The 72089-nt window shown below is 40.2% G+C and overlaps 1 long non-coding RNA gene across 1 annotated transcript; it reads right to left on the bottom strand.

Annotated features, from left to right (window-relative positions):
* Positions 1–17233: 17233 nt before the first annotated feature.
* On the bottom strand, positions 17234–56844 carry LOC309604596. The gene is made up of 2 exons (XR_014230913.1): positions 43079–56844; positions 17234–35402 (listed from the first exon to the last, which is right to left on the bottom strand). It is a non-coding gene; the product is annotated as an uncharacterized lncRNA (long non-coding RNA).
* Between the last annotated feature and the right edge of the window lie 15245 nt (positions 56845–72089).

The following is a 72089-nucleotide window of genomic DNA, read 5'->3' as shown; positions in this document are numbered from 1 at the left end:
TATCCACCACCTATAATTACTGTTAACGTCATGGCTTGTGTCTGTCCATACGTCTGTAGTGCATATTTATATATGCCTTTTTAAATGAAAAAGTATGGTATTTTAATTTTTTGCAGCCTCTGTTCTTAAAAATTTAAAGATAGATCAGGAGCACTTTCCAATATCAATAAATAGTATACAACTTGATTTTTTTTAATGCAAAGTATCATACTATATAAATAAAGTACACTTAACCTAATCAATTCCTTATGGTTTAACATGTAGGTTTATTACTAACATTTTAATATGTTAGACATATCTTTATGCATTTCCAAAAGTAGAAAAATGCAGTCAAAAGATATGCACCTTATTAAGGTCATTAATTCATTTTGCCAAACTGCCCTCCAGAAAGCTTATACCAATTTACACAGCTCCTAGCTGTGTGCAAGCTGTCCTCATTCCCCACTCCCTTGCCCACGCTAGGGGTTATCATTCAGTGTAATTTCAGCCAAGGGCAGCTTTTGTAAAAGCCAAGCTTACCTTTGTGACTGCATTTTATTTGCACCCCCTTGCAGCTCCCATGAATTCCTGTCTCCGCCAAGGCCGTGAGATGGGTTTCTGGACCCACTGGCTGTGTGGACATTGATTCAACAAACGGTTTTGCCAAAAGGACAAAGCTAACGGATGTGATCGCTAGGGAGACCTGCTAGCAGCAGACCATGAAGAGGGTTTGAGGGGGAGACAGCAGCTTCTCCAGAAGTGCCTCTGACATGCTGGAGCGAGGTGATCCCTTCTTTAATTGCTTTCACCTTCCTCTCCTGCAGGTTATTTCCCTCCTGGTCTCAGATTTCCCCAGGTAGGGGCTCATTTGCATTTCCTTATGCAGTTCATGCCTGTGGACACACAAAGGTGAATCTGAGAGCAAATTTAACAAACTGGCAGCAGAATCTATTCCAGACAGCTCTGGAGAAGCTTGGTATAGTAGGGTATTTTATTCACTGCTAAATCAGTGCAAACAACAGGGTGCTTTATTTCTTTCCATGCAAGCTTTAATAAACCAACCCAGTCATAATGAATTCTGGGGCAGAATTAATGTAAAAGAGTAATGGTGATTAGGTAATTATCAAGTACAGAGAGTATTTAACCTTCCCAGTGACAGAACTGCCAAGACTAGTTGATATCGTGTATGCTTTCTGGAAATAATTAATAATTTTAAAATTATCCAATCTCTACTATTAATCAAGAAATAAGGATCCAGGAGCAGCGTCAATCAAGCTGAGTTTTTCCTCCGTTTAACGTTGGCCAGTGTGCTGCTTCTCTCTGATGTCTTTGAATGTGTCGGCCTTTTTCATTTTTATTTTAGGCTGGCCAGACTTAAGCTGTTGCAAGTCTCTCAGAATATCTCAACAAGCTGAGACACATCACTCTCTAAAATTATCCACCCCAAGTGAAATGCCAGGGAGTAACCTTTGGCCTCTGCCTTTTTTAATTGCAGCTCAAGCCATTTTTAAGCCACAGGCTGTGACAACCCCATGTTCTGCTCTCCTTCACCCACACTCCAACCCCCCGCACCCCTGTTGGGCGGTCTACTCCAAAGAGATTGTGTGTGTGTGCGTGTGTGTGTGTGTGTTGTATACTGTATTATATCCCAATAAAAAAAAAAAAGGTATGCCTTCTCCCCAACATACAGTTTAATTCCACAGCAAAGGCAGCTATACTTAGCTGGGCCTTACAAACCCATACATACATGAGTGCCTGTGTGCACCCACAAATAAACACACCGATATTACCTGGTGAGTAGAACAAGTCATTATGCTAAGTGACAACGTATGTACTACAGGAAGATTCAGAGTAGAATAACTAGAAGGGACTTTAAAATGTCATTTTCTCCAAACCTCTTATAGAGAAGATAACCTTGAGACATTGAGAAAAACAGCGACTTTTCCAGGATCATACAACTAATAATAAAGAGGAAAATAATTAAAATACAATTTCCTGACTCCTGATCCCAGAACTCTTTTCTCTAAATGGAATTGAGTCCAAGACGAGGGTATTCAAATAATACAGGCAATCTAATTATGAAAATATTTGCTTCTATACATGCTGCTTCCTCCTCCTAGCGTGCCCATCCAGCTTTCTTCTTTGAATGGCTGACTCCTTAAGATGCAGATCAAAGAGCACCTGCTCCAGGAGACCTTCCCTGATACACTCAGGGTTAAGGCCCCTTCTGTGAGCAATCTGTGCTTAATCTTAAACTTAAACATTTTTCAGAGTGTAGCCAGTGTTGGTTTTCAGGTCTTTTATTTCTCCTGTGATTCTAAGATGAAGAGGTTGCATATTGTTCCCTGTTGCATCCTCAAGCACTAGCCTAATGCAGAGTGCTCAAATAGATATCACCAAATTATGCAAAATCTTACAGATTCAGGAAGCCATGACAAGGCCAAGGGGGCGTATTTGCAGAAGACCTCGGGCCAGATAACTTGTCAACAATCTGGGACAAGTAGACACACAGGAGAGTGAAGGAAAATCACCACCAAAGGGTGCCCCTGGGGGACAAGCCCAGCACAACCTCAGACAGTCTTGCTCCTCCATGAAGCAGAAATGCTCATCAGAGTGGAGCCCACAATGGGCTAAGGGAGAACAAGAAGTGACTCTACTTGTATAGCAAAGCAGAAAGGGAGCAGGAGGCAGCAGGGGAACGTGGATGCCAGTAACAACCTAGAATGGACAGCTGTCTGGATGTCTCCTTGTCATCTGCAGCTTGTTTCTTGAAAGGGAACTATTTTGGGGAGACGAGAGGGGTCTAAACTTCTGCCTGTTGAGTAGACTGACTATCTGCTTATTGCAGATCCAAGCTCCATGTCCGGGGATGTAGATGGGGATGGGGTGTTGGGAGTCTATGAAATATACTCAGTCCCTAACTCAGTGCTGAGCTTTCAGGAAACACAAAGCATTGCATGGGCTTTTCTCATGCATCCCTCTCTTCCTCATTAGGCTAGGCCTGGATCATTAGTCTTGCATCCCGGAGTGTCTTTATTCTTTGTAAGCATTTGCTGAGGACTGTTGATGCCAGGCACTGGGCTGGGCACATGATTCTATAGCTCAGTGTTTCCTAAACTTCTGTGATCATGAGAATCATTTTCATTACAGATTCCTGGACAACCATTCTATATCAACTGATTTAAACTCTAGGAAAGGGGCCTAAGAATATGTATTTTTCCAAGTAACTCAAGGAATTTATACCATCAGACAAGGTTGGGAAATACTGATAGAGATAAATAATAGCAATAATAACAATAATAAAATAAAATAAATAAAAGATAATCACTCCTGCCTCCAATGAGTACACAGTCAGGTAAAAAAATATTCTTTAAAATAATCATTCCCAACTCAAGGGACACTCACATGGCTTTCTAAGAAAACACATGAAGAAAACTAGAGTTCCACCTTAAATCCATGATATCATTTGTATGATTTCAGTGCAAGCATCTCTTGTAGGGAATGACTTGGAAATCCCCAAATGGGGACAGGTAACCTAGGAGAGGACTCCAGAGTAGCTATTGAAAATGTTGGCCTAACTGGAGGACCCTCTGCAGATCAAGGCTCAGGAAATGAAAATGTAAACTTTCATAAACAGAAAAGAGTTTCTTTGGGTTCTGGGAAATATTTTCAGACAGTGTGGAGAATGAGTAAAAGTAAAAATCAGTCACCCGAGCAGAAGCTTATGCTAGATGAGACACTTAGTACACATTATGCAGACAAAAAATTTCCCCAGCTTCAGCCAGTATGCAGACCTTGGAGCAGCTGGACAAATAGTTCTCAGAAATTCCTGAATGATCAAAACCCTGTTTGGCTGTAAAATGTGAATTGCCACCACGCGGGTAACCCAATGTCCTCTCTCCCCTCTCTGCATCAGCATCTTTGCCTCCTTATCTGCCATTATCCCCTCCCCTTAGAGGACTCCTCCCCTTTCCACCTGTTGGGCTTGGCTCCCTTTCAAATGCTCTTACCCTCCTCTGGAAGCTTATCATCAGCCCATGAGTCATTAGTGCATGTACTGATGGTAAAGACACAATGAAGTTATTTCTACATGGTGCCAGGATAATCAAAGCACTTGTTAGGGGGAAAAAAAAAAAATCAGTCTGAATGGTATTTGGTAACTACAAAGACTAAATCATGGACTGCATTTATCACTTTTCAACTAGTACATTTTGGTGTTAAAAATCATTAAATATTCAGGATTACACGGTCCAGGGTTTTTGTTTCAAATTTGTTTGTTAGCTTGTTTGTTTTGTCCTGTTTGGCAATGGGGTTTATTTTTCCAATGAAATATTATGCAGAAGCCTAATACACAATGTATTCACACTGAGCTTCTCTGGATAGACAAGTGGAAGGAATCAGATTCCTGCTACCCCCTGCCCTTGTTCTCCCTCGGTATCCCCTAAATCACCCTACAGGTGCCTAACACGCTGAAAAAAACTGTCTGCAGTCCTCCAAGCCCCTTGTTCCACAAATAAGGAACCTGAGACCCAGAGATTGGAATTGCCATGCAGAATCCTTGCCAAAAGTAGCAAAACTGGAAGCAGAACTTGGGTCTCTTGAATTGCAATCCACTGCCCTTGCCTCCACGTCAAGAAGAGAGCCTTAACCAAGGAGCCAATGTTCCTCCATGGGTTCTCACCACCCCAGGACAGTGGGGCAAGGTAGCAAGAGGAAGAGGCATATGTTTCTTAGTCCACCCATCTACTGCACACTGCACCAACTCACTGCTTTCTTTGTAGGCACTCTCCCATTTCTTTAAAATTCTCAGCTGGGTTAAGGTCAAAATGACGAGTTAACCCCTTCCAAACTAGACAGCTATCCCAAAAGAAAATAAAATGGAAAGTTGCAGTTTTCTTCTCAATTTCTCTGTACTCCAGGCCCACCTGTCAAGGAGGCAATTGTTCACCTAGCTCTGGGCATTCCTTTCTGCTTCCTTCTACCTCCCTCTCAATTACTGATCCAGTCCACATCTCTGGATTGTATGTGTCACTCTTCCCCCCCTCTAAGAATATCAATTCATCTTAGCTTCTGTCCAGACTCATTGCCCTGCCCTGGAGAGTCTCTCCTTTTATAATCTGCCAATAAGGTATTAATACATTAGTTGCCTCAAGGTGAACTCTTTAATGAGGGCCATGGACATTCACTTAGCTGAATTTGATAGCGACAATACATTGACATTGGTAAGGTTAATCATCCAATGTTTTATTTCATTGAACTAGTTGAACAACTCTTAGCACATTGATCCACAATGTTCTACAATTCATCTTTGCTATTACTTTAATGGTGCCATGGCATCAATGCCCTTTAAGTAATTGGCACCAAGTGAAGATGGACTTGGCCTTGTCACATTGGATTAGAGCTATGCTGAATTGTGAAAGATTTTTGTCTTTCCTTTATTCTCTCTTTTTACATACTCCTAATTAAAAAGGCAAGAGGGGACTCACAGAGGCCAGGAGGGAGAGTCTGGCTGTATAGTGAAGAGACAGAATTACACATTCGGAAATACAAAGATCAACATTCCAAAGCCTTGATTTCCTTTAGATCATCAGGCCTGTGTGACCGTGGGCAGGCCTCTGAGCCTCCTTAGATCTCCATGTCTTCATTTTAATTAATAAAATGAAGGGTAATTAATAAAATCTACTCATCCCCACCTGCCTCACAAAAGATGGGTTTTAGTTTCAAGACTTGATGTTTTACCTTTGGTGCAAGGAGATGACAGAAGAAAGAGAAAAGAGCGGGCTGGGATCTCACCTGATCCCTGCCCATAAGGACAGGCAGATACTCATTTGGGGACACTACATACCAGAGGCCAGCTCTGAGGTGACACTTGGGAAAGCTGGAAATAGAGTCTAAAATCTTGGTGAGTGCTATGGCTCAGCCAGGAGCGGGCAATGAGATCCTGACCAGGAGGGCAGAACACATTAGTCAAGATTACAGGTGAGGCCAGGCAGGTGGTCGGTTCTTGGGAGTATGTCCTTGAGACACGTTTGTGTCTAGTAGGACTGAATTCAAGACAGGCTCTGTGCCCTGAAGATGAGCCTTGGATGGGTGAAAACTTTGAAAAAGGGGTCCTGGCTGATGGGAAGATGGGCCCTGGCTGGGGGACCACACAGAGCTTAGTGATCTCTCTGACGAGAGATACTCCATCATATTTTGGCTGGTGGGATTCTAACGGTAACTGGGCCACTGAACCCAGTTAAGCCTACAAAGACTAATCACTAGATTAAAACTTCAAAGTTTAATCTAGTTTTAAGGCAGGACTATTCAAAGTCCTGCCTTAGTCAGGGCTAGTTAAGAATTTGTGAGAGGATGCAGATAGGGACGAGCTCTGAGTTAGCGAGAAGAAGCCCCAAGGCACATGAGGGATGAGGAGGCCCACACACGGAACCTGGTTTACCACTTGCTTGCTGGCTGACTTGATTCCTAAACAGGTTACTAAAGAGCTCTGAGCTTCATTTCCCTCCTTGCTAAAAGGGGGAGTGACACTACTCCACGAGAGCTTTGTAAAATTTGTTAGTGTAACGTGTGGGGTGGGATGGAGCCTGGCTGGCTGTGGGAGGGTCAGCAGCATCAATTTCTGTTTGAAAGGAATGAAATGAGGCAGAAGAAAGAGACATGAAGTATGTCTAACATCATTCATTTAACAGACCTGCTATGTACCAGACACTAAACTTGGAGTTGAAAAAACAAAGATAGACCATATGGTATCCCTACCCCCAAGTTGCCCACAGTCTAACAGAGGAGACAGACTGTATATTTTGATGTCAACTCTGAAATATTTAGTCCCCAAGAAAGGAAAAAATTACCAAACTATAGGAAGAAAAAGAGTGGGGCCTCTTTCTTTCCATCATCTCACTCACCCCCCCAGCACATTGCTGATTCTGCCTGGGACTGGATGGGTGAGTTTTACTCTGGAGGAAATTATTAGGGAGCCACACTTGGCTGCAGATCTAAGCCATATTCTCTAGTAAAATTTACCAATAAAATTTATATTTTTATTTCCATCTGTTTGACAACGGTGTCTTATTTCTCAGTTGATTCTGAATTCAATTGGAGAATAAGGGGAGTGTTGTTTATTGGCTTTGAGAAAATCCAACATGATACAGGTTATTGTACTGCAAGAAGTGTGTACAAAGCATAGAAGTAATATGCAGCAGGGAGGAATTTATTCTATATGGGGTGTGTGTGGTGTGTGTGTGTGTGTGTGTACCTGCATATGGAGAGAGGGAGAGCCCAGAAAGATTTACAGAAGCAGGGATGAGTCACTAACCAAAGGACGACTGGAAAAGAGAAAGACAGAAAGACTGCATGTACAGAGAATTGAAGGTGAGAAAGAACATATGTAAAAAAAACTTCAGAAAAGATAAAATGATGTGCAAATTTTCAGTAGGAGTATTAACATCATTTTGTCAGCATTGTACTAAAGAACCCATATTTCACAGAAGAGCATTTCTTAGCTCTCTCCCTGCTGGAGTTGACAATGCCCTAGTAAACCAAGAAATAACCCCATCAGAACTGGCCCTGTGCCAACTGGAATGACACTGAAGAATCCTTGGGGGCATTGTTTCACCTCAAAAACTCTGAATCTTGAGTTTGGGTGTCGCTGTGCCATTATCAGTGCAAACTTTGTGGGACTCCAGTTTCCCCATGTGGAAAAGGAACAGTATGATATAATCTCTAAGACTTCCTCCGGCCCTGACGTTCCCCGGAGCACTCATCCTCTCACACTGTTTTGCTTTGTTTCAATCAATTCTTTCTTGACCTTTCCAACTCTCAACAGAGCTCTCCATTCTCAAGATCTGTATAGATTAATTATCAATATTTCAGATCTTACTTTGCCAACTCTTGGGAGCACATCCCTATAGAACATCACTTGACTCTTATTTCCCCACTTCTTTATTATCCACAGAGGAGAGTATATTAAATTTGCAGAGAGGAAAAAAATACTGGGCTGGGCCAGTGTTTGGTTTTAAAATCAAATACAGTTCTTGAAGCCCTTCTCCTCCCCTTAAGAACTCCATTACCCAGTAGTCATACTTACAGACCCATAAAAAAGGTTAATGCCAAGATTGTCTCTATCCTGGAAGTAGGGCGAGTATGGAAATGTTTATCCCTCTAGGGCAGAGTTTCTCAACCTTGGCACTACTGACATTTGGGGCTGGATGGTTCTTTGCTCTGGGTGGCTGTCCTGTGCATGTTTAGCAGCATCCCCTGTCTTTACCCACTGGATGCCAGTAGCACTCCCTCCCCAATTGTGATGATTAAAAATGTCTTCAGACGCTGTCCAATGTCTGCTGGGTGTCAAAATTGCTCTTTGAGTACCACTGCTCTAGGAGGCTACATATACCTTACCTAAAGTGAGTGAATTGATCATAAGCATGCATGCATGTCTTCAGAGAGACGCTGATGAATGTACTTCTCTTTGATGCTATTCATTCCTTTGTTCATTCAATGAATAAAGTTCTTACTGGATGTTTGCTACACTTCTTGGTTATTGGAATTCTCATTTCTGCATCCCTAACTCTATACATTTTAACCCTGACAGTACTCACTTTCACTTGGCCACAGTAGCCCCTGCTGTTGTTCATCATGGGCTCGTTCATTTCCAGCTCTTTGCTTCCACACCCAACACTCATCCACAGGAAATCATATGGGACAGTGAAAACACCAAGGGCCTGAGGTAAGGCCTTAAATTCTAGCTCTGGTTCTGTCACTTCCTAGCTGTGTGACCTTAGAAAAACAGGAGCATCTCTGAGTGTCCCGGTCTGTAAAATGGGAATGATCGTGGCACATTCCTGCTTACTCACCCAGTTGTTGTTGGAGGGAAAAATAAGAGCATGGCAGAGGAAGCGATCTGACAGTGATAAAGCACTGTACAAGAGAGAAAGATTTTTATTATCATGATCATTATCTGTAAAACAAAAGAGTATTAGCACCAACTGCTTGTCAAGTAGAGAGAAAACCAGCTGAGGCAGAGAAACAATAACCACCTAGATTGGGACAGGATAAGGAATTAGAGGAGAAAGGCATAGTCCTTCACTGATTTGGGGGCAACTAAACTCACTTCCTCCAGGAATGTGATCTTAAAGACAAGAAGCGCCAGTATGGCTGTGAGAAGGGGCTCAGCTGGGCCCCAGAGCAGGGGTTCTTGATGGGGCCTGGGCTCAGTTTTCCAAGTGCAGTTCTTTCATGCAGAGGAAAAATTAGAAAGTTAGTCTGTTAACATATTTTGTACTTCCTGTGTGCCAGGCACCACACCAGGAGTGTTCCAGAAGATGCTTTCAGAAGCATTGCATCTAGAAAAGATGGAAGAGTTGACATTCCCCTCACAGCCCCATCTATGCCACCCCAATAGTCCAATGGAACATTTCTCTATCTCATAAGGAAAAAATTGATGCACTTTGGAAACACTAGAAATGAAACAGGATAATCCATGAAATCGCTTATGTAAATTGTGAAGCATGTGCCATAGTTCTATTTTTTATGTTATAATAATGATAATAGCAAGCATGTGTGCAATGCCTAGTATAGGCCAGGTACTAACCTAGACACTTTACAGTTTATTCATTAACACAAACTGAAAGTGAAAATAAATATAAGCACCATCACACAGAGACAACTGCAACCCTCCTTCCCTATCACCTAACCATTTCCATGGTTCTATGCCTCTAGATTTTCAATGACAAAGGAAAAGGGTATGTCCAAAATGGGCAACCGTCCAGGCAGTCCCCAATAAGGGCACTACCGGCAGTGGTGAAAACGACCCCATCACGTTCAATAGACAAGCAAGAGGACAATCGATGGTGGGTGAGGCTGGCAGGTGCACACCAGGCAGTGAATGGCAATCACAGGCAAAGGGACAAGTGTCACTCGTCAGAAACTCCGTGGGAAGTTGGAGAAGATGTCAGCTTACGAGCTACCACAGAGATTTCCTCTTTTTCACTCAGGTAGAGATTTTAGGGGACTGAATCTTGTCATGATTCTTTGAGTGGGAAGAGAATAATTTAAAAATAACTATTGTTTGCTGGTGTGCAAAGGGGCATGACCTACTAACAGAAGCATCAGGATCCTGTAAAGAGACATTTTCTTTGGCACTGAAGAAAAATGTTCTACCTCCCGACAAGAACAGCATGGTGTTCCAGTGACTTTTACTTGATGCCCCCCCACCAACTCCTGACTAAAGAGACCATGGTACCCAGAGATCTCAGTGTTCATACAAAGTCGGTGAACACAAGTCACTTCGTGTACCTGGAAGTTGTGATCTTGCCTGAGGTCAAGCCCTTTTTTCCAAGCCAGCAAACATTTCATTTTCACTAAGACGAAGTAGGAAAAAGAGACAGCCTTCACTGATATGCTGTCAGTGGGCCGAGGTTTAAATCTGAAAAGATGGCCCCGTTCATTGTAGATATGGCCATTGCTTTGATCATTTACCACCTGACTTGACCATCAGTCTTGGATCCAAGAAACATCTTTGGCAGCTAAAGAGTCCTTTTTCAACTAAATACCATGCCACCTGTATTTAAAACCACCTAAAATGTATCTTTTGGTTTGTGTGTGTATTGCCCAGTTCATCACTTTATGTATCATTCCATTTAATACTTAAAATTATCCTGAGAAGATGGGCATTATTTTCTTTTTTACTTTATTTTTTTTTTTATTGGGGTATAGTTGTTTTACAATGTTGTGTTAGTTTCTAGGTACAGTGAAGTGGAGTTCCATGTGCTATACAGCAGGTTCTTATTGGTTATCTATTTTATACATATTAGTGTATGTATGTCAACCCCAATCTCCCAATTCATCCCCACCCCCTGCTTTCCCCCCTTGGTGTCCATACATTTGAGAAGACAGGCATTATTATTAATATCCTTACTTTCCAACTGATAGAATGAGGCTGTGAGTAAGCAAATAACGTTTACAAGATCAGGAAATGGTAGAGCTGAATCTCACTCTGAGTGGTCTTTAGAGTTCTCAGACTCCCAAGACCTTGATCTTCACCCTTCGCCATACTGCATTCAATTCTTGGCTATAGGTTTGGTAACTTCTTTGAAGGTCTCTTCTGCCTTGTCTCCTAACAATGGGATTCCTTCCATGGCAACACCTGAGGTTGGCAGTGTCTATACTCCCATAACTCACTCCTCTGGTGGCTGCTTCTTTCATATTTGCCTGTAGCCTCCGGTGCAATGGCTCAAGACACATAAAGCACTCAGGAGCCTCAGAAAGGGGACAGAAGTAGCAGCACAAAACCTCCTGATGTCGGATATGGGATCTGTCCTTTTTTCACCTTCTCTTTTCCTTCTAAATTAGTGTTGATTATGGAGCATCTGCTTCCTTCTGAGATGCATATGCTTCTCCCCCTCAATCTGAATGCCTGTCGAGTAGCGCATACAGAGCTGAATACAAACACACAGCTGAAAGTTGTCTTTAGAAGCCCTCCATAAATCAGATCTACAAGCTCAGCTAGCACATCTCTGGAAGTGGTAGATAGCAGTCAAGGCAAAGATAGAAAATACCCTCCCCAAATCATCTGATAGCTCAGAAGTTTCCATCACTCTAGGCACAGATGGCAAGCAAAGAAATCAGCAAGAAAACACTTTCCCTTCTTCCACTTAATGGATCTCCAGCTTTCCTGGCAGTGGAAGAAAGGGGGAATCTGGGGTGTCAGGATGAGCTCACAAAACTTCAAAGAAGAAGGATCAGATGATGTTCCCAAGTCACTAAACCCTCATGTCAGTTTATCCTCAGGTCCCCCATATGTCAATCCCATTCCACCTCTCAATAAGTCACTAGTGTTCCCACATTAGCCCTGAAGCTTTTCTAGGCAATGAGGTCTTTCTAAACATAGGCTCTTTTTCACACATCTTTGCCATATATCTTCATATACTCACTTTTGAAAAAATATTGGGAGAATTAATTTGAGTTAGATGATTTGACTTGTGTTGGTGGTCATAAGAAAATTCACAACCAAATAAGTAGTAAAGAAATAGCTATTAAAGCCAAGACACCAAGAGGTCCTAGCATGAGCAAAGGAACATTGTGGACTGGAGAATCCAGCCCTTCTTAGAGAGCATAGAGATGCACTGCTGACCTCCATCCTCTAAAAAATGGCTTTTAAGAGGAGCCTGGGCAACCCTGAGAGCACAGCTGAATTCCAGGGACCTGTCTAGGCCAAGGTGGAAGTTTCTCCTGCTGATAATTTCAGTGCATGGAGTCAAGGGGCAATTAGAGAAAGCAGACTCTAACAGTAAGCCAGGAACTTTAAATGGATCATCTTTGTTTTCACAGCTTTATTAAGATGTAATTGACACACGATACACTACATAGATTTATAAGTACACAATTTGATAAGGTTTGGCATATGTATTTATATATCAATAAAATTATCACCACAGTCAAGATCATGAATATACTCATCATCCCCCAAAATTTTCTTTGTGCCCTCCCTCCTGCCCCTCCCCACCCTCCTCCCAGGCAACCACTGACTTGCTTTCTGTTGCTATAAATTTGTTTGCACTTTCTAATGTTTTGAAATAAATGGAAACATACAATATGTACTTAACAGCTCATTCTATTACATTGCTTAGTAGGATACATCACGATTGGTTTATCCATTTACCAGTTGATGGGCATTTGGATTGTTTCCAGTTTTGCACGGTTACAAATAAAACTGCTGCCAATATTTATGTACAAGTTTTTGTATGGACATGTTTTCATTTCTGTTGGGTAAATACCTAGTAGTGGAATAGCTCAATGGTGTGGTAGATGTATGTTGAATGTTTAAGAAACTGTCAAGCATTTTACGAAATGTTTATACCATGTTACATTAGCACCAGCAGAGTTCGAGTTCTGACACATTCTTGCCAATGTCTAGTCAATCATTTTAATTTTAGCTATTCTAACAGGTAGTGGGATAGCATTGTGGTTTTAACTTGCATTTCCCTAATGACTAATGATGTTGAACATATTTTCATATGCTTATTTGCCATCTGTATATCTTCTTTGGTGAGTGTTGGTTCAAATCTTTTGCCCACCTTTAAGATTGTTTTGCTATTCCTTATTGTTGAGGTTGCATAAATCCATTTTATTGGGGGTTAATTTACATACATTTCAATGAGGTTTGAAAAATGTATACATCCCAATAACTGCCATAACAATGGCTGATCCCACTCTTTCAACTTTTACTCTTTATTAAATGACAGCTTTATTGAGATATAATTCACATACCAAACAAATCACCCATTCAAAGTGTACAAGTCAGTGTTTTATAGTATATTCACAGATTTTGAAATCATCACTGTAATCATTTTCATCACCTCAAAAAGAAACTTCATGTCCATTAGCAGTCACTCCCCATTCCCTATTCCCCTTCCCCCACTTTCCAACCACCAATCTACTTTGTTTCTATAGATTTGCCTATTCTGAACATTTCCTATAAATTAAATCATATAATAAGTAGTTTTTGTGACTGGTTTCTTTCATGTAGCATAATGGTTCAATTCACTTTGTAGCATATATCAGTACTTTATTTCTTTTTACTGCCAAATAATAATTCATTGGATATTACCATATGCATATACCACATTTATTTATCCATTTATCAGTTGATGAACATTTGGGTTTTCATTTTATTGGCTATTACGTATATAATGCTGCTATGAATATCTGTGTACAAGTTTTTGTGTGGATTATTGTGAGATAATAGAAAAAAATATATGTATTCATACATATTGGCCTCTGCCTCTGGTTCCAGGCACAGAGCGCCTGAAACCCTTGTAATTTCCTAGGCGATAAGAGGACTAGGAGCATCTCTTGTTCTAATCGTTGGTCTTTGACCCCATTCCTGACACAGGGCTTCTAAAACCCTTGTCATTTCCTAAGTGATAAGAGTACTAGGAACATCTTTTGTTCTAATGACGCAACTCTAGGTGGGCTCCTGGATAAAATACCTCCATAAAATCCCAATACCGGAGAGTTTGGTGAGCTTCCAGGTGGCGAACACATCCACAAACCAGGTGAGTAACACACCCCAACTCCATGCTGACAGAAGCTCTGGCCCTCAGGATCCTCCCAGCCTTTGCCCTATGTATCTCTTCATCTGGCTGTTCATCTATATCCATTTCTTAAAAAAATTTTATTGGAGTATAGTTAATTTACAATGTTGTGTTAGTTTTAGGTGTACAGCAAAGTGAATCAGTTATACATATACATATATCCATTCTTTTTTAGATTCTTTTCCCATATAGGCCATTACAGAGTATTGAGTAGAGTTCCCTGTGCTATACAGTAGGTCCTTATCAGTTATCTATTTTATAGAAGTGGTGTGTATATGTCAATCCCAATCTCCCAATTTATCTCTCCCCCCTTACCCCTTGGTAACCATAAGTTTGTTTTCTACCTAAATGTTCATCAACAGAGGAATGGATAAAGAAGATGTGGTACATATATACAATGGAATACTACTCAGCTATAAAAAAGAATGAAATAATGCCACTTGCAGCAACATGCATCTATATCCTTTGGTATATCCTTTAATAAACTGGTAAACATGAGTATCTCCCTGAGTTCTGTGGGCCCCTCTAGCAAACTAATCAAATGTTAAGAGGGAGGAGGTCATAGGACACTCTACTTGGTAACTAAGTAACTTGGGGCCCTACTGCTTGCAGTTAACATCTGAAGTGGGAGGCAGTTTTACGGGGCTGAGCTCTTAACCTGTGGCATTCAATGCTATTTCCAGGTAAATGGAGTCAGATTGAGTTGGATTGTAGGACACCCAGCTGGTGTCATGGAGAATTGCTTGACGTGGAGAAAAAATACACACACATTTGGTGACCAGAAGTGTCAGAACTGAAGTGTTCTGTGTAAAAGTAAAAGAGATAAAGGAGGGAAGACTGGATTTTTCCAATACAGTTATGTTTTGTTTTTCCTGTGTTTGTACCTAGGAAGAAATTGCTAGGCCATATGGTGATTCTATGTTTAATGTTTTTTTTTAGAAACTGACAGACCATTTTCCAAAGATCTGTACCGTTTTACATTCCAACCAGCAGTGTGTGAGGATTCTGATGTTTCCACATCTGCAGAGACACAATTAATATTATCTGCCTTTTTTATTATAGCCATCTCAGTAGGTATCAAGTGACAACTCATTGTGGCTTTGTTTTGCAGCCTCTGATGGCTAATGATGTTGAGCATCTTTTCATGTGCTTATTGTCCGTTTGTATATCTTCCTTGGAAAGATGTCAATCAAATCCTTTGCTTATTTTTGAATTGAGTTTTGTTTTTTTAAATTATTGAGTTGTTAGAGTTTTTTATGTATTCTATATACAAGTCCTTTATCAAATACATATATTTTGCAAAATTTTTCTCCCATTTTGTAGGTTGTCTTCACTTTCATGATGGTGTATTTTGGAAAACAAGAGTTTTAATTTTGCTGATGTCTTATTGAGATTTAAGAATTCTCTTCATATTGTAGATATATGAATACTTCTACATAAGGATACTTCATCAGATATATGCTTTGCAAATATTTTCTACCAGTTTGATTTTTCTTTTCATTCTCTTAACAATATCCTTTGAAAAGCAGAGTTTTAATTTTCATAAAGTCAAACTGATCAACGTGTTCTTTTATAGATTGTGTTTTTTATATATTATCTCTGAAAATGTTTCCTAATCCAAGATCACAAATATTTCATACTATATTTTCTTTTAGAAGTTTTATAGTTTAGATATACACTTAGACCTATGATGCATTTTGAGTTAACTTTTTTATATTGTGCAAGGTATAGATTAAAGCTTCTTTTTTTACATAGATATTCAATTGTTCAGCACCATCTGTTGAAAAGACTATCCCTTATCCACTGAATTGCCTTTTTACCATTATCAAATCAGTTGTCCAGATATGTGTGGGTCTTTCTATAGACTCGTATTTTCTTACTGTCTATGTTTATACCAATACCACACTGTCTGATTTCTACAGCTTTATTAGCTTTGAAATCAGGTAGTGTTACTCCTCCAACTTTGTTCTTTTTTAAAGTTGTTTGGCTATTCCAGATTCTCTGCACTTCCAGTGACTTTTAGAATCAGTTTACTAACTTCTACAAAAAAAAAAAAAAAAAAGCCTGCTGAGATTTTGATTGGGATTGTACTAAATCTGAAAATAAATTTAAGTACATTTACATCTTAACAATACTGAGTCTTTTAACCCATAATAAATTATATAGCTCTATTTATTTAGGTCTTTAACTTCTCTCAATAATATTTTATAGTATTAGTACAGGTTTTTAGCAGCTTTCATCAGATGTGTCACTAGGTATTTCATATTTTTGATGCAATTATAAATAGTACTGCAACTTAATTTTAATTTCCATTTATTCATTGTTGTACATAAAAATATAGTTAATTTTTATGTACTGATCTCATATTCTACACTCTTGCTAAACACACTTACTAGTTCTAATAGATTTTTATAGATTCCATCAGATTTTCTACATCAGTGGTTCTCAACTAGTAGTGGTTGAGACTCTGGGGATCATGTGCTAATTAATGTCCAGAGACATTTTGGTTGTCATACCTTGGGGTAAGGGGGTACAGACAGTGATACTGGCAACTAATGGATAGAGGCCAGGGTTGCTGCTAAACATCTTAACAGCACGTAGGACAGCCCCCAGCAACAAAAAACTATTGAACCCAAAATATCCAGCAGGGGTTGAAAAAAACTATTCTAAATAGACAAGCATCTCATCTCCAAGTAAAGACAGTTTACTTCCTCTTTTCCAATCTGCTTGATTTGTACTTTTTTTTTTACCTAGTTATACTAGTCAAATCTCCAATGTTGGATAAAAGAGAAGAAAACAGGCATATTTTTCTTGTTCTTGATTTTGGGGGGAAAGCATTTAGTCTTTCACTATTATGTATGATGTTACCTATAGGTTTTTGTAGATGGCCTTTATCAGGTTGAAAAAGTTCCCTTCAATTCCTAGTTTCCTGAGAGTTTATTCAGGAATAAATGTTATATTTTGTCACATTGTTTTTCTGCATTGATTGAGATGATCACATAGTTTTTCTTTATTAGTCTGATAATATGATAATATGCTTCCTAGGATAAATCCCATTAGTTCAAGATAACTTCTCCTTTTTTAAAATATATTGTTGGATTGGATTTGATAAAAGTTTATTTTGAATTCTTGCATCTACAATCATGAAAGGTATTGGTCTGCAGTTTTTCTGGTTTTTGGTGTTTTTTTTTTTTTTTTTTTTTTTTTATTTTTTTTTGGCTGTGCTGGGTCTTCGGTTCGTGCGAGGGCTTTCTCCAGTTGCGGCAAGTGGGGGCCACTCTTCATCGCGGTGCGGGGACCGCTCTTCATCGCGGTGCGCGGGCCTTTCACTATCGCGGCCCCTCCCGTTGCGGGGCACAGGCTCCAGACGCGCAGGCTCAGTAGTTGTGGCTCACGGGCCCAGCTGCTCCGTGGCATGTGGGATCTTCCCAGACCAGGGCTCAAACCCGTGTCCCCTGCATTAGCAGGCAGATTCTCAACCACTGCGCCACCAGGGAAGCCCCTTTGGTGTTTTTAACACCAAAGTTTCGGTATTGAGGTAGCCTCAAAGAATGTGTTAAGAAATAGTTTCTCCTCTTCAATTTTCTGGAGCAGTTTATGTAGAATTGGTATTATTTCTTTCATAAATGTTTGGAAGAATTCATCAGTGAAGCCATCTAAGCCTGCAGTTTTCTTTGTAGGAAAATGTTTAACTACAAATTCAATGTCTTTGTTTGATATATGGCTATTCAGGTTATCTGTTTCTTCTTAAATGAGAATCAGTACTTTGTTCTTTTCAAGGAATTTGTCAATTTCATCTTAGATGTCAAATTTATAGGAGTAAAGTTGTTCACAATACTCCCTCATTATCCTTTTAATGTCTATAGATCTGCAGTGATGTCACCTTTCATTTCTGACATTGGTAATTTGTGCCCTTTCTTTGTTTCCTGATCATGTGACTGGTTCTAAGAGATGAAGAAAATTGAGAAACCTCTAGCCATACTGTTTTCTATTTGAGGGATTTCTGCTTTGATCTTTATTTTCTTTCTTTTTACTTTAGTTTTAGTTGCCTTCTTTTCCTAGTTTTTTAACATGGAAGGTGAGATCATGTGATTTAAGACTACTCTTTCCTAATACAGATATTTAGTGCTATAATCTGCCCCCTAAATACTGCTACAGAGCATTCCACAAATTCTAATATACTGTGTTTTCATTTCATTCAGTTCAAAATATTTCTGATTTCTCCTTTGACCAATGGGTTATTCAGAAGTACTTTATGTAGCAGATTATGCATAGTAGATTATGTGTAGATTGGGAGTTTGGTATTGACATGTACATGCGGCTATATTTAAAATAGATAATCAACAAGACCTATTGTATAACACTGGGAACACTGCTCAATACTCTGTAATAACCTAAATGGGAAAATAATTTGAAAAATAATAAATATATGTATATGTATAACTGAAGCACTTTGCTGTATACCTGAAACTAACACAACATACTCCAATATAAAGTAAAAATTTAAAAAAAAGAAGTACATTATGTAGTTTCTAAATCTCTGAGGATTTTCTAGATATCTTTCTGTTATTGATTTCTAATTTAATTCCACTGAAGTAAGAGAACGTATATTGTAGGACTTGAATCCTTTTAAATTTGTTGAGACTTGTCTCATGGCTCAGAACATGGTCTTAACAGTCTGTAATAGAAAGCATGCTCCAGCCACAGGACAGGCATTCAGGAGCAGGCTTCTCAGGTTGTCTGAGAAAAACTTGATAATTTCTTATGTACACTCAAAAATAATATATATTCTGCTGTTACTGGGTGGAGTTGTTCTATAAATGTAAATCAGGCCAGTTGGTTGATAGCATTTTTCAAGTCTATCTTGTTCTTGCTGATTTTATGTTTCAGATCTGTGGCTTTATAGTTTTCAGCAAGTTTAGGAAAAACAAATGTTCATTATGTCTCCAAATACGTTTTCTAACTCCCTCCCCCTTTCTTCAGGGACTCCAATCACATGTATATCAGGCTGCTTGAGGTTGTCCCACAGCTCTTTCCATTTTTCTTTAATTCTTTTTTTCTTTCTGTGTGTTTTATTTTAGGTAGTTTCTATTCTTATGTCTTCATGTTTAAAAATCTTTTCTTTCCCAATGACTAATCTGCCAGTAATCCTATGTAGTATATTTTTCATATCAGACATTGTGGTTTTTATATCTAGAAGTTTATTTTGGGTCCTTTGTATAACTTCCATGTTTCTACTTAACTTTTTGAACATAGAAATACAGTTATAATAACTGCTCTAATGGCCTTGCCTTGTCTATCAATTATGTCATTTCTTGATCATGTTCAACTGATTATTTTCCTCACCATAGGTTATCATTTCCTGTTTCTTTGAATGCCTAATACTTTTTCTTTATTGGATTGCAAGCATTGTGAACTTTTCTTTGTTGAGTGCTGCATTTTCTTAATTCCTAGAAATATCCCTGGGCTTTGTTTTCATACATAGTTAAATTAATTTAAAAATAAAAAATAAAAAACAGTTTGATCCTTTTGTGTTTTGCTTTTAAGATTTGTTAGGCAAGACCAGATCAGTGCTCAGTCTAGGGCTAATTATTCTCCACTACTAAGGCAAGACCTTCCTGAGCGTGCACCCTATGCCTCATTAATTATGAATTTTTCCATTCTAGGTAGTGGGAACAGGCACTATTTACAGTGCCTTGTGAGTCCCCAATACTATCCTCTCTATCCTCATTTGGATGGCTATTTCTTGGTCTCAGATATTTTCCTAACACATGTGTGTAGATTAGTATGCTGCTAAATACTTAAGGCAGAGCGTCTGCAGATCTCTGGGGTTCTCTCTCTGTGTAGCTCTCTCCTCTCCAGTACTCTGTCTTACAAAGTCTAACCACCTTTGACTCATCGGACTCCATCTGTCTCCTCAGCTTTGGAAGTTTGCTAGACTCTGCCTGGACTTTCCTGTCTGCATCACAGACTAGAAACTCTTCAAGGTAGTGAGCTGGTATAACTGTAGTGCTTACCTCATTTGTTTCCCATCTCACAGGCCACTGTTGCCTGATGTCCAATGTCTTGAAACCATTGCTTCATATATTTTATCTGTTTTTCCTTTGGTTGCTTCAGACAGAATGATAAAATCAATCCATGTTCCTCCATCTGGTCTAGAAGCAGGAGTGTTTAATTGCATTACCTTTTAGATCTCAGAGTCACTTAATAAATACTACATTTGTACTGAAATTGTACTTATTTTATGGAAATATAATTTGAAGGGCAGAGAGTTTAAACTCAGTCAAGTTTGCATAGCTCCTAAGCGAGAGATGCAGGATTCACACCTAGATCTTTGTGACACCAGGGTTTGTGCTTAGTCACCGTAATGCTTGTCTTTCTAACCTTGTGATACCATGATATTTGTGGGCTTGCCCATGGCCAACCCCAAACCATCTTCACCTGAGGTCCATTTCTAGCCACACTCAAACACTGTTACTTTTTCACTGTGGTCCATTCAAACAATGAAAAATGAGGGAGGAGGTGATGTGAATAAGTAGCCTCAGATCCCAGCAAGTAGATGGAGGTTGGAAAAGGAGCTCTAGGTAAGTGATACCTAGTGGTCCCATCTGGCCATCTTCAGTAGAAAGCAGTCCCCTGGCCACAGGACAGCCATTCAAGGACAGGCTTCCCATCTATGATAGAAACCCAGTAAAATTAAAAGCAAGGCTGGACAGAAGCTTGGATAAGGATCAAAACAGATTATTGTTTTCAAATATGCTTCACACAATTGTAATTGGGCACACGATAAAGGCAAGAGTCTGTTCTCAGAACAAGTGTGCCATGGGTAAGGGGGTGGATAGAAGAGGAAAGTGAAGTGCCAGATTTAGTACAGGGCATCACATCCTCGACCAGAATAACAGGGAAAATGGCTCAGTGCTGAACTCTATAAGACGGGGTGAGTTGGCTTAAGTCCTCCTTGCTTTAGGTCAGGATCTTAGAACCTGGGTAGACCTGGGTTAAGATGAAGAGAGAAAGAGAGAAAGGAGACCAGCTGTAGAGAAGTGGAAATGAAGACTTTAAGGACTTCTTTGCCCCAGACCCTTTGTCATGGTCACTTTGGGAACCTCAGTGGAGACATTTGCATCAGTTACAGAATGTGGCTGGGAAGTAGAGTCAAGGATATGCAGAAAGAAAGTCCAGGCACTGAGAGCAGCCCAGTTCATGAGGCTGTGGTGACAAGTACAGGAGTTGAGAGTATTTTAGGAGGCAGTTTTTGTACAGAAGATATACACAGCTGGAGGAGGATGCAGGCCTATGCTACAACCAGAGTTTTCTGATTTGGGCCAGAGACATGAAGGCTTTGAGGGAGACGGGACCTTTAGAGCTGCTCCAGTTCACAGAGACCAGCAGTGAAGGCTCGGCAAGTTAGGCCGGTTCTCAGGCCACATCCATTCAAGAAGTAGCAAGGAGCAGTGCAGGAGGGGCCATGAGCCCAGAGGTGATCACTAGAAAGTGCCTGCCTTGGGGATGTGGTCTACACTCCTGGCATAAGAAAATTAGGAGGTGCCCTTGTAGGTCTGACAAATGATAGTGGCATTTTTCAAGGTCATTTCATGGCTGGATCATTCTCATCTTTCAGGTCTCAGCTCAAATGTCCTCCTCAGAGAGACCTTTCTTCACTATCTAAAGGGCCTTCTCTAATGACCCCCTGACTCCTCATCTGTGTACATAATTTAACCATGAAGACCATGGACCATGAAGCCAAATTGCCTGGATTTGAATCTGGATTCTGTCACAAACTTGCCCTATGAATTTGGGAACATACTTAATCTTGTTTACCTCCACTTCCTATTGATTAAATGGTCATAATAGTACCTCCTGACTAGGGTTATCATGAAGGTTAGGTTGAACCTATTAAATTGCCATTTGGGTGGATGGGGGCTCAAAACTGTCAATATCAATGACTTAATTAGGGATATATATATGGACTTAGAAGTGGGATAGTAAGCTCTATATATAAGTATTAGGTATTATAACTCAATTTGTAATAATTTTGTTTATTCATTCATTCATAGCGTATATTGCACATTAGAATGTAAACCCTTAGATGGCCTTTGGTTATCTTCCTTGCCACTGTATCCAGAGCACTTGGTACAGTTCCTGGCACATGATTATTATTTGATAAATATTTATTGAACAAATGAATGTGACATTTGCCCTACCCCATAATGAAGGATGGGTACAAGGATTCTGGGTGGAAGAGTCATACACCTGTGACCAACAGGAACCTCATTCTTAACTGATAGGTCTCTATGGCAAAGTAAGGACAAAAATAAGGGCTGCCAGGTCCTGGTCCCACACCTCCCATCCTCCTTGCATGTACTCTCAGCCTCTCCTGGCCTAGATAGTGCATGAAGCAGCTGGTTGATATTCCCTGTGGTTTTCAGCACAGTCATGTGCTATTGAGCTGAGGATAATAATCCTCCACTTTTCCAGAAGAAGCAGAATCGCAAAATGAGTAAATAATAAATATACCCTTGTGTCTGCATGTTTGTTTGATGATCTGGGCTTGTGCATTTTGTTGCCATAATGATGGGGGTGAGCTAGGCCTTGGAGCCAAGTTCCTGTCTTTATCTTGATCGCCTGGGAGCCAGTCTGGTGGGGCAATTACTGAGCAGAACCACTGTGTATATCAGTGTTCCTTTTAAATACATGGCCCAAGATCCACAGGCTCACGTTTTTCTGATATAAAAGCAGCCTTAGTTCAGGCTAATCTGTGCCAGCAGGTAGCTTGACATTGCAGTAAAGCACCAGCATTTTCCTTCACTGCATCCTCAAGGGCTGGCCACAGAATTTAGCAAAGGGTGGGTCCTTGTCTCCCGACAGAGCCTCCAACCACAGAACCCAGTTTTCCCTCCCCATGCATTGGATCCCTTTCTTTGCTGTGAAGAGCAGAGTTTAAAAAACAACAACAACAACAAAAACCCCCCTCTGTTTGTCTACCCATAGATGCTTCTTGGAGGCAAGAAGTGGACTGGGTTTGTCCCTTTATGGGAAAGCTTTGTGGTGTCATTACCCTAACATCTGTGCTGAGTCCTGGCTGCCCTATAACCATGAGTCTCAGCCACAGCTCCCAGGACCAGAAAGACAGTTAAGGAAAGTCAGATTGTATGTGTCTATTATACCTTGTAATTGTTCTTTTGAGAGCAAACAACCTACTTCCCTGGAGTATTCCATGTCCACATGGCTTACACTCGCCAAACATAACTCTTGTTTGTTCTTGTTAACCATGAAATGCCATGGTGCTCTCACCTGCCCATTCAGTTTTTGCATTTTTCTGTATGTTATTCCAGTATATAGCATTGGCCATGCTTCTGACTCCATTCCAATGAAAAGACTAGGTTCTATTATGCGGCTGTTCCTCTCCTGGCATTTTGACACTTAGCCCATCCTCAGGCTTACTATTCATCTCAGATTGCCTAGGGCAGTCCCAATTTACACACGTTGTCCAAGTGTAATTATTAATAACACCCCCTTTCATTCTCATAAGTGTCACAGTGTGAATGATAAATTATATGGTTACCCTACCATCTCTGGTTTTCCCTACTTCTGTCTCTGAACTGACAGCTCACTAACTTGTCACACCCACCTTGTAATATGCTGAGATAGGACAATTCCCATCCTGACCTACTTCTGTCTATTCCACAGCATTTGGGTTGCTGGGCAGAGTGAGTAACTATGTTAGAATGAAATTCCAGCCTTCTGCCCATAGACAAGTATGTCCATACTCAACACATATACACATACACACACACACACACACACACACACACTCACACTCACAGTTGAAACAACATTAGCATCCTTGTTTTTAACAAAGACACTTTCATGTAGTGAAAAGGGAGGGAGGAAATTGTCTGGCAGCATTATAATGATAGATGTCAAGCAGTGACATAGAAAAGAATTATAAAGGACCAGAAAGATAGGGCTAGACAGTGATCAAACCCTTTTCCTCCAATGGGATGGCATTTTTCTTTCAAACCCCACACCATAAAGGGAAGAGATATTTTTTGCACAGACACTGGCACAAATAATGCTCACAAGGTCTTCCCAGCAGATGCTCATTACCTAAGCCAGCCACCCAAGAGTTCTCACCTAAGCTAAACCCCGTGAGCTGCTTACCTCATGGAAAAAGGGAACATTTGCCTGTTAGCAGTGTTTCATCACTGTGGCTTTCCATTCTGCTTCCTCTGAAACCTGCAGAAACCTAGAGGCTCTTGATCTGTTAAGTATTTTAAGCTGAAAATATCCCTTATTTAAAATGGCTTCATTACCCCTTCAGAATGGCTCCAAATAGCACTCCAGGGTTACCAGCTTGTCTATGATTTCTATGGGTATCCATGCCCACTTCCTAAACATTGCTGAAAATCTAATTCTTCCAAGAAACGTTCCCTGACCAAGTAGGGTCAAGGCGAGGTGACATTTTTCCTCTTAACAATCACTTCTAACCAACACAAGTATCTGAATCAGCACAGATAAATAGGGACATAGCTCTGACCCCAAACCCAGCCAGTCTGAAAGAGAAACTAAGAGCTCACTGTCCTTCTTTGAATGCCAGGGATCCCAACCTGTGACTTATGACTGGGTTACTGGTGCACCAAGACCAACCCTCAATTCCTCGGGTGGCCAGGCTGGGTCCTGAAGCAGCTGGAACGCGCGGGCTATTGTCTCAGGGATTGAGCAGCCTCAGTGGTTTTACTCCACTATACTATTAACATTTTCTATGTGCGTCCTGGCATAAAATCATTAGGAAACACTGCCATGTATCAGTACATGGCCTTAGGACCAAATATGAAACTTCAGGTGAATTCAAAGGAAAACATTTGTCATTAGTGCTATGATTAACAAGTCAAAAATCATACCAACAGGTACAGAAATTGATGAATAATGTAGAAACACATCCGTTCTAAACAGAGTAATGAATACCTTGAGTGTTAACACTGAAAATAAATCACATGCTGTCCACTGTGCCATTAATCCTCATAGTGTCTCACTTTCATTGTTGGTCAGACTTGCACGACATTACATCTGAGATCATACTCCCTCGTGATGCCATACAAGGGATCTAACAGAAAGGCAACTTGCTGTAGAGGAAAGAGTACTGGTCTGGAAATCAACCTGTCTCTGTCAACAATGAGGAAATTGTGGACAACTCTCAACCTCTCTAGTTTTATCATCCTTTCAGTCAGGGGGTTGATGGAGTCCTTCTAGCACCAAAATCCTTTTACCACTGAAATGACCATTTGTGCACATCACTGTACGTGGAAACAAAAAGAAACAGTAAGTGTATCTGGTCTATTTAAAAGTCAAAGACCACTACTATTCCATTCATATCTACTTTATTAAGCCAATCAATTATAGAGACATAGTATAACAGTAGCCAATAGACTGTGAGTAGAAGGGATGTGTTTCAATTGTAAGTTAAAGAATTTCAATACCAGTGGAAGTATACTCTTCTTCTTTCAGAATTAGAGATAGTGTAGCGACAAAATCATGTTCCATCAGCCTGGGTCCCTGACCAAACATGTGAAGCAGAATCCTCCACTGACTTTTATGATAAATACACTTTGACTTTGGGAGGTTTGGGGGATATTCATTTCTGCAGCATAATCTAGCCTATCCTGACTGATACATTAACTCCACCCAACCACCCACTACACTCATTTTCTGTTGTTGTTCTTGTTGTTTGCTTTTTTAGAGAACAAGCCCTTGGGTAAAGTGGAAGGAAAGGAAGGCAGGCCGTGCCTTTTCTTATTTATTTGTTTTGGCCACAATGAGTTGTGCAGTGACTGTAGAGTGGAATTGAGGTTACCACGCACAACATGAGCTGATGATTCTGATAACACTAGGAAACTCACTATTTGAGCTAAGATTATCAGAAGAAAAAATATAAAAGAATGGAGAAAAGTAACCATATTTTTCATTATTGCAGAATGCTCATCTTTGGTCCCTATCACCCCATGTCATACTTTTGACCCCTTCCTTAGTGAAGACCTGGACTGGCCCTGATACATTTGTCTTTTGCTTCCCTGCACTTCTATTTTGATGTGAAATTCTAATACCAGAGCCCCCATCAGCTCCTCTGCTCAGCGGTTCGAAGTGGGTTGAATTGTAGCTGGCGGCAGGGGGTGATAAATGTAGCGTGAGTTGCCTTTCCCCCAGCAAACTGCAAATTGCCCGAGCAGTACAGCCCACAAAAGGTTCCCGTGGAGTGAATTTATCTTGCATTGTCAAGTGGAAAGGGAAAGAGGAGAGACCAGGCATTCTATTTTTGCAAAGTCACATTCGATCTTGTTCAACGTGCAGTCCACACATCTTTTAAAGGGGGCTCCAATGGAAAAGAGTACCAGCCCAGGAATGTAGAACAGATAAAGGGATTTATTTTTAACACTGTTGGAGTTCACAACTATGTGAGCATTCCAATTTCAATCACTCGCTCCTGAATAATAATAATGTGTTCTGCTGGAGTGCACATTATGTCGCCCAGTAATTCAGGATGGAGAAGACCATCCCATGGACCAGAGGACACAACATCAAAGGGAAAGCTCTCTTTCCATGATAGCACATATTCATTCAGGAGAGGAAAGCTATGCTTCTATCAGTGACCCAAGTTCTCCTTGATCCTCCCTTCTAAGTTGGCATGCCTAAGTAGATTACTCCCTTCTAGACAAAATTCCATTAATACTTCATGGGTCTGTCAAAGCAGCTGCCATTTTGGAATCCTCCCAAGTGTTGAAAAGTAGTAAGAACATTGGTATCTGGCTAGCTTCATTATAGCAGGCTTTAGAATGAGATCTTTGAGGCCAGTTTTTCAGATATAGATCTTTCCCTGTCTCCTGGAATAACTTATAGTAATAACAGGTTTCTTTTGTTTGTTCATTTGTTTTTTGTGAAAGCAAGAGTTGTCATAGTACTTCATAACATTACTCTTGCCACATATCAGAAGATGTTCTATGACATGACTCTCTTGTCTTTGTTTTATGTTTTCAATTAAGTCTGGGGAGGGAGGGGTTATTTAGTTTTCCTCATTATCTGGAAAGCATCCTCTTCTCTAAAAGGCAGGCCCAAATCCTTTCCCATTTTTCTAGCTTCACTTACTCCATAAGGACTTCCCTGACAACTCCAGCCCACAGATATTTTTCTCCTGCCAAAGACTATTTATGATCTGAACCACTATCTTGCCCGTTGCTATAAACACGTGCTATTCTCCTTGTATCCCTTGCAGCACTTTATACATAGTAAGTGATCAAAACCTCAACCTTCTCAGCTGGGGCAGCTGTTAATCTATGGATGGTTAATAACTTGGGCTCGGGAATCACAAAACCGGGCTCATCCCCAGACCCTTTAATCACTAGCTTAGGCAAGTTTAGTGATTCCCTCTATATTTCTATTTCTTCGTTGTAAAGTGGAAATAGCCATCATTATGTCTACCTCATGGGGTCATTGAGAGGATTAAGTGAGAAAGTGCATTTAAAGGGTTTAACACAATGTTCATAAACATCTGTAACACTTAGTAAGTGTTAATTGTTATTATTCTTCTCAATTATAATATATAGACACTCCCTTTGTTGCACTGTGGCCTGCCACTCACAGCCCTTTTAACTGGAGACTTCTTAGGCACAACAGTGATTCCACTCTAGAATTTACTGTATCTAGGGTTGGATTATGGAAAATAAAGGCAGAAGTTTTCTGTTACCATATTCTGGCACATTTGGTGAGAAGAACGTCTCTGGGAAATGTGAGTAAAATGATGACATAAGGAAATCTTCTAAGACAAAGTAGTGAGACAAATACCTCACCAGAGCAGAAATTATCAAGAATTCCTGATCAGGGCTTCTGATTTCAAGTTGTTGCCCCAATGAATTAAAAAATTCATTGCATAGATTGTAAGGCCCACTCCTATAGATACTGGACATGTGCAAAAGAGCTGAGACAACTCGCCAACCCAGCAAGGTGCTCTCAGGTGGAAGTCTTCAGGGTAATCCTGTGACAGGCCCTGCAACAGATATCTTTCCTCTTTGTGTGGGTGAAAACAGACTACAGTTGACCCTTGAACAACTCTGGGGTCAATCTGAGCATAACATCCAGTGGGCCCTCTGTATCTGTTGTTCCTCCACATCTGAGCATTCAACCAAACTTGGACTATGTAGAACTGCAGTATTTACTATTGAAAAATATCCACATATAAGTGGACCTGCACAGTTCAAACCTGAGTTGTTCAAGGATTGACTGTAAACTTTCCACAATTCACTGTAGCATCTGGGGGAGAGATGGGAAAAAATCTACTGCTCCATGGGGCTTTGTTATTACCTACTACTATTTTTATAGATGTACCCATATATCAGTAGATGCTGATATTTTTCCCCAGATACTATAGCCTGGGAAGAAAACTATTTTTATACATCATGGGTTTGGAAAAAAACAATAGTCCAAAAAATTCTGCTTTTTTTAAATTCAAGTCAGAGGTCATTCCATGAAGGTCATTCAAACACCCCAAGCAGAGTGTTGTGCTCTCCATACTTGATGAGGAGAAAGCCTGTTTAACAATGACCCAGAATCAGCTGAAACTCTGGCTCTAAACACCAATTTGTCTGGAAGGGCTCTCTTCACTCTCAAGCACAAGAGACCTTTTTTATCCTGGCCTTTCAGACCAAAGAACCTGACTTTCCATACCACAGACCACACCCTGCTATCTTCCCCAACATCATCCAATCTCACCTGCAGGGCCCAGCCTCTAGGGAGGTTGCCTCTTGGGCCATGCGATTATTAATTAAAGATTTCCAAGGCAATAAACATTAACTTTGAAAACTTTACAGAAAATGAATGTTGAACAACAACACAACACACTGCCCTTTGGGTATGTTGAAAATCATGCTGAGACTACAGCCCATTTACAACTTTTCAAAATAATGTTTCAACCACCTTTATAACTAACAAGGTTAAAAGGTAAGAAATGAAGAATAAAAATCCAACTGAGTTAAAAAGTGAGATTGTTTCATTATTTTAATGGTATTTGAATTCACTAATTTCCAAATCCCTAAGATGCTTTACTAAATCAAGTCCCTTTTGTTTTTAACGTTGTGAATCATGCTTTCTCTACATATAAGAAAGCTCCATCTGTCAATCTGCAGATGGATTAGCCCATCTATAATGGTCCTTGCCCTACACAGAAATGACTTATGTGGCTCAGTCATGCCTTCTGCTGTTTTTCTGGTGGTCGAGATGGAGTGACAGGGAGACAGACTCTCACCTATCTGGGATTTCCTCTTGGAGACCAATAGATAGTGAGGCCATAGACTTGCACCTCCCCTGAGGCACAGATTGAGGGAAACTGGACATACCAGAGCAGAACCAAATCCACAATCATAATGGCAGTGATATTCTCTAAGCAGCAGAGCTAACTACTGGCAGGGAATGAACAAAACTAGACCTAGATGGGCTATGACTTCATGGCAAGGATGCTTATGAGACACCCCGCCAGTAAGTAACAAGAACTGTTATTTCTCAGCAACTCCCTTCCATGAGCAGAAACATCCTCATAGTTCACAGCATGTAAACATGTTTAAATACTAGACATATTGGGGCACTTGGTTTTAATATTTGTAGAGATGAACATAGGGCATGAAATCCTAGAAAATATTATTCATTAAAGGCAAAAAAGACAAGTCACAAAGAAGGAAAGGAAAATCTGAACAGCTAATAAGTATAGGAAGTCATGCTCCACCTCCCTAATAATGAAACAATGCAAAATGAAACAAAAAAATGCTACTTTATGTTTATTATATTGTAAATATTTGAAAATAGAATAACAGAATAATAATTAAAGCACCTACTATATGCTAGGCCCTATTCTGAGTAAAACCAATACAGTCCTCACAATACCTTATGAATCAGATGCTAGTATCAGTCAATTTCACAGCTGAGAAAACTGAGGGAAACAGATTTTAAGTATCTTAACCATAGGTTACATAGCAAGAAACCATAGCATAGGTTACAGAGCCAGGATTGAATACCAAGCATTGACAAGGATGTGGGGAAATGGACATTCACACACAGCTGATGGGAAATCAAACAGGTACAGACAGGCTATCGCTGGTGGTGCAGTGGTTAAGAATCTGCCTGCCAATGCAGGGAACATGGGTTTGATCCCTGGCCCGGGAAGATCCCACATGCCGCGGAGCAACTAAGCCCGTGCACCACAACTACTGAGCCTATGCTCTACAGCCGGCGAGCCACAACTGCTGAAGCCCACATGCCTAGAGCCCCATGCTCTGCAACAAGAGAAGCCACTGCAATGAGAAGCCCGCACACCACAACGAAGAGTAGACCCCCTAGCAGCAACTAGAGAAAGCCTGCGTGCAACAACAAAGACCCAACTCAACGAAATAATTAATTAATTAATTAATTAAAAAAACAGGTACAGACATTCTAGAGTGTAATCTAGAAACACTTAGTGGGGTTAGGGATGCTTCACCCTATCACCTAGCAATCCCACTCCTCGATGTGTATCCCACAGAAACCTTCACACAGATCCAAAATGAGATATAGACATAGACATTCATTGCAGCACTGTTTGTAGGTATTCATAACTAGGGAAGCGGGTAAATAAAATGTAATATATTTAAAATAAGTGTATAACAGAATGTTACATCTTGGACAGAAGTAATGAACAGAATAGACTTCAAAATATAATTTTAAGTAAACAAAAGTAAGATTTATAGCACAAAACTATTTCTGTAATTTTTTAGTATATGCAAACAACGCAATTTTTAAGGCTATTGCTTGTAAATAAGCAAATGAAAGTTGGGTCATAATGCCAGGCAAAATTATGAACTCCAAGAAAATTCCACCCCCTAATCTCCAGATCTGTGAATATGTTAATTTATATGGCAAAAGAGACTTTACAGATGTAAGTAAAGTTACTAACCATTTGATCTTAAAATAAGGAGACTATCCTGTATGGTTGGGATGGGTCAATGACCCCTCAAAAGCAGAAAGGAATACAGAAGAGGAAGTTAGAGAGATTCTAATAGAAAAAATTCTAAGCACAGGGAGGATTCAACACACCACTGCTAGCTTTGAAGATGGAAGAGACTACAAGCCAAGGAAGGCAGGTGGTTTCTAGATGCAGAGAATGACTCCCACCAACAGTCAGCAAAGAACTCTATGCAATCAGTAACCTGAATGAGCTAAGAAGCTGATCTCCCCCTCACCCCGGAGCCCCCAGATAAGAGCCAAGACCAGCCAACACTTTGATTTCAACCTTGTGAGACCCTTAGCAGAGAACCCAGCTGAGTCTGCTGAATTTTGACCTACAGAAACTGAGATAGGAAGTTTGTATTAACTTAAGGTTACCAAAAGGGAAAGTGGGGAGAAGGGATAAATTAAGAGTTTGGGATTAACATATACACACTACTATATATGAAATAGATAATCAATAAGGACCTACTGTGTAGCACAGGGAACACTACTCAATATTCTGTAATAACCTATATGGGAAAAGAATCTGAAAAAGAATAGGTATATGTATATGTATAACTGAATCACTTTGCTGTATGTACACCTGAAACTAACACAACATTGTAAATCAACTATACTCCAATGTAAAATAATTTTTTTTAATTACAAAAATAAATAAATAAATAAAGTTTGTGTTATTTAAAGACTTGTGGTAATTTGTTAAGGCAGCAATAGAAAACCAATACATCAAGAATATATATGAGAACCAGGAGAGCTCATGGTATAAGTTCCAGTTCAAAACCCAGCTAGAGTTGGTGCCTCTAGAGTGAATCTTAGAGACATAAAGAGAGGGAACAGAACAACAACGATTAACAATCAAATAACAGAGGTTTCTATATGGACTGATTTTAATATCATGCCGTGTATCAGGGATGCTGTTCAACTCCTACCGTCAACTCAATTCTGTGAAAATGAAGTCAAAAACACTCTGCAGGAAAAAACACTTGGTAACTCTTTGTTCAGAAAATTTCAAGCACACTCTCTGTTCTAGGCAAGGGGCAGTTCTTCATGGAAGAAGAAAGTTATACACATTGGTTCTGGACAGGCCTGACATTCTCAGTCTTTGGGATTTAGAGGGTTTGCTTCTATCAGAAGTGGTCTTTCCCAACAGTGTTGGTGGGAAAGTGCAGCAGGCTGACCCGAGGTCTCAGGCTTACTGAGAGTTTTCCTTATTAACCTCTGCCCATCTTCTCTGGCTCCCCAGTTTCATTCTGGTTCCCCAGTTTAATTCTGGTTCCTTCTCTCTGCACTGTGAATTTCACATCAGCCCACCCCATTAATTCTACTGCAGACTTCATTCCTTTTTCTAACATTACCCCAACCACATGCAATTTGAGAAACCCCTTTCTTGGTCTTCCAAGCAAGCAGCGTGTCTCTGCTTACAAATAAATGTGGATAATTAGAGTGGGGCTTGAGTAATTTAGAGTCAAGTCCTCTGTATGTTATGGCTTATAAAATTTAATCTGCCAGAAGCTTCTGGCCAGATATCAATTACTGTCCCTAAAGTGAGAGAAGGGCCTGATGTTTTCACTGAGTCACAGCTTTGCACATGAACATATGAGCACATGCACACATACACATATAAACCCAGACCCACCATGGCTGTCCAAAAGCCCAGGGCAGGGAAAATCTATCTTGGGTTTCCTGAATCCCCAGGGGAAATCTCTGTCCCTGTCACTCATGAGATAACTTTCTTCTGTCAATTCCAAGAAAATACTACAAGCTCTGAGCCCTCAGTTGATTTGTGCCCCAGTCCCAGATGGAGAAAGCAACCCGGAGCACCCGTCTGATCACATTTGTGACAGTAATTATCCAGGAATCAGACATCGAGTCATTACCAGTGAATGAATTATTGCTAGAAACAGTTAGTGTCCAATAATGAAGTTAATGGGAGGTAATATGACAGTCATTAGACTGACACGGCTCTCTTCATTGTTGAAGAAAGAGGAACAGGCATCAAAAGCTGGCAGTGGGCAGGCAGGATTAATCTATGTCAGGCAGTGTTTACGACACATCTCCTGGACTCTGTTCTTGTGGTCTCAAGAACGCCGAGTTATGATTGGGGGGTTGTATTTCCTGCTGCAAGTCGGCATGGGCTGGTCAGAAGAGCGCTCCCTACACTTCAACAATGCTGACAGTTTTGCAATTCTCTGACCACAGGATGACCTTATACAAGGCTCTGTTTCTGCACAAGCTGTTCCCTCTGCCCACATTTCTTTCATCTGTAAAATTCCTATACTTCCTTTTATGCCTAAGTCAAATATTACTTCCAGAGAAACATTACTATAAATCTTTCAGGAGGACTTAGCCTCCCCCACCTAGATGTCCCCCAGTGCCTTATTTCCATGTCCATTTTTACCTCCCAGTGTTTGCATTCTACTGGTGTGTTGACATGCCTGTGTTTCCTGTTTCACTAAGAATGCCTCAAAGGCAAGAGCCATGTGTTCCTCATCCCTGTATCACCAGCACCTAGGAAAGTACCTCTAGGTTTACTACAAATGAAAGAGGAAAGAGAGAAAGATGGGAGGATGGAAGGAAATGGGGAAAGGAAGGAAGGAGGGAGGGAGGTAGGGATGATAGAAGAAGAAGGGAGAGAGGAAAGAACCAAGTTTCTAAATCAAACTCTGCAGCGTAACTGACAACAAATCATTTAATCCACCTAGTCCTAAATGCCTTCTTATTCCACACGAGGGGGATCATCCTTACTGCTTTTGACTTCATGGGCTGGGAGGTAGATAAAGGAGATAAGGTAGATACAGGATAGCACTTTGGGCTAAGATGGAAAGCATTTATAAGTACAAAGGGTTTTTATCTCCGTGTTGCACTGGATAGAGAGCATATCTTTTTGGTCTTGTATACAAATATCCTTCGGTGTGATTCTACACCTCTCTGTGTGCACCTATGTATGTGCATTGATGGGGCTAAGAACAAACAAATCTAGCTTAACTCAGCAGAAAGAGTCAGAGCTGCCTGAGTAATCAACGATACTCCAGTGCCTGCGGAGTTTTCTTTCCCTTTAGCTTCATTCACTGGGGTTGGTACAAAGTGAAAATCTCTAAGGAAAAATGTCTAGTTCATGGTAAAACATTTTGATAAGACAGAGAAGAAGAGAAAAAAAATGAAGGGTAATCATTCTCCCTCTTTATTCGTGCTGGCCTATGGAGGTTTTTGTACCACAAAATAAAACCTCATTTTCCAGATGATCCACTGTGCTCTGGAAATTGAAGCCAGAGACTTCCCCTGGAAGGACCCTGAAGTAAGGAGGCTCCAAAGATTTGGAGGTGGCCTGAAGTGGTTGAGGAACCAGAGGATGGGGAACTTCCTGTCCTCTGGACCCCCAACCCCTCTTCCCTCTTCTAAATGCCAGGCCAGAGAGAGGGTGAAAAGAGACACACCCTGAACTCTTCAGAGCTAAGAACACACCACATCATAGAACTTGAAAAGTAGAGACTAAAGTCCTTCGTGAACATCAACAGAGCTCACGCATTAGTCAGGGCTCTCCAGAAAAAAACAGGACCAGTAGGAGGATGTGTGTACGTGTGCATGTGTGCATGGGCTCAAACACAGAGAGAGAGGGGGAGAGACTTTATTATAAGGAATTGGCTCTCACAATTATGGAGGCTGAAGGGTCCCAATATCTTCATTTGGCCAGCTGGACACCTAGTAGTTCCAGTCTAAGTCTGAAGGTCTGAGAACCAGGAGAGCTCATGGTATAAGTTCCAGTTCAAAACCCAGCTAGCTCAAGACCCAGGATGAGCCAGTGTTTCAGTTTGAGTCTGAAGGCTGAAGAGACCAATATCTCAGCTCCTACCGTCAGTCAGGAGAAGTTCCCTCCTACTCAGTCTTCTTGTTTGATTCAGGTCTTCAGCTGATAGGAGGAAGCCCACCCACATTAGGGAGGTTAAACTGCTTTACTCAGTCTACCAATTCAAACATTAATTTTATCCAGAAACACCCTCACAGAAACCCAGAATAAATGCCAAATGTCTGGGCACCCCATGGCCCAATAAACTTGCACAAAATTAACCATCACAGCTTAAAACCCCTTTCTACCAACCCCCCTACTATGGCAGCATCAACCACCATAGGTGAACATCCCAAGGCGTGGAGGCATGGGAATCTCCCAGTTATAGTGCATATGGCATCTCCTCTAGAACGTCACTAAGGGTGCAAGCCTACTGCCTCAGCAAACCCTAGCTGTTGCCATAATGCTATATGGACGCTCTCTTCAACAAGTAAGCTCTTTAAAGGTAGGGGCCATGTCCCCTTCATCTTTATATTGTCCCATTTCTTTTTTTTTTAATATATATATATATATATATATATTTTTAAACATCTTTATTGAAGTATAATTGCTTCACAATGGTGTGTTAGTTTCTGGTTTATAACAAAGTGAACCAGCTACACATATACACACGTTCCCATATCTCCTCCCTCCTGCATCTCCCTCCCTCCCACCCTCCCCATCCCACCCCCCAGGTGGTCACAAAGCACTGAGCTGATCTCCCTGTGCTATGCGGCTGCTTCCCACTAGCTATCTATTTTACATTTGGTAGTGTATATATGTCCATGACACTCTCTCACCCTGTCACATCTCACCACTCCCCCTCCCCATATCCTCAAGTCCATTCTTTAGTAGGTCTGTGTCTTTATTACCATCTTGCCACTAGGTTCTTCATGACCTTTTTTTTTTTTTTCCTTAGATTCCATATATATGTGTTAGCATACTGTATTTGTTTTTCTCTTTCTGACTTACTTCACTCTGTATGACAGACTCTAACTCCATCCACCTCATTACAAATACCTCCATTTCATTTCTTTTTATGGCTGAGTAATATTCCATTGTATATATGTGCCACATCTTCTTTATCCATTCATCCGATGATGGACACTTAGGTTGCTTCCATGTCCTGGCTATTGTAAATAGAGCTGCAATGAATATTTTGGTACATAACTCTTTATGAATTATGGTTTTCTCAGGGTATATGCCCAGTAGTGGGATTGCTGGGTCGTATGGTAGTTCTATTTTTAGTTTTTTAAGGAACCTCCATACCGTTCTCCATAGTGGCTGTATCAATTTACATTCCCACCAACAGGGCAAGAGAGTTCCCTTTCCTCCACACCCTCTCCAGCATTTATTGTTTCTAGATTTTTTGATGATGGCCATTCTGACCGGTGTGAGATGATACCTCATTGTAGTTTTGATTTGCATTTCTCTAATGATTAATGATGTTGAGCATTCTTTCATGTGTCTGTTGGCCATCTGTATATCTTCTTTGGAGAAATGTCTATTTAGGTCTTCTGCCCATTTTTGAATTGGGTTGTTTGTTTTTTTGTTATTGAGCTGCATGAGCTGCTTGTAAATCTTGGAGATTAATCCTTTGTCAGTTGCTTCGTTTGCAAATATTTTCTCCCATTCTGAGGGTTGTCTTTTGGTCTTGTTTATGGTTTCCTTTGCTGTGCAAAAGCTTTTAAGTTTCATTAGGTCCCATTTGTTTATTTGTGTTTTTATTTCCATTTCTCTGGGAGCTGGGTCAAAAAGTATCTTGCTGTGATGTATGTCATAGAGTGTTCTGCCTATGTTTTCCTCTAAGAGTTTGATAGTGTTTGGCCTTAAACTTAGGTCTTTAATCCATTTTGAGTTTATTTTTGTGTATGGTGTCAGGGAGTGTTCTAATTTCATACTTTTACATGTATCTGTCCAATTTTCCCAGCACCACTTATTGAAGAGGCTGTCTTTTCTCCACTGTATATGCTTGCCTCCTTTATCAAAGATAAGGTGACCATATGTGCGTGGGTTTATCTCTGGGCTTTCTATCCTGTTCCATTGATCTATATTTCTGTTTTTGTGCCAGTACCAAACTGTCTTGATTACTGTAGCTTTCTAATATAGCCTGAAGTCAGGGAGCCTGATTCCTCCAGTTCCATTTTTCGTTCTCAAGATTGCTTTGGCTATTCGGGGTCTTTTGTGTCTCCATACAAATTGTGAAATTTTTTGTTCTAGTTCTGTGAAAAATGCCAGTGGTAGTTTGATAGGGATTGCACTGAATCTGTAGATTGCTTTGGGTAGTAGAGTCATTTTCACAATGTTGATTCTTCCAATCCACGAACATGGTATGTCTCTCCATCTATTTGTATCATCTTTAATTTCTTTCATCAGTGTCCTATAATTTTCTGCATACAGGTCTTTTGTCTCCTTAGGTAGGTTTACTCCTAGATATTTTATTCTTTTTGTTGCAATGGTAAATGGGAGTGTTTTCTTAATTTCACTTTCAGATTTTTCATCATTAGTATATAGGAATGCAAGAGATTTCTGTGCATTAATTTTGTATTCTGCTACTTTACCAAATTCATTGATTAGCTCTAGGAGTTTTCTGGTGGCAGTTTTAGGATTCTCTATGTATAGTATCATGTCATCTGCAAACAGTGACAGCTTTACTTCTTCTTTTCCGATTTGGATTCCTTTTATTTCTTTTTCTTTTCTGACTGCTGTGGCTAACACTTCCAAAACTATGTTGAATAATAGTGGTGAGAGTGGGCAACCTTGTCTTGTTCCTGATCTTAGTGGAAATGGTTTCAGTTTTTCACCATTGAGGACAATGTTGGCTGTGGGTTTGTCATATACGGCCTTTATTATGTTGAGGAAAGTTCCCTCTATGCCTACTTTCTGCAGGGCTTTTATCATAAATGGGTGTTGAATTTTGTCAAAAGCTTTCTCTGCATCTATTGAGATGATCATATGGTTTTTCTCCTTCAATTTGTTAATATGATGTATCACGTTGATTGATTTGCATATATTGAAGAATCCTTGCATTCCTGGAATAAACCCCACTTGATCATGGTGTATAATCCTTTTAATATGCTGTTGGATTCTGTTTGCTAGTATTTTGTTGAGGATTTTTGCATCTATGTTCTTCAGTGATATTGGCCTGTAGTTTTCTTTCTTTGTGACATCTTTGTCTGGTTTTTGTATCAGGGTGATGGTGGCCTCGTAGAATGAGTTGGGGAGTGTTCCTCCCTCTGCAATATTTTGGAAGAGTTTGAGAAGGATAGGTGTTAGCTCTTCTCTAAATGTTTGATAGAATTCGCCTGTGAAGCCATCTGGTCCTGGGCTTTTGTTTGTTGGAAGATTTTTAATCACAGTTTCAATTTCAGTGCTTGTGATTGGTCTGTTCATATTTTCTATTTCTTCCTGGTTCAGTCTCGGTGGGTTGTGCATTTCTAAGAATCTGTCCATTTCTTCCAGGTTGTCCATTTTATTGGCATAGAGTTACTTGGAGTAATCTCTCATAATCGTTTGTATTTCTGCAGTGTCAGTGGTTACTTCTCCTTTTTCATTTCTAATTCTATTGATCTGAGTCTTCTCCCTTTTTCTCTTGATGAGTCTGGCTAATGGTTTATCAATTTTGTTTATCTTCTCAAAGAACCAGCTTTTAGTTTCATTGATTTGTGCTATTGTTTCCTTCATTTCTTTTTCATTTATTTCTGATCTGATCTTTATGATTTCTTTCCTTCTGCTAGCTTTGGGGTTTTTTTGCTCTTCTTTCTCTAATTGCTTTAGGTGCAAGGTTAGGTTGTTTATTCGAGATGTTTCCTGTTTCTTGATGTAGGCTTGTATTGCTATAAACTTCCCTCTTAGCACTGCTTTTGCTGCATCCCATAGGTTTTGGATCATCGTGTCTCCATTGTCATTTGTTTCTAGGTATTTTTTGATTTCGCCTTTGATTTCTTCAGTGATCACTTCGTTATTAAGTAGTGTATTGTGTAGCCTCCATGTGTTTGTATTTTTTACAGATCTTTTCCTGTAATTGATATCTAGTCTCATAGCGTTGTGGTCGGAAAAGATACTTGATACGATTTCAATTTTCTTAAATTTACCAAGGCTTGATTTGTGACCCAAGATATGATCTATCCTGGAGAATGTTCCATGAGCACTTGAGAAAAATGTGTATTCTCTTGTTTTTGGGTGGAATGTCCTATAAATATCAATTAAGTCCATCTTGTTTAATGTATCATTTAAAGCTTGTGTTTCCTTATTTATTTTCATTTTGGATAATCTGTCCATTGGTGAAAGTGGGGTGTTAAAGTCCCCTACTATGATTGTGTTACTGTCTATTTCCCCTTTTATGGCTGTTAGTATTTGCCTTATGTATTGAGGTGCTCCTATGTTGGGTGCATAAATATTTACAATTGTTATACTTTCCTCTTGGATCGATTCCTTGATCATTATATAGTGTCCTTCTTTGTCTCTTGTAATAGTCTTTATTTTAAAGTCTATTTTGTCTGATATGAGAATTGCTACTCTAGCTTTCTTTTGATTTCCATTTGCATGGAATATCTTTTTCCATCCCCTCACTTTCAGTCTGTATGTGTCTCTAGGTCTGAAGTGGGTCTCTTGTAGACAGCATATATATGGGTCTTGTTTTTGTATCCATTCAGCCAGTCTGTGTCTTTTGGTGGGAGCATTTAATCCATTTACATTCAAGGTAATTATCGATATGTATGTTCCTATTCCCATTTTCTTAGATATTTTGTGTTTGTTATTGTAGGTGTTTTCCTTCTCTTCTGTTTCTTGCCTAGAGAAGTTCCTGTAGCATTTGTTGTAAAGCTGGTTTGGTGGTGCTGAACTCTCTCAGCTTTTGCTTGTCTGTAAAGGTTTTAATTTCTCCATCGAATCTGAATGAGATCCTTGCTGGGTAGAGTAACCTTTGTTGTAGGTTTTTCTCCTTCATGACTTTAAGTATATCCTGCCACTCCCTTCTGGTTTGCAGAGTTTCTGCTGAAAGGTCAGCTGTTAACCTTATGGGGATTCCCTTGTGTGTTATTTGTCATTTTTCCCTTGCTGCTTTTAATATGTTTTCTTTATATTTAATTTTTGATAGTTTGATTAATATGTGTCTTGGCGTGTTTCTCCTTGGGTTTATCCTGTATGGGACTCTCTGTGCTTCCAGGACTTGATTAACTATTTCCTTTCCCATATTAGGGAAGTTTTCAACTATAATCTCTTCAAATATTTTATCAGTCCCTTTCTTTTTCTCTTCTTCTTCTGGGACCCCTATAATTCGAATGTTGGTGTGTTTAATGTTGTCCCAGAGGTCTCTGAGACTGTCCTCAGTTCTTTTCATTCTTTTTTCTTTATTCTGCTCTGCAGTAGTTATTTCCACTATTTTATCCTCCAGGTCACTTATCCGTTCTTCTGCCTCAGTTATTCTGCTATTGATCCCGTCTAGAGTATTTTTAATTTCATTTATTGTGTTTTTCATCATTGCTTGGTTCCTCTTTAGTTCTTCTACATCCTTGTTAGATGTTTCTTGCATTTTGTCTATTCTATTTCCAAGATTTTGGATCATCTTTACTATCATTATTCTGAATTCTTTTTCAGGTAGACTGCCTATTTCCTCTTCATTTGTTAGGTCTGGTGTGTTTTGACCCTGCTCCTTCACCTGCTGTGTGGTTTTTTGTCTTCTCATTTTGCTTATCTTACTGTGTTTGGGGTCTCCTTTTCACAGGCTGCAGGTTCGTAGCTCCCGTTGTTTTTGGTATCTGCCCCCCGTGGCTAAGGTTGGTTCAGTGGGTTGCGTAGGCTTCCTGGTGGAGGGGACTAGTGCCTGTGTTCTGGTGGATGAGGTTGGATCTTGTCTTTCTGGTGGGCACGTCCACGTCTGGTGGTGTGTTTTGGGGTGTCTGTGGCCTTATTATGATTTTAGGCAGCCTCTCTGCTAATGGATGGGGCTGTGTTCCTGTCTTGCTAGTTGTTTGGCATAGGGGGTCCAGCACTGTAGCTTGCTGGTCGTTGAATGAAGCTGGGTCTTGATGTTGAGATGGAGATCTCTGAGAGATGTTTGCCGTTTGGTATTACGTGGAGCTGGCAGGTCTCTTGTGGACCAGTGTCCTGAAGTTGGGTCTCCCACCTCAGAGGCACAGCCTTGATGCCTGGCTGGAGCACCAAGAGCCTTTCATCCACACGGCTCAGAATAAAAGGGAGAAAAAAATAGAAAGAAAGAAAGAAAGAAAGGGGATAAGATAAAATAAAATAAAATAAAGCTATTATAATAAAAAATAAGAAAAAAAATATTAAGAATAAATGTATTCAGAAAAAAAAATTTTTTTAATTTTTAAAAATAGATTTATTAATTTTTTATAGTAAAAAATAAGAAAAAAATTATTAAGAAAAAATTTAAGAAAAAACTTTTTAATTTTTTTAAAATAAAAAATATGAAAAAACTTATTAAAAAAATTTTTTTTTAATTTCTAAAAATAGAAAATAAGGAAAAAATTATTAAGAAAACATTTAGGGCTTCCCTGGTGGCGCAGTGGTTGAGAGTCTGCCTGCCAATGCAGGGGACATGGGTTCGAGCCCTGGTCTGGGAGGATCCCACATGCCGCGGAGCTGCTGGGCCCGTGAGCCACGACTGCTGAGCCTGCGTGTCTGGAGCCTGTGCTCCGCAACAAGAGAGGCCACAATGGTGAGGGGCCCGCGCACCACGATGAAGAGTGGCCCCCGCTTGCCGCAACTTGAGAAGGCCCTCGCACAGAAACGAAGACCCAACACAGCCAAAAATAAATAAATAAATAAATTAATTTAAAAAAAAAAAGAAGAAAACATTTATTAGGAAAAAAAATTTTTTTTAAGTTAAAAAAAAAACACGGACGGACCTAACCCTAGGACTAATGGTGAAAGCAAAGCTATACAGACAAAATCTCACCCAGAAGCATACACCTATACACTCACAAAAAAAGGAAAAGGGGAGAAATCAATATATCCTGCTCCCAAAGTCCACCTCTTGAATTTGGGATGATTCGTTGTCTATTCAGGTATTCAACAGATGCAGGAACATCAAGTTGTTTGTGGAGCTTTAATCCGCTGCTTCTGAGGCTGCTGGGAGAGATTTCCCTTTCTCTTCTTTGTTCGTACAGCTCCTGGGGTTCAGCTTTGGATTTGGACCCGCCTCTGTATGTAGGTCACCTGAGGGCGTCTGTTCCCCGCCCAGACAGAACGGGGTTAAAGGAGCAGCTGCTTCGGGGGCTCTGGCTCACTCAGGCCGGGGGGAGGGAGGGGTACAGAGGCGGGGCGAGCCTGCGGCGGCAGAGGCCGGCGTGACGTTGTAGCAGCCTGAGGCGCGTCGTGCCTTCTCCTGGCGATGTGGTCCCTGGATCACGGGACCCTGGCAGTGGCGGGCTGCACCGGCTCCCGGGAGGGGCGGTGTGGAGTGTGACCTGTGCTCGCACACAGGCTTCTTGGTGGCGGCAGCAGCAGCCTTAGCATCTCCTGCCCGTCTCTGGGGTCCGCGCTGATAACCCCGGCTTGCGCCTGTCTCTGGGGTCCACGCTGTTAGGCGCGGCTCGCGCCCGTCTCTGGAGTTCGTTTAGGCGGCGCTCTGAATCCCCTCTCCTTGCGCGCCGTGAAACAAAGCGGCAAGAAAAAGTCTCTTGCCTCTTCAGCAGCTGCAGACTTTTTCCCGGACTCCCTCCCGGCTAGCACCGAAGCCCGAGCCTCAGCTCCCAGCCCCCGCCCGCCCCGGTGGGTGAGCAGACAAGCCTCTCGGGCTGGTGAGTGCTGCTCGGCACCGAGCCTCCGTGCGGGAATCTCTCCGCTTTGCCCTCCGCACCCCTGTGGCTGCGCTCTCCTCCGTGGCTCCGAAGCTTCCCCCCTCTGCCACCCGCAGTCTCCGCCCGTGAAGGGGCTTCCTAGTGTGTGGAAACCTTTCCTGCTTCACAGCTCCCTCCCACTGGTGCAGGTCCTGTCCCTATTCTTTTGTCTCTGTTATTTCTTTTTTCTTTTGCCCTACCCAAGTACGTGGGGATTTTCTTGCCTTTTGGGAGGTCTGACGTCTTCTGCCAGCGTCCAGTGGGTGTTCTGTAGGGGCAGTTCCACGTGTAGATGTATTTCTACTGTATCTGTGGGAAGGAAGGTGATCTCCGCGTCTTACTCTTCCGCCATTTTCGACACCTTCTCTGTCCCATTTCTTTTCATGTCATTTGCAACACCCAGAAAGAGCCTGGCACATAATAGACTCTGTTTTTAAAACTAGTTTTCACTTCTCCTTTTCATGGCCCCCAGCACTACAACCAAGTTACCCACCAGCTATTCCTTGGGCAGTTCTCTTACTTTTTATACTTCCTTGCTTTTGCCCAAGTTGTTCCCTGAGCCTGGTATGTCCTCTTCAGTTCTACATCTTTCACAGTCCAGTCTAAATGCCACCTGGTGACTATAATGACATCTATTTGTAAGTTCATCCAGTGAGTTACCAACCTGGTGGTGGTGATGGTTAATTTTATGTGTCAACTGGACTGGGCTAAAGGATGCCCAGATAGCTGGTAAAACATGATTTCTGGGTATGTCTGAGAGGGTATTTCCAGATAAGATCAGAATTTGAATCAGTAGACTGAATGAAGATGGTTTTCACCAGTGTGGGTGGGCATCATTCAATCCATTGAGGACCCAAATAGAATAAAAAAGCAGAGGAAGGATGAATGCTCTCTCTGATTGAGTTGGGACAGCCATCTTTTCCTGCCCATGGATATCAGATCTCCTGGCTCTCAGGGCCTTTAGATTCAGACTGGAACTTACACCATTGACTCCTCTTCTCAGGCCTTCAGGCTTGGACTGGCTTTTCTTGTCCTCCAGCTTGCAAACAGCAGACAGTGGAACTTCTCAGCCTCCCTAATCATGTGATCCAATCCCTCATAATATCTCTTTCTACATAACTATCTACGTATATCCTGTTGGTTCTGTTTCTTGAGCACCCTGACTAACACAGTGGTACAACAGGTTGCCATCTTATCTGGCAGCTTCAGTATTGAGTATTAGGTGTGCCCTGGATCATATTTAGTCTCTCACACTGGGCTGTTTGAACTAGATTGCAATCCTGAAGACTTTGTATTCCTCTCTGCCTGACTAGTCTATTAGTCCTAGGGATACAAACGTCCTTCTATTTTCCCTGGGTTCTAAGTATACAAATACTCCAGGGCCTAGAGCTTCCCCCTGAACTCCAGCTTCTACCAACGTATGGAGATATAGACCAGGTAAGACCAGGGGGGAGAGCAGGAAGCAGAAACCTACTCCCCTGAGACTGACACAAAGTCTCTAAAAGAAGAAAACCAAAACAAATACACTCTGTTTCTCATCTAGTTTAGCTCTAGACAGGAGGTTCTTAAATGATATCACTGTAAGCTTCACAAAGCTGATTAAGTCAAGGTCCAAGATGGCCCTGAAGCTTCAAATTTCACAGGGCTAAGACAATTCTACAAAGTTGTAGCATGGACCTGTCCAGCCCTGGCAACAGACACTCTTTATGTGCTTGGGTGAATAGGTGATGATGTTAACTTTCCAGAGGCCTAGGGACTCTAGGGCATAGTTGTATGAGCTATGGCAGTGAAAGTGCATATTCTTGGAATAGTGCTAATGGCCTTAATGTATATAGTATCTTGTTAAGTCCTCATCTATGCAAAATTGCAAAAGATACCTTAAGTAACTGCCATTTATACCAAACAATTTACGAACATGACTTTATTAGCAGCCACAGACATGATTCTGGTCAATAGCTTCTGTCTTAAGGGTGACTAGTACTTGTGACCCCAGCTCTGACTATGCTGCCTGCTCAGGCCACTGAATAGGGAATTGGAGTTGGCCTGAGACAACCCATTTGAAGTGACTAGAGCATTAACTATAAGTGATTTGGAAAATGTCTTGGTGACTGTGCATGCGTTGAGTGGAACCAATTAAACTGGGGAATCCAGGTGCTTAAGAGGCCAGGCAACTGCTTTGCAGAGGGTTCAAGTGAGAAGATACCTGAGAGCCACCCAGCCAGTACCTGGCTGTCCTGCATGAGCAAGCAGTGTCCTACCACTGAGGATGCCTGGAGCTGAGCTAGTAATTCTAAGCAGAAGGGAATGAAGCATGGAGCAGGGTCTGAGAGGAGAAGAAAGCCCCCATCATTTTTGCAAAATTAAACACACTTCTAAGAGTACTAAGGCTATTACTAGCTATTATCTGACATTAGTATACAGAGGCTGATAATGGAAAAGGGTTGATGATCTCTTAGACTAAATCAGCACATACTTAAGCAGGACACATAAAGTAAAGGCAATTAGCAAATCAGTTCAAAAGTAGATGCATCCAATAGAAGCCATGCTGGAATTTTCCAGCCTAGCTTAAGATCTACTAGATTTCCTAGTGGAGAAAGCAGGTGTTCAACAGGTAAACTCTCCCACAATGCTATTACCAATATAGCAATCTTACTAAGTTCACTCTTGACCTCCCCAAACCTCCAAACCTCTAGGAAGCTATATTTTAACTGAATTCCTATTTCCTGTTCTTTTTATGGCATATTTTTGGTATGCATAAACTTGCTTCATGTTTTGACATCTGTTAGTTTCAAATCTATGTTATCTCTACATCTTATATGTCATTGGTTTTCTTTCCTAGTTGTCTTTCTAGTTTTTGTTTCCCATAACAGGGATCTGCAAACGTTTTCTTAAACAGGTAAGTTAGTAAATATTTTAGGCTTGGCGGATGATATTTCTGTGGCAGTTATTCACCTTTGCCATTGTAGCATGAATGTAGCCATAAACAATACATCAATGAAATAAACATGGCTGGGTTTCAATTAATCTTTATTTATAAAAATAGGTGGGTGCAAACCTGGCTTGTAGGCAGTAGTTTGCCAACCTCTGTCCTATGGGAACTGATTAAGAGAGAAGATTCTCCTGACAGTTAAGCCTGTACAACTTCTGTGGACTTTCATATGAAGGAACACATTCCCTGCCACAATGAGAATTCAAGCAGAGGTAGAAGGCCACTCTAGCTCTAACCCTAGTGATAATGCTGGTCCAGAGCAGTTCTGTTACAACTGAAGTCAGCTCAAATCACTTTCCTGCCCAGAACACCCAAGAGGTCCCCATCTCACTTAGAGTAAAAGATAAAAAGGGTCAACACCATCCATACCCTCACGCCCCCATCACTCTCTGATCTAATTTCCTTCCTTTCTCCTCACTTACTGCTCCAGCCACTGGCCTCCAATTATTCCAGGAAACCAGGAAGACTTCCACGTGGGATCTTCGCACTTGTAGTCCCCTCTGCTTGGAACATTCTATATCCAAAAATCTACATGGCCACTCACTCACTTCCTTCAGGTCTTTATTCAAAAGCCACATGCTCAGTAAAGCCTTCCCTGGCATGTTACCTGGCACTGCATATCCCCTCTTCTGCTTTTTTTTTCCCCTTAGCACTTACCACTACCTCGCATTATATATGCATTCACTTACCTAGTGTTATTGCTGTGTCCTGCACGCCACTGGACCATAGGCTTCTCAAAGGCAGTTGGCTTTGCTTACCGCGTTATCCCCATGACCTAGAATGCTGATTGATTGATTGATTCAGAACCTAATCAATAAATATTTGTTAAATGAATGCATCTTGGCTCACAATCCTAAGAGGCTCCTCATTAAACTGAGGCATTTTCAATTAAATGGAGCTTCTCTTTTGTCTGAGTACACATTACTCTACTCTCCACCCTCAGCATTTGCTTGCCTGGGAAAGATTAGAAATTGTTATAGAATGAATGTAAGGAAAATACACTGAGGCAATATTCAATTTTGAAAGGCAAAATTTAGATTGTTGAAGCTCTACAAGAGCTGGCAAGCCAGGCTATTGTCTTTTTTATTTTTAATTAATTTATTTTGTTTTATTTATTTTATTTTTGGCTGCGTTGGGTCTTTGTTGCTGCGTGTGGGCTTTCTCTAGTTGCAGTGAGAGGGGGCTACTCTTTGTTGCGGTGCACGGGCTTCTCATTGCGGTGGCTTCTCTTGTTGCAGAGCACGGGCTCTAGGTGCACGGGCTTCAGTAGTTGTGGCATGCAGGCTCAGTAGTTGTGACTCGAGGGCTTTAGAGCACAGGCTCAGTAATTGCGGTACACGGGCTTAGTTGCTCTGTGGCATGTGGGATCTTCCCGGACCAGGGCTCAAACCCGTGTCCTCTGCATTGGCAGGTGGATTCTTAGCCACTGCACCACCAGGGAAGCCCCAGGCTATTGTCTTGAGAAAGGAGTATCCATAGCATCTCTGTATCTCCTCCAGCGTACCAACACCAGGGCTCAGTCAACACCTGGACTCAATCAGAGGCGTTTTTCTACGTGTGAGAGCCTATTCTGTGAAAGAGAGGTATGGCAGAGCAAGGAGGAAGAAAAGCCCCACACCCTCCCTGGGTGGCTCCTGGGTATGGTGGGAAGGAAGGGAGTGGGGCACAAAGAACAGCACCAGCACCTCACAACTATCTGGACTTAGGCTCAGAGAGGGAGAGAGTAAGTTAGATAAGTTGATAGGAGCGCTAAAGGGGGGGAGACATTCATCCTGTTACTTTTTTGGAACTCTCAGAAGAATCTCACTAACAGGCAGCCTCCCACCAACCTGGGCCTTATCAGAGATAATTCTGTAGTGTGGTCAAGCAGAGGGCAGCCCTGATGATCAGGTTGATGGAACCACCAAGGGTTCCTGGGTGCTATAGCTGCTGAGTTGAGAGTCTCCGTGTCCCACATGGTAATGCAAGATGACCCCACAGTTGGCCTTGGCAATGGACCTGGTGACCAGCAGGCCGACTAGAGACATAGCATGAAGCTCAGTAGTAAGATGACAGTGGGAGCCAAGGTGAGGCCAAGTCAGCAGGGAGCTCCACTGGAAGTGATGGCTGGGCCAAGACAAATGACCTCCAGTTGCACTGGCCACCCACTTCCGCATCAGAAGCAGAGGAGGGACATTAACCCAGTGACTAGGCAGACACAGGGGCTGGCAGCTAACCCCGGCAGGAGGAACTTTCTAGAGGGTTGGGGAGCAATTCCTCACTGTTGTGGACCCTGGTTGGATCCTGCCAATCTTGTTTCCACTTCTTGAGCACATAGAAAAACAGCATTTACTAGCCTCCCTTGCAGTTAGGCTGAAACCTTGTGACTAGGTTTTGGTAAATAGAATGTGCACAGTATTAATGTCCACTATGCCGAATTCCTTTATGTATTCTCTTTCTCAGAAAAGCACTAAGGTCACTTATTGGAGAGAGAGAGAGATAGAGAGAGAGATGTTTTGAAGATAAAAACAGATGAAAGGAACCCGGATTATTAAGTCACCATTTAGAAAAAAGCCACCCTTCCCACATCACACTATGACATGAAAGAGAAATAACCTTTTTTCATGTTATGCCACTGAGATTTTGGGGGATTGTTATAGAAGCTAGTATTATTTATCCTGACTAATATATCTTCACAATGCAAGCCACACACCCCTTCCCCATATGGCCAAATGTCAAAGAAAGAGGTTCTATGAGATATCACATTGTTTTTTCCTAGAGAGGGATTGAACATTACCTCACGACATTATTAAACTTTTTAACTTTTAAAATTGGGCTAAGGTTTTATTAGATTTGGTATTGCACTAATTTATGTTCCCACTAAGTGGAAGATCAGGAGAAAGACCATGTTAATTACAGACAAAAGTAAAATTTCACATTTTTTTCTTTTGCACATCCCTGTTAGGTTGGAAGTTAAATTTGTGATCCCATTACAAACAATTTGGGAGAAAGGTTTGAACAGTAATTCTAAGATTCTAATTCTAGCTTCTAAGATTCTGGTAAGTGAAAGTAAAACTTGGGGACAGGAAAGCATAGGAGTAAGAAGATGTGCATAAAGGCTTCACACAAGGACTTTCAAGTCAGTCAACACATGGCTTGACTTTTGCTCAGCGTCATATGAACCTGTGACCTTGGGAAAGTTATTTAATGAATTTGAGCCTCATTTTCCTCACCTTAAATGGGGGGGATGCTACCTTTGTTGCAGTAGTTAGGTGCTATATTATCTATAAATCACTTAGTCCAGTGCCTGACACAGCGTACTTGCGCAATGACTATCAGCTAAAACAATCATTAAAATCAACAATGAGGGAAGACTGAAAGAATTCCAGAAGTATGGAGTTGAAAGGAAATTTTTATGCTATAGACTCTGCCTCTTGAAGGGATGCTATATTTTTCAACACTTGAGAAAAAATTTCTCTCCTCTCTAGTCTATCTGCCTTTCTCTGTCTCTGTCTCTCCATCTGTCTCTGTTTGTCTCTCTCCCTCTCTCTCTCTCTCTTTCTCTCACACACACACAGTCACTCCCCATATAACAATTTTATTTGTATTCAAATATGCAATTGAAATATTCTTCACAAATAATTATGTCCAAAGTTTGGAACTTCACAAACTTGCAATTCGACATACTACCTCTTTCTAAATAGCCATCTGGGACAAGTCACAACATCCCGATGGGATTCTATGTTCAATAAAAAACAGGTCTATTTTCCCCAAGGTGTAATGTGACCCTACTTCACCCCTGAAAAGAATGCTATCACTAAAGACCTATATGCAGAGAATGGATGACTACCCACATAGGATGTTGGGAAGAGGGGAAAATCATACTTTTTTTCCGACTGCCTTTGATCTGCCCAGCTGTGAGGAATAACCTTTTGCTTCCTGAAGACCCAGAACCACTAGTTTCTGAAACACAGAGCCCACTCTGGAATTCTGGAGGAGTCCAATTCTTAAATAAATGGTATTGGCTGTGTCTGAGTAGACTTTGCTTCCGGGGATCCCCTGGGCACCGGGCTGCAGCCTTCTGACTGCCCCCACTATGTGTAAACACCATCAAAGTGCCCTTCTGGCTGGTCATTGGTTCTTTATGCCATTTCCACCACCCCCTTGGAAGCTCGATCCCTAGCCTGGCTGGTCAGAAACTCTGCCACTTAGCTTAGTGCTTTCCCTAGGAAACAGGCCCAACTTGTGCACATGAACTTAAATCGATCTCCTTAAAAACAATGCAGATATTTCCCAATGCAGAAATTATTGTCTAGAAGCCACTCTACAACTCCATGTCCCCGTGGTTTGGAGTTTGCCTCAGCCTAGATCCACCTGGAGTCTGACATTTCCCTGCATATACTTAGGTTGTGCACATTTCCCTCCTCACCAATTCACTTTACCCCTTTCTCTCTCCTCAAGAAACCATGTAAAAATGAAAGCAAGAGTGGCATTAATGCAGAGATCACCTTTATAGTAATTTAATCTATAGAAAATAAAGTGTTTATTATTTACAAGAGTTGGTATTTCCATTCTTATTTTAAAGGAATTATATACTTCACAAGTGATTGTTGCACACCAGGATATCATGACAATAGACTTGAAACCACTGGATTTTTTTTTTTTTCAATCTTCATTCTGTTATTTATTTTATTGTATTTTATTTTATTAATTTATTTTTAGCAACTTTATTGGAGTATAATTGCTTTACAATGGTGTGTTAGTTTCTGCTGTATAACAAAGGGAATCAGCTATACGTATGCATATATCCTCATATCCCCTCCCTCTTGCGTCTCCTTCCCACTCCTCTAGGTGGTCACAAAGCACCGAGCTGATCTCCCTGTGCTATGTGGCTGCTTCCCACTAGCTATCTATTTTACATTTGGTAGTGTATATATGTCCATGCCACTCTCTCACTTCGTCCCAGCTTACCCTTCCCCTTCCCCATGTCCTCAAGTTCATTCTCTATGTCTGCATCTTTATTCCTGTCCTGGATAGATGGTTTTTATACTAGTTAAAAGACAGCTTTATCAGGTGTTACTTTTGCCAGGCAGTTTATGTACATTGTCTCACTTGATCTTTGGAGTAAACCTGTGAGGAGTTTTTTTCCACAAAGGAAAATGAGGCTGAGAGAGGTTAACTATCTAACTCTAAATCCTAGGGTTCGTAAGTGGTTTAAAACTCAGTTTTGTTACCAAAGACCTTGCAGTTAACCATTATTCTTGATTATCTGTTTTTCTAGAGTAGTCCTAAAGGAAAGGGAATTCTGATCACTGCAAAGTTATTTTGTTTTTGCCATTGCTCTCATTATTGAAATAGAAAGCTCAGCAAGGTCAGCTATTAAGATTCTGCCACTGATGAGAGTTTTTAGAAATCAGATCTGGGTTCCAACTGGGCCACTCAGGAGGTCCATATGTTTCTCTGCTTGTTTATTTCAATAACTTCAGTTCAGTAGGTGTACTGATTAAGATCTCAGACTCTAGAACCAGACTGCCTGACATCACCTCTAACTAACTGAGAAGATCTGGGCAAGTTACTTAATTTTTCCATGACTCAGTTTTCTCATCTATGAAATGAGAAGAATAGCAGTACCTCCCTTATGAGTTAATATATGTAAGCCCTCAGTATATTGCCTGACACATGGTAGGAACCATAAATGTCTTTGCTATTATTATTTCTAAACATCAAGAAATACTTTACATTGAATATATCTCACTCTGTCATCTTGAAACAAAAAGAGAGCCAGTAAAAAAGATAGTGGGATAACGAAAGCTAACAACTAATGGCTACCATCTATGTGACAGAGATTGTACATCTTCTAAATACTCAGTGAGGTGGGTTTTAGTATCTGTGAATTCATATAAATTTCAAGCATTAGTTGTAACTATAGGTTCATGAGTAGATGGTGGAGGGAGGATACAAACCAAGTTAATATAACTCTAAAGACTCACTTCTCCCCATAACAACATGTTACAGATCTTTCATAATTTTAAACAAACTCAGTGACATTTGGACAGAGACTGAAGAGAGAAATCTCATGAGGGAAAAACATGGCTCTTTGCCATTTAAAAATACCAAACTGAGTACATTACCCATAGCATGAGATTTAAACTATTTCTTTATATTGTATAATGTGTGACATGAATTACAAATGAGGACACACAAAATGCTGTACTCAGAGTTGGTTGTCCAGTAGGCATGAATTATCCCTACCTCAAGTAACTTATAGTCTAATGAAGGCGATAAGACAGACTCACTAATAAGTATTCAATTCGTTGTGGGTTTAATGTTTGGTATGATGAATATGAGAAGGATCATTCCAGATGGAGAAGAAATTTTGAGCAAAGACTTTGAAAAAGGAAAGAAAAGAGTGAGTTATGTTGGGGCGGGACAGTGCATAGTTCTCTTCACAAAGTCATCAGAATTTCTGAAGTTCTGATAAAAATTCAGTGGGAAGGCAGAAGTAAGGAAGATTTGGTTCCATATTAAACCACAGACACCAACACACATATAGATCATCTGACTTGCTGAATCTTTCAATAAATAACACATCCAATAACTCTGAGCTTCCCTCAAATTGGAAGCTTCAGGTCCCAGTCATTCCTCCATGAGCATCATTCAGGGTATACCAGAAGTATATGGTGGAGGGAGGATTTCCATCCACGAAGGGGATTTCCATCCACGAAGAGGATATGGTGGAGGGAGGATTTCCATCCACGAAGAGGTTGGCCCATTGCTGTCATTCACAGCAATTAGAAGTCAGTTGCATTAGTTTCCTAAGGCTGCTATAACAAAGTACCACAAACTGGGTATTTTAAAACAATAGAAATTTAGTCCCTCATAGCCTTGGAGGCCAGAAGTTGGAGATCAAGGTGTCACCAGGGCCATGTTCCCCATGAAGGTTCTAAAGAAGAATCCACTCTTGTCTCTTCCTGCTCCTGGTGGCTCTAGGTGTTTCTTGGTTTGTGGCAGCATTTCTCCAGTCTCTGCCTCTGTCTTCACATAGCCATCTTCCCTCTGTCTCTGTGCATGTTCTTCTTCTTGTAAGGACACCAGTCATTGGATTTAGGGGCCACCCCAAATCCAAGATGATTTCATCTGTAAAGATCCTATTTCCAAATAAGGTCAGATTCTAAGGTCCTAGGTAGATATGAATATTTGGAGAACACTATTTGACCCACTACAGCAGCCATGAGAACAAACCTGCAAGAGGCGAATGTCAGCAGCCACCTCTGCTACCTCTTCCTTGACACCAGGCATAACCAATGACAGCCCCCAGGTGCCCACTCTGGGCCCCACAGGATCCTTTCACCCACATCTTAGTTCTGCCAACTTTGTCCCTCTCCCGGGGTCAGGTGGGTGCCTCTCCAGGACTTATATATACTACCAAAGGTCACATTTTTGAAGGGAGAACAAAATTAATTTTGAACACATGCTCCATTGAGCGGGAGTCTGAGGAGACAGCTCACGCTTCCCTCTTCCCAGAGGGCTGTCTTCAACTTGTGGTAAAACACTCAGAGGGATATGTGAGCTAGGGAACCGTGACCTCCCATTAGATGCGCTGGCTGGAAAACATGACATGCAGAGATAAGGAGCAGGGGACCAAGGGGAGCAAGCCTCTGGGGCACCAGGCTTGGTCTCTCATCAGCGCAAATGACACAGACAGAAGTGCTAAGGAAATGGATCTTTTCTACTGGTGACTGAGCGATGGTGTTGACCTAGAAACAGGTGGGCGGGCAGGCTCAGGAGGGGACTGATTCTTCAATTGATGCCACACACTTAGGCATTTTATTTTTCAAGTGTTTGTTTAAAACAGGACATTTTAAACTGAGCCCATGGTTAGACTTCTAGAAGGGTAAGAATCCCGTGAACATGAATGAAAACTGTTGTGTATATTCACCCAGCCATTTGGGGGAGCATAGGGTCTACAGTGTTTTTCAGTACTCAAAGGAGTCTCTCACCCTGAAAAGGCTAAGAACCTCTGGGTTTCCCTTCTTCTCTATGTGAATTTAAAATTTCTCGAGGGAGCTTCTGCTCTTCTGTTCCAGATACAACGTTAGAGATTAGGGAGGGGATGTTGAAATACTCTTAACTTTTGACTGATTTAAATTTAAGGTCAGACAGTCAAAGAACTTAAGTCCCCTCCCCTGCTTCATTGCAGATCTTTTGGGGGAAAGCCCTGATGTAAATGATTGAGATCAGAAAGGGGAGGTTAAGTTGTTTACTTCCTAGAGTGCCTGACATTCTATAAAACAGAGAGTTCACAGAGCAGACAATTGACATTTCTGGTCTGGCTGCTCAGCATTTAATGGAACCCTTGTAAGCTGCTGCAAGGGAGACTGGGACTGCCAATCTGTTTGCTGTGGAATTGCATGGCTTGATCTTTATCTAACAAGAATTACTAAAACACTAGCTAATTCCATGCATTGTTTCCATGGTCTAATGGGAAAACTGTCCTGACTTGGTATGCTCAGGTGGAAAAAAGGCAAACCCTACCAAGGACAAAGCCATTTGACTTGTTTTTGTATGGCCCATGAGCTAAAAATGTTTTTTACATTTTTTAAAGATTTTTAAAGAAAAACAAAAACTAGATACCCCTCCCCTGCACCAAAGTGAAGAATAGGCAACAGCAAAGCATAAAATGTTTACCATCTAGCCCTTCACAGCAAAAGCTTGCCAACTCCTAGCCTATATTATAATAAAATGAAACTTGTTTCCCAACCACAGTTTCAAAAATTGAGATAGTGTGGAGTAGGGGCTAAATCACAGATTAATCATAGTGGAAGTGATTGAGTTTGGATCTTGGCTCCACCACCTACTACCTAGTGATCCTGAGTCTCAGTCTTTTTATCTGCAAAATGGGGATAATGAAAATACGTCCGTGGTGCATTGTTGTGAGGATAATACAACATTCACCTTTTGAAGGCGCTTAATAGACCAGCACATAATAGAACTAGCTCTCAGTAAATTCCAATATTGTTTAAAATTCATTTCATAAAAGCACTTTCAGGCAGGGACAGGAATCAAAACTAATATATCCTGAAGAAGGAACACTGTTCAGTGTTTAAACACTTTTAGTGAACAGCACACTAAGAATATCCTAAATCTTTGGGACACCTCAAAACACTCTCAGCCTTGAAGTTGATACAAATCCATTTTATTGATGAGAAAACTGACCTGAGAAGTTCATTAACTTACCCAAAGTCACAGGCTCCTGCTTCCCACAACAAAATGCCTGTTGTAATGTGGAGAAATTATGTCATCTCTACTCATGCAAGATGTGTTCATTCATTCATTCAGTAAACATATTTTATTGACACATGCACGAGGCACTGGGGACAAGCTGCAGGAAACTTCCTCTAGTGAGTGAGACTGAAGGAGGCTGATAAACAAATAAGGGCAAAATACAAAGTGTTACAGATGCTAACATAGAAGCCCACATAGGAAAAGGGGAGAAAACCAGACTCTAGGCTGAGGAGTTACTCACCATGCAGAGGGAACAGCATGAGTCAAGGTCCAGGGATAGAAGAATTCAGCATGTTCTGAGAACTTCAGGGAGTTTACTTAAGGTGAGGGGGCCATGGTGAAGATAAGTAAGGAACAGAGCGTAAAAGGCCATGGATGGCATGCTGAGGAGCTTGAACCTCATTCTGTAGCAGCTATTTTTGGAGTTTTAAGCAAGGAAAAGACATGGTTTGCACTTCAGAAAAATCACCCTGGAAGCAGCAGGGTGTGTGATGGATGGGAGGGGAAAAACCAGAGGCAGGGAGATCAATTAGGGATCTATTACAAAAGACCAGATAAGAGAGAATAACAGCCTGAACTGGGGATAGAACTGCTTAAAATGTCAGGGGAGGAGAGAGAGAAAAATAAGTGAGACAGAGGGTGGGGTCTCCAGAAGTTCATGTTTATTTAGATAGTGGCACAGTAAAGGAGAAGAAAGAGTAGAGGGTGAGCCCTAGATTTCAAACTGAAAGAGCAGATAGTGGAGTGATTTATTCAAAAGGAAAATAAAAAGGAACAATGCAGTTTAGGAGGAACGATCACTTGGTCGGTTTGGGACATGATAGATTTGAGGGACCTGTGAGGCATTCGAGTGGTTACGTCTGGTGTACAGGACCGAGGCTCGGGATGAAGATCCAGGCTAGAGACACAGATGTGAGAGGAAACAAGACACAGGAAACAAGTGGAAACATGGAAATAGATGCAATTTTCATGTCAAGTAAGAAGCTAAGAACACCAGTATTTAAGGAGTAGATGAAAGAAGAGAACATGAAAGACAAACATACAATTGCCAATGAGGAGAAAATGTCAAGATGGTGAAGACAACCCAACAAAAACACCATCTCTGAAACCAGGGGAGGGCAGGGATTCAGGAAGAAGGGAGGGATGACGTCACCTGCCACACAAAGGTCTAAGAAGTGGAGATGTGAAGAGTCTGTTGGTTTGGAAACGAGAGGTCACTGGTGAGATTTGTGAGAAGATGGGGTGGGAGTCTGAGGAATGAAGGAGGGGGTGAGCAAGTGGAAAGGGCAGGTGGAGGATTCTTCCTGGAACGTGGTCGTGAAGGAAGTATGGAGAAGAGGGCATGGAGAGAGATGCAGGACCATACTACTGCTGCTTCTGCCTTTTGTTTGTTTGCTTTTAAGAGCTGAGGCACATAAGAATTTTCGTAGGCGTTGAGAACTGTGCCAGAAGATAGGAACTTTTGGGAAATACAGTTGGCCTCTGAATCCACAGGTTCTGTATCTGTGGATTCAACCAACGGTAGATCAAAAATATTTTTCAAAAAAATTCCAGAAAGTTCCAAAAAGCACAACTTGAATTTCCTGTGCACAGGAAACTACTTACATAGCATTTATGCTGTTTTTACAACTATTTACATAGCATTTATGTTGTATTAAGTATTATAAGTAATCTAGAAATGATTCAAAGTATATGAGAGGATGCTTGTAGGTTATATACAAATACTATGCCATTTTTTATAAGGGACTTGAGCATCCTCAGATTTTGATATTCTTGGAGTTTCTGGGACCAGTCCCCCATGGATACTGTGGGAGGACTGTATACAAGTGGGAGAAGAAAAACAGTGGAACAAGGGTCAACACTCTCAGTATGTATTTCAGCTCTAGAACACATTTCATGAAGGCAAATCCTGGGGCCACCATTCACTAGCTATAGGGCTTTGAACCCATTACCTCTCTGTGCTTCTGTTTGCTGATCTACTAAATGGAGATAACAATAAGACCTACCCCAAAGTATTAGTGAGAAAATAAAATCAGTTGAAGTACATAAAGTGCATTAAACAGTTCCCAATATCCATAGATACTAAATGGATTGAGATTATATCTATTTTTTTTTTTTACTGTATTTATCCATGGAAGCATTTATCACAATTTTAATTTACTAAATAATCATATAATTAATTATTTAACTCCTGACACTTACAACTGAACATAAGATCCCTGAGGGCCCAGGACAGTGATTTCCTTCCTCATTATGTTCTGAGGGACCAGCAGGAACTAAGCCATCAAGGAATATATGTAGTGTCAATTGAATTTATTCGACCAAAAATACTGAGGGGGATAGAAAGAGAGCCATTGATAAGATGCACCAGGAGGTCTAGACTATAGAGAAAGTGAGGTTTGAAGGGGGCTTGGTGACTTTGGAGAAGAGTTTAGAGAAAGCAAAAGAGGAAGTAAGTTCAAATAACAAGAGATTTTATCAGAGGTCAGCAAGTGTTTGAAATTTAGTGCCCCATTCAAAAGAAGAAAGAAAAAAAAGGAGCGTGAGATAGGCTGTTAAGGTATATTCATGCTCTTATTAACACATCCATCTGGAGTGGTGAGGAGAAGGGTCTTTGTCAGGTTTCTATACCCGCTTCTCCCTACCTCTGTAAGTGTGGGAAAGTGCCTCAATTACTTCAGTTCTAAAATGAGGAAGATAATGCCTTCTTGTCAAGTTTTGATGAATAAATAAAAATATGGATATAAAGCACATGGCATGTAGTAGGTATTCAATAGGTAGTAGCTGCTCTTGCAGTAATAATGATTATTCATGCGGCATAGCTGTATTCCTAAGTGATTGCATACAAATCAGTCCATACTTGAAATGCACTGCTGTGTTTGCTTGATAAAAGAATCTTATGTTGAAGCCTTTTGTAAAACATAAAATCACTTTGTGGCATAGTGACTCCCCCATTAATTAATTGGTGTAGTTCTTTTATGAATGCTGGAGTATGATAATGCATAATAATGGGTCTATACTGTTGGCACCTAAGGGCAAAATTATACACCTGTCACACAGGTCCAGGTCCCTCATGGGGCAGTTACCAGGAGAAGAGTCCTCATGCTCAGTCTAGAGACTGGAACTGAGGAGAAGAACTTGTAAGACAATAGTACCGTCTTTTCTCAGGTTGGACCATGAAGGTGCTACCATGTTTAAGAAAGATGTCTTGGGTTATGCATTACAAAATTTGCATTCAAATCTTGACTCCACCACTTACTAGCTTGTGTGGCCTTGAACTAGTTAATTAATCTGTTTGAGCCTTGGTTTCTTCACCTGAATAATGGGTTTAATAACGCACATCACATAGGGTAGTTGGAAAGAGAAAATAAAATAATGCATGTAAACCCATTTACAAAGGGCCTGGCACATATTAGAGGTTAATAAAAGGCAGGTGTTTCATTCTCATTCTTCAGCAAATCCCCCCCCCCCCCACCTATGCAGATGCAGATGAAGACGTGAGAAATAAGAATTCCAGGCAAAGGGCTATCTGAGGTTTGCAAGGGCTTTGGTGCTAGAGGATAGAAGCCAAAGCCCTCAGGCAGGATAAAGTAGCCTCAGGTACCCATACAGGACAGAGCCAGGATATTTAAAATGTCTTGTATTTCCCAAGCTTCTTTCACTCTCATTCTCTCTTAATCTCTAGCAAAGCCTTTCTGAAGGTCCATCTTGCCTGTAAGGAGGTAGGGGCTCCAGTGAAGGCATTTGAGTCCATTTTGGACCAAATAAGAGCAAGCCAGCCATGTAAGCCAACGTCTGGGAGATCCCAAAGCAAGAAAACCCTAAGCACAGCTGGGTGGGTAGCACTTGGCCTGTGGCCCCTCTCACATGAAGATTCATACTCAAGTGCTAATCTTCATGGGTTGAGGTTTGAATTCATAAGGACTTTTCTACTTACATCTCTCCAGTTAGCTTCTGAATAAATTTAACCCTTTCATAGAGATGGTTTACTTAGGACACACCTGAATCTGCCAAGGCCTCCTTGTTTCATCACTGAATCATCAGATGAAAAAAAAAAACGAGAAAAAAGCATTAAGGCCATTATTTACAGAAGGGCAGGGCAGGTGATAAAAATCTCCCTGAAGCCCCCTCAGCTCCCCTCCTCCCTCCCAGCTCCTGTAGATTTGGCAGCTAATATTAAAAATGCAGCCAGATGTCCAGCCCCTGCAGCCCTGGGAGATGGGGGTTGTCTCAGGGCTCATCTGCCAGTCCTTTTCTGGGGCTACCTCTCCAAAGCTTGCCAGAGCAACTTCTCAATTGCTGGAAGACAGCCCAGACAAGGCCTCAGGCAACACATTCTTGCTCTGGCTCCAGCCTCCCCTACCCTACTCCCCAGGTTTAATTTCATCTTCATCAGAAGTACAGAGAAGGACATTTTTAGCAGATCAAAGGGACATAGTGAGCATGAAAGAAACACAGTCACAGGGCAGGAGCAGGTGATATGATACCCACACAGAAAGACTAGCTGCTTTCAGGAATGCTTTGGGGGTTAGGAAAGAGTGTGGCCTGAAACCAGCTTTGGGAGATGCAAAAGTCTGCAAACAAGGCTCAGTGCAGTGTGGAGCTTGGAGCAATGTCAACCTGAGTGAGTTGGTTCCCCAGAAAAGAGCCATTTCTGGGAGTGCTGAGTTCACCAGCCCCATAACCCACCTATCCCACTCTTCCCCCCACCCCTACCTCAGTGCAGTATACTTCCCAGAATCAAGAGAAGTCTAAGTCATTGTTCTATTATCTGCATACCTCAGAGGTATACAGTATAACTGAAAAATAAGACTATTAAAATGAGTGAATAATATTAACTTATTATTCAGAAATGCAGCCATCCAGAACACAGGCATAAGCAAAGAAGAACTCTGAATTATAATATCTGTCAAAAAGTCCCTGCCCAAAACACAGGAGGATTCTGGGCTGTTGGCAATTATCTACAACTTGATTTCAGTGGTGGTTGCATGGATATTTACTTTATAAAAATTCATGGAAAAAAAAAAATTCATGGAGCTGTGCACCTATGATTTGTGGGCTTGGCTCTATGTTATATCTCAATTTTTTTTTAATTTATTTTATTATTTTTGGCTGTGTTGGGTCTTCGTTTCTGTGCGAGGGCTTTCTCTAGTTGTGGCAAGCAGGGGCCACTCTTCATCGCGGTGCGCGGGCCTCTCACTATCGTGGCCTCTCTTGTTGCGGAGCACAGTTTCCAGACGCGCAGGCTCAGTAGTTGTGATTCATGGGCTTAGTTGCTCCGTGGCATGTGGTATCTTCCCAGACCAGGGCTCGAACCCGTGTCCCCTGCATTGGCAGGCAGATTCTCAACCACTGCACCACCAGGGAAGCCCTATATCTCAATTTTTTAAAAAATTTACAGAAAAGTTCCTGCCCTAGAATTACCAAATTTTATATATAAGCAAAATCACTTTGCCCTCCCTCAAATCTATTTATTCTTGCTCTAGAAAAACTTCACAACAAAGTTAATTACATAATTTTGTGGCCCTCAACAGTTATCATAAAATGGAAGTGATTGAATATAGGGAGGAAGCAGTGATAGATTCTACTAGTCTCAGGTACATGGATAATGAGAAAAGTCTGGCATAAAAAAGGAGGTAGAGAGAATAGAGAGGAAAAAAACAAAATATAAAAATCAAACTCAAGAAAACACACAATAAAGCCATATCAGGCTTCTTAGCATAGAAGCAAATAGGTCTATAAAACTACAAAGCCATAAGACAGCATTAAAATCCAGCCTCTCTCTTTAGCTCTGTGGCTTTGGGCAAGTCATTTAACCTCTCTGATACTAACATCCTCATATTTGAAATGGAATTAATAATAATGCCTACCTTGCCAGGTTTTTTTGAAGATTAAATGATGTATCCACATGCAATGGACAGCCATATATTATTAGTGTCTAGTAGTATTATTTGGGCATTTTATAGTAGTGGAATGAAATTTCAACCAACTATCAAAAATACTGTGGTAAGAATTTGAAAAGGGTCAGATACATGTATATGTATAACTGAATCACTTTGCCATACACCTGAAACTAACACAATATTGTTAATCAACTATACTACAATATAAAATACAATTTTTTTAACAAAAAATAAAATACGCTGGTTGACTCTTTGGGAAGCAACAGGAAGAAAACATGTCCCTCGCCTTCAAGTGGCTTACAATCAAATGGAGACAGCACATAAAGATAAAAAGCTCAAATTCAAGTCAGAATATGACAAACATTTTGAGCAGAGTTCTCCACAAAATGAAAAAAAATACACTTAGTGCTTACTATGTACCAAACGTTGTATTAAGTTTTTTACATATATTAATACATGTAACCCTTATGAAAACCCAATGAGAGAGGGAGTACTGTTATCCCCATATTTGAAAGATGAGAAAACTATGGCACAGGAAAGCTAAATAATTTGCCCAGAGTCCTTAGTGGCAGAACCCTCAAATTCAGGCAGTCTGGTTCAAGTGCATGCTATAGCCATTTATCTCATCTGGACTAGGAAATTATGTAATACATATTTTCCAGTTTATCTAAAATAAAATAAATAATGTCTGAGTGAGGGACCTAAAGGTTCTCTATTGGTAAATGTCAGAAATAAAGTATAACAATTTTTTTACTTACTAATCAATTCTATTAAGGTATAATTTATATACAATATAATGTACCCAGTGAGTTTGACAAAAGTATACCCTCATGTAAGTACCAACCCAAAAGATAGAATCATTCCATCATCCCAGAATGTTCCCTAGGATCCCTTTGACGTTAGTCCCAGCCACCCCAAGTAACCATAACTTTGTTTCTCTCATTATACATTAATTATGACAGATCTAGAATATAATATAAATGGAATTATACCAAATGTGTCTTTTACATCTGGTTTCTTTCACTCAGCATAGTATTTTTAAGATTCACCCAAGTTAGTGTTTAGATAAATAGCTTATTTGTTTTTAAGTCTTCCTAGAATTCCATTTTTTGGATATATTACAACTAGTTTATCTATTCATCATTCAATGGACATTTGAGTTGTTTCTGGTTTGGGGCTATCATAAAGAAAGATGCTATGAGTATCCAGGTATAAATTTTGGTAAGGACATATGTTTTCATTTATTTGGGGTCAAATACCTCAGAGTAGAATTACTGGGTCATATGTTAAATATGCATTTAAGTTAATGAGAAACTGTCAAACTATTTTCCAAAGCTGTGGTATCATTTTACATTCCTACCAGCAATATCTGAGAATTCAAGTGGCTCCACAGCCTTGCCAACACTTGGGGTTGTCAGTTTTCATTTTACTAATTCTACTTAGTATATAGTATGCATTGTGTGTTTTAATGATGTTGAGCATATTTTTATGTGCTTATTGGCCATTTGTACATATTTTTTGTGACTGGAATTATTTAGCCATTTTTTAATCGGGATGCTTACTTCCTTATTATTGAATTGTAAGAGTTCTTCCAGATACAAACAAGTCCTTTGTCAAATATATGTAACATGAATACTTCTCCCAGTCTGAGGCTTGTAGGGCAAAACCTAAAGTTTTAAGCACAAGGTGGGCTCAAAGTCAGAGATGTATAGAGAGTAAGGTAGAAAGACATGTTGAGGAGGGAGGATCAAGATGGAAGAGTAGGAAAATGCAGAAGTCACCTACCACCATGAACACATCAAAAATATGTCTACATGTGGAAAAAAATCTCACTGAAAGCTAACTGGAGACTGGCAGAAAGACATACAAGGTTGTAAGAAAGATCCATACAGAATTGAGTAGGAAGGGATAAGAAGCATACAGTTCAGGACCTGTGCCCCTGAAAGGGGACTCAGAAGAGATGGATTACATGGGTGAAGATCCTCCCTGGGGAGTGAGTGGTTCAAGCCACATATTGGATATCCCAGCCCTGGGGTCTGACATCAGAGAAACAACACTCCTTGGCTGATTGAGGGCTGGTGGGACTAACAGGAGGGCTGTGGGAAGCCTGGGCTTCACTCGTAAGGAGGGCACACATCCCTGCTTACTCTCAAAGCAGGGTAGAGAGGGCAGATTGAGGCTCCTTGGGTAGCTGGCTGGTTTCCCATGACCACCCCAGTGTGCACCCCAGCCTGAGCTGAGCAATAGCTCCAGCCCCTCATGCTTCATGTGCAGCTCCACACTGGACTGAAGGCTGCCCCAGCCTAGAAGAGAGCTCCACTGTAAAGCATAAAGGTAGCTCAGACCCAGAGGGGCATCAGAGCAGGGAGGGAGCAGTCATTACTGGCACTTATACAGGCAGCATATGAGAGGCAGTCAGGATCACTGACTATGGGTGGACTGCCACAGCCCACACCTTGACTCATACCAAGCACTCATGTCAGTCTCTCTTGCTCCAGCACTGCTCACCTCTGGGACAAGAGTGCCAGTGCTGGGAAGAGGAAGAACACACTCTTATAGGGACAGAGCCTGCTCGGACCCAAACCTCAGGGCTTCTGCTCCAGAAACTTAGGATCTGCCCCTGCCCCTGATAGAGTGATGAGGGACACTGATCAGAAGAGAAGCCCTGCCCCAAACCTGACACTGTCCCTAGCCCCTCCATCTCCAGCCCCACCTCCTACCAAGGTGATAGCTGCCAGCATACCCTGGGGAAAGATGTGACTTGTGTTCACTTGATATCCAGCCCTCCCACCAAAGCCATTGGACACACACAGACTGTACAAGGATGCTCCCACATAAGGACACCCCTTCAAGACCACAATAGGTAACTATTTTACTTAATTTCATACAGAAAGGAAAGTTAAGTAAAATTAGAAGAAAGAGGAATTTGTTTCAATTGAAAGAGCAAGAAAAAAACACTAAAAGCACAACTAAAGAAACAGAAATAAACAATTTACCAAACAAAGAGTTCAAAACATTAATAACAAGAATGCTAACTGGATTAGGGAAAAGAATAGATAAACATAGTGAAAGTTTTAACAAGGAACTAGAAAATAGAAAAAAGAATCAGTCAGAACTAAAGAATACAATAACTGAAATGAAAAACACACTAGAAGGAATTCAAAACAGACTAAGTGATACAGAAGAACACATAAGGGATCTGGAAGATAGAATGGAAATCACCCAATCAGAAGGGCAAAAGGAAAAACAAATTTAAAAACTGAGAACAGTTTAAGGGACCTCTGATACAACATTAGGTGTCCCAACATTTGCATTAGAAGAGTCCCAGAAGGAGAAGAGAGAGAGAAGAGGGTCAAAAAAGTATTTGATGAAATTATGGTTGAAAACTTCCAAAACCTGAAGAAGGAAACAGATATCCAGGTACAGGAGGCACAGAGCGTTCCAAACAAGATGAACCCAAACAGACCCACACCAAGACATATCATAACTAAAATGGTGAAACTTAAAGATAAAGAGAGAATTGTAAAGGCACCAAAAGAAAACCAAAGAGTCATATATAAAGGAACCCCCATAAGGCTATCAGCTGATTTTTCTGCAGAAACTTTGCAGGCCAGACAGAGTGGCAAGATATAGTCAACGTGCTGAAAGGGGAAAAAAAAAACCCCTGCAACCTAGGATATTCTACTCAGCAAGATTATCATTTAGAATTGAAGGAGAGATAAAGAACTTCTCAGAAAAGAAAATATTAAAAGAGTTTATCAGTACTAAACCTACCTTAAAAGAGATGTTAAAGGGTCTTTTCTAAGTGGAAAAAGAAAAGGCTATACCAAGTAGTAAGCATCTAGGAAAGGGAAAATCCCACTAGAAAAGGCAAATACATAGTAAAGGCTGAAGATCATCTCTTAAATAAGGTAGTTTGAAGATTAAAAGGCAAAAAATAGTAAGTTCAAATATAACTACAATAATTAGTAAAGGGTTAAACATGAAGATGTAAAAATGACATCAAAATCACAAAATGTGTGGGAAGAGAGTAAAAATCATAGAACTTTTAGATTGTGTTTGAACTTAAATGGTTATCTGTTTTAAAAAATAGATATAGTTATAGGTCTACATATATGAATCCCAGAACCCCATGGTAACCACAAATCAAAAACCTACAATAGATACACAAAAACTAAAGAGAAAGGAACACAAGCATACCACTAAAGAAAATCATCAAGCCACAGTGAAAAAAAAAAAAAAACTAAAAGAGGAAGAAAAGAACAAAGAAGTACAAAAACAACCAGAAAGCAAGTAACAAAATGGCAATAAATACTTAGCTATTGATAATCACTTTTAATGTCAATGGACTAAATGCTCTAATCAAAAGATGTAGAGTGACTGATTTGATTTATAAAAAGATCCATCTATATGCTGTTTACAAGAGACTCACCTCAAAGTTAAAAACACACAAAGACTGAAAGTGAGGGAATGGAAAAAATATTTCATACAAATGGAAGTGACAACAAAGCAGGGGTAGCAATACTGATATTAGACAAAATAGACTTTAAAACAAGGTCTAAAAAAAAGACAAAGAAGAGCATTATGTAATGATAAAGGGATCAATACAAAAAAAGGATATAACACTCATTAACATATATGTACCTAATACAGGAGCACCTAAATGTATAAAGCAAATATTAACAGACATAAAGGGATAAATTGACAATAATATAATAAGAGTAGGGGACTTTAACACCTCACTTACATCAATGAACAGATCATCCAGACAGAAAATCAACAAGGAAACAGTGGTTGTAGACCAGCTGGACTTAATAGATATCTCCAGGACATTCCAGCCAAAAACAGAAGAATACACATTCTTTTCAAGTGCACATAGAATGTTCTCTAGGGTACTTCACATGCTAGGTCACAAAACAAGTCTCAAAAATTTAACAGGATAAAAATTATATAAAGCATTTTTTTCTGACCACAACAGTGTGAAAACAGAAATCAATTACAGAAAAAAAAAAAAAAAAAGGAAAAAGAACAAACACATGGAGACTAAATAACATGCTAATAAAAAAACCATGGGGCTTCCCTGGTGGCGCAGTGGTTGAGAATCTGCCTGCCAATGCAGGGGACACAGGTTCGAGCCCTGGTCTGGGAAGATCCCACATGCCGTGGAGCAACTGGGCCCGTGAGCCACAACTACTGAGCCTGCGCGTCTGGAGCCTCTGCTCTGCAACAAGAGAGGCCGCGATAGTGAGAGGCCTGCGCACCACGATGAAGAGTGGCTCCCACTCGCCGCAACTGGAGAAAGCCCTCACACAGAAACGAAGACCCAACACAGCCAAAAATAAACATAATAAATAAATAATAAATAAAAATTAAAAAAAAAAAAACCAATGGGTCAATGAAGAAATCTAATAGGAAATCAAAAAATACCTAGAGACAAATGAAAATAGAAACACAATTTTCCAAAATCTATGGGGTGCAGGAAAAGTAGTTCTAAGAGGAAAGTTTATAGTGATATAGGCCTACTTCTAGAAACAAAAAAAAATCTCAAATAAGCAACATTAGCTACCATCTAAAGGATTTAGAGAGATAAGAACAAAGTTCAGTCAGCAGAAAGAAGGAAATAATAAGGATCAGAGAGGAAATAAAATAGAGACCAAAAAAATAAAAGAATAAAACAATAGAAAAGATCAATGAAACCAAGAGCTGGGTTTTTGAAAAGCTAAACAAAATGGATAAGCCTTTAGCCAGGCTCATCAAGAAAAAATACAGAGGACCAAAATAAACAAAATAAGAAATGAAAGAGGAGAAATAACAACCACTGCCACAGAGATACAAAAAATTATAAGAATACTACAAATAGTTATATGCCAACAAATTGGACAACCTAGAAGAAATGGTAGTTTTAGAAACATACAAACTTATAAGACTGAATCACTAGTAATGAAGTTGAATTTGTAGTTAAAAAAAAAAAAAAAAGAAAACACCCAGCAAACAAAAGTCCCAAGACCAGACAGTTTCACAGGGGAATTCTGCCAAACATACAAAGAAGAGCTATTACTCATCCTCCTCAAAGTACTTCAAAAATTGAATAGGATATAACACTTCCACATTCATTCTATGAGGCCACCATTACCCTGATACCAAAACCAGACAATGACCATACAAAAAAGAAAATTACAGCCCAACATATCTTATGAATACACATGCAAAAATTCTTAACAAAATATCAGCAAACCAAATTCAACAATATATAAAAAAGATCATACATCATGATCAAGTAGGATTTATTCCATGGCTTCAAGGATGTTTCAAAATTTGCAAATTAATCAATGTGATATAGCACATTAACAAAAGGAAAGATAACAATCACATGATCATCTCAATAGATGCAAAACAAGCATTTGACAAAACTCAACATCCATTCATGATAAAAAGTCTCATTAAAGTTGTTATAAGGGAAACATATCTCAACATAATAAAGGCAATACATGACAAACCCACATCTAACATCATATCAATGGTGAAAAGTTAAAATCCTTTCCTCTAAATGCAGGAACAAGACAAGGGTGTCCACTTTTGCCACTTGTATTTAACATAGTATTGGAAGTCCTAGCCACAGCAATCAGAAAAGAAAAAGAAATAAAAGTCACCCAAATTGGAAGAAAAGAAGTAAAATGGTCAATATTTGCAGATGGCATGATACCATATGTAGAAAACCCTAAAGTCTCCACTACAAAACTATTAGAGCTAATAAATGAATTCAGTAAAGTTTCAGAATACACAATTAATATACAGAAATCTGTTGCTTTTCTGTATACTAATAATAAACTATCATAAAGAGAAATCAAGAAAACAGTCCTATTTTTAAAATGTATCAAAAAGAATGAAATACTTAGGAATAAGCTTAACCAAGGAGGTGAAAGACCTATACTCTGAAAACTGTAAAACATTGATGAAGGAAATCGAAGATAATATAAAGAAATGGGAAGATATCCCATGATCTTGGATTCAAAGAATTAATATTCTTAAAATGTCCATACTACCCAAAACAATCTACAGATTTAATGAAACTCCTATCAAAATACCCATGACATTTTTCACAGAACTAGAACAAACAACCCTAACATTTATATGGAATCACAAAAGACCTTGAATTGCCAAAGCAATCTTGAGGAAAACAAAGAAAAAAAAACCAACAAAGCTGGAGGAATCACATTCCCCAACTTCAAATTATACTTCAAAGATACAGTTAACAAAACAGTATGGTACTGGCACAAAAACAGACACATAGGTCAATGCAACAGAGTAGAGATCCCAGAAATAAACCCACACACTTATGGTCAATTAATCTACAACAAGAGTCAAGATTATGAAATGGAGAAAAGATAGTCTTTTCAATAAGTGGTTCTGGAAAAGTGGACAGCTACATGTAAAAGAATGAAATTGGCACATTTTCTCACACCACATATAAAAATATATTCCAAATGGATTAACGACCTGAATGTAATACTGGAAACCATAAAACTCCTAGAATAGAATGTAGGCAGAACACTCTTTGACATAAATTATAGCAATATTTTTTTTGATCTGTCTCCTAAGGCAAAAGAAAAAGTAAACAAATGAAACTTAATTAAACTTTACAGCTTTTGCACAGCAAAGGAAACCACCCAGAAAACAAAAAGACAACCTACTGAATGGGAGAAAATATTTGCAAATTATGTGACCAATAAAGGGTTAATTTCCAAAATATACAAACAGCACATACAACTCAATATCAAAATAACAAACAACTCAATTAAAAGATGGACAGAAGACTTGAATAGACATTTTTCCACAGAAGATATACATATGGCCAACAGGCACATAAAAAATGTTCAACATAGAATCATCAGAGAAATGCAAATCATCAGAGAAATGCAAATCATCAGAGAAATGCAAATCAAAACCATAATGAGATATCACCTCACACCTGTGAAAATGACTATCACCAAGAAGTCTAGAAATAACAAATGTTGGCAAGGATTTGGAGAAAAGAGAACCCTAGCACACTGTGGAAATGTAAATTGGTGTAGCCACTATGAAAAACAGTCTGGAGTTTCCTCAAAAAACTAAAATAAAACTACCACTGCTGGGTATATACCCAAAGAAAATGAAAACACTAATTCAAAAAGATACATGCACCCCAATGTTCATAGGAGCATTATTCACAATAGCCAAGATATACAAGCAACCTAAGTTCCATCAACTGATGAATGGATAAAGAAGATGTGCTAGATATATGAAATGGAATAGTACTCAGTGATAAAAAGAATGAAATTCTGCCATGTGCAACCCTGTGGATAGACTTAGAAGGTATTATGTTTATTGAAATAAGTCAGAGAAAGACAAAACTCTATGTGCCACTTATATGTGGAATCTAAAAAAGCCAGACAAATGTATATAACAAAATAGAAATAGACTCACAGATATAGAGAACAGTGGGGATATACTTGCCAGTGGGGAGAGGGAAAGGGAGAGAGGCAAGATGGGATCTGGGATTAAGAGATACAAACTACTATGCATAAAATAAATAAGCAACAAGGAGATATTCTACAGCACAAGGAAATATAGCCATTATTTTATAATAACTTTAAGTGGAATACAATCCATAAAAAATATTGAATCACTATGTTGTACACCTGAAAATAATATAATATTGTAAATCAACTCTACTTCAATAATAAAAAAAGCAATTTGGAGCCAGGTCAAGGAGGGTGATATATTCAGAAATTTGGAATTTATTTTATATGCAGTGAGAAGCCATAAAGATTTTCCAATAGGCAACTGATACAATCAAAGCTATGCTTTAGGAAGAGTATTTTAAAAGCAATAGATAAAGATAACTTTGAAAGCCAGATAATAAAGTTAGGGAATCCAGTTAGGAGACAATTTCAACACTCCAAGTGAGAGAAAATTAGGTCCTGACCCATGGTAATAAAAAGAAGTTATAATTTGTGGGACTCAATCAACAGATCTTAAAAACTACTGGAGGTTGGGGTTGAAGGAGCAGTTTTGGATGATGAGGACCTTGAGGTTCTAACCCAGGTGACTGACAGAAAGATAAGAGTATGAGCTGCTTTTAAGAAACCTATGAGTCAGGATTTGGGCCTGTGTTTCTGAGACCCCTAGAACCTCTGGGTGGCCATGCCTGCCCCATAAGAAGCTGAAATGTTTTATTCTCTGTGGAGAAATGGCCTTAGAGATATGAAATCAGGGGTCGTTTGCCAACTGCAAGGAGAAGATTGTTGGGAACATGGGGGAAGAATCATTCTGATAAAGAATGAAGCAAACAGAAGAATTTCAGTGACATTTAAGGGGTAGGAGGAAAAACAAGGGTAGGTTAAAGAAAATGAGAAGAAAATAGTCCCAAAAAGTAGGCAGAAAATTGAAAAATTCAGTGTGTGAACACCTAGGAACCTTTTGAAGAGTGGGATGTCAGTGTTGTCCAATATTTCAAAGAGGTTGAGAATTTGGAACCACTAAGTGTGCATTATGTTCCATAACCTCTATGCTCAGCACACCCTAAGGAGGAGATGTGTGCCATATTTTTTCAATTTTCTTTTTATGCACTATATACTCTTGTCAGATTTTCAAGTTAAAGTAGTAAGCTTGAGTTAACTTTTAAAATAATTTATAGGTAGAAAAACATGGAATTCCCTAATGGAAAATGAACTAGTGGAGTGGTTTTCAAACTTTTTTTTCAACTAGATAACCCTTTCTTCAAACCAAACCTTACTCAAAAGTTCAATTTCTAATAGAAATTTTAATTAATTTAATTTCTCACTTTTCAAATGGAAGAGAAGCTGCTCTGATGAAAGATAATGGAATGGGAGCAGAGTAGTGAATACTCAATCTCCACAATTGATCAATAGATAGTAGATAGGTAGATTGATAGGGAGAGAGAGAGAGGATAGATAGGTAGATAGATAGATGATAGATAGGTAGATAGATAGATAGATGATAGATAGATAGATAGATAGATAGATAGATAGATAGATAGATAGATAGATAGGTAGAGATAGATTTATTTTAACCCCTTCATATTCCCAATAGAATGTAGTCTCCATAAGAGCAGAGGCATTATCTGTCTGGCTTACCACTGTCTTATTAGAGATTAGAATAATATGTGGCACTTAGCTCTAAGCAAAAACATTAGTGAATAAGTGAATCTGAGCCTCTGAACAGTGGTAGAATGGAGAAGAAATAAAATTTACATTTGTTGACTGTCTACTATATACAGAATTCCGGGCTATCTGAAATTATGTGAATTTACCATATGTAACACCAACTCTGTAGGTATGTATTATTATCCACATTGTATCCGTAAAGAAATATCTTCACAAAAGGCACATAACTTGGCCAATATAGAAATCCACGATGCTTTGCGACCACCTAGAGGGATGGGATAGGGAGGGTGGGAGGGAGATGCAAGAGGGAGGAGATATGGGGTATATGTATATGTATAGCTGATTCACTTTGTTATAAAGCAGAAACTAACACACCGTTGCAAAGCAGTTATACTCCAATAAAGATGTTAAAAAAAAAAAAAAAAAAAAAGAAAGAAAGAAATCCAACCCAGAGGCATTTAGTACCAATATGCAAGACCTTTCTTTCCTGTACCCCCTGTCAGGACACTCTTCCCATCACACTCATGGCTAATAACCTGGTCTCTGATAGTTGCTCTGGCACAACTCAAATAAGTTGTCTGACTCTGGTTGAGAAGCCGTTTATACCAGAGGACAGTGGGCACAACTGAGAAAGGATAGAGAACAGAACAGCAGCAGTAATAACTCAGTCCTCCTTATTGATGGTGTAGGTGCTTAGGATGAGAAGGTAGGTAGGGCTAAATCAATAAAGAGTAAATTCTGTTCTAATAAAAGACACACACACACACACACACACACAAACACACACACACTCACGGACCAACGGGGAAATGCTGTGAATTCTGTGGACCAAACTCAGCACGCAAGTACTTGCAGCAAGATGCCTGTCTTTAACCATTGTATCAGTTACCCATGGCTGTTAGAGACTTAAATGAACCACCCGTTTATATTACATTTATATTACAGTTCTGTGGATGGGCAATTTTGGCTGGGATCAGTTTGGGGGCTCTGCTAACCAGAGCAAGGCTTGGCTGATATTGGCAAAACTTGTACATGTATCTATGGTTAG

Source organism: Balaenoptera borealis (genome assembly GCF_965194805.1).
Source record: "Balaenoptera borealis genome assembly, chromosome: 1".
In the NCBI taxonomy this organism is placed as follows: Eukaryota; Metazoa; Chordata; class Mammalia; order Artiodactyla; family Balaenopteridae; genus Balaenoptera; species Balaenoptera borealis.
The sequence above is the reverse complement of the archived record's forward strand: the minus strand, read 5'-3'. Positions and strand labels throughout refer to the sequence as shown.